The 60,948-nt window shown below is 39.0% G+C and overlaps 1 protein-coding gene across 1 annotated transcript; it reads right to left on the bottom strand.

Moving 5' to 3' along the window:
* Positions 1 to 718: 718 nt before the first annotated feature.
* Positions 719 to 41,475, bottom strand: ESRP2 (epithelial splicing regulatory protein 2). The gene is made up of 15 exons (XM_054269378.1): positions 41,341 to 41,475; positions 40,303 to 40,431; positions 22,610 to 22,723; positions 21,457 to 21,571; positions 20,618 to 20,716; positions 20,442 to 20,496; positions 19,535 to 19,645; positions 18,558 to 18,690; positions 18,320 to 18,362; positions 17,518 to 17,819; positions 15,344 to 15,565; positions 13,881 to 14,079; positions 12,446 to 12,641; positions 11,267 to 11,444; positions 719 to 1,058 (listed from the first exon to the last, which is right to left on the bottom strand). Exons 1-15 carry the CDS (start codon positions 41,473 to 41,475, stop codon positions 900 to 902), a joined length of 2,190 nt encoding a protein of 729 aa, XP_054125353.1. The 3' UTR covers positions 719 to 899.
* Between the last annotated feature and the right edge of the window lie 19,473 nt (positions 41,476 to 60,948).

The raw sequence follows: 60,948 nt of genomic DNA, 5'->3' as shown, positions 1-60,948 counted from the left end.
CTAGAGAATTCAGATTTCAACATATCTTGCTGTTTCATAATATACAAATAAAGTAGTTTAAAGATGTAAACAAATTGCATGCACATAAACTAGAGCAAAATCTTTAATACAGTATCTGAAAGCTATTATGCTTAAATAAAAAAATATAACTTATTAGTACTCAGGTTTATGTGCCATTTTTGGTCCTGTAGAGATTAAGAATATGGGGTTAGGGGCAGGATGGGAAGAGTGGATTCTTCTGGTTTTGCTGTTGGTTTTATTTTTTTGCTTTACACATTGCAGCAGTACACTGGTAAGGTCAAATATGGCTTTTGCAAAACGATGTCTAATGAAAACATGAAAAAGCACAATTGGTTCAGGATCCAGCATCCTGATATTTTCCAGGCAAGAACAAAACAAAACAAAAATCAATATGATCTACGCTTTGAACTGGGTAAGACATGCATTCCAAAAGACCTTTCTAAAGACATTTGAACTCTACAATAATGAGACACTTTGTCAAGTGTAAACTCTTAAAAACTAAACACAGAAGGATCTGAATGACTCAAGCATCGTTTTCCACTTCAAATGCTACTGAGTAAGTTTCGCCCCTGGCCCCGGTAGCTGAAGTGATACTGGACTGTCTTCAGAATTAACTGCATGCCAGGAGCAGCTTTGCTTCTTTTTACACAGGTACATTAGAAATTAAGTAAATTAACTGCACAATTTTTGGCTTCACTTTATCTTTGGCATGGGAGACGCCATTTTTCAAATTAAAAAGGAACATGCACCATGCTGCATTCCAACAGGTTATACTGAAAAGGCACATTTGTTGCTGCCTGGGTGGCAAGGGAAGACTTATTTTGCAGAGGGCAGGGTGTTGAGTGCATCATCCTCTCCTCATCCTCCAGAGTGTTCAGTTAGACCAGGTACAGTTGCACACAGCGGCTGCCCAGGAGCTGTCCATTTCTCTCAGCCACTGCTTGCTTAGCTAGATCCAGGCTTGGAAAAGTCACCAATGCCTCGCCACTGGGCTGCCCACTAAAGTTGTAAAGCATGAGGATGGAATCTGCTTGGAGCTGCAATGGTACAAGAAGAAAACATAAAAAAAACCTATTAAGACCAGCAACAACACCTGGAAATGTAGTTTTTAATGCTGGTGCATTTTTTAGTGCTTCTGGCTCACCCCACTCCTGTGTCCATGGTGAAAACATTCTGGAAGTTAAGAATGGGAAGGAGAAGGAATCAAAGATCAAAAGAAATTTTAGCTTGGCAAGCAGCAGCAGCTCTTACTCTGCATATAGTGATGTAGACATAATTCTGTGCAAAAATTTTTCTAGAGAAGCAATTAAAGAGATTAAAGGAGAGAGTTAGATGTTAATAGGAGGTAAATGGAGCAAGAAATCCAGGCACTAATAATTCTTGTACTATGGGGACTACTGGCCAAGTGACAAAGGCATGTCAATACTCACACACAAAGTTAAAAAACACAACACACATGCCAAAAATAAAAGAGCTGTATGAGTTCTGTGTTGGGAGAATGAGCTGAACTCAACACAGGTGTACAGCACAAGGAAGATTTTCCAGAACAATTAAGTAAAATTTGGCGCAAAACTGAATTAAATAAATATTTATGGTAATTTTAACAAGACTAAGGAAAAGCAGGTTAGCAGACAAGATTATTTAGTCATTGGACTTGATCTACTTTTGAGGGCATTTGCCCTCATAAAGTCTTAAAAGACAGTTCCAAATTGCTGAGTTCAAAGCAGACATTACAGTCAGTCCTATTGTACCCCATCCATTTTCCATAAGATGCAGGAAATTCTTCCAAGCTAAGTTTGAACTCCTGGTTGCTGGACAGAAATGAATCTCAGTGAAGTTTCACAATGAGAGACTGAAGGATCAAAAGCTCAGCATACAAAGTTAGTTTTTTTGGAAAACAGTGTCAGACAAAGCAATGCTGGAAAACCAACCAGTTTTATGAATATTAATTCAAGTTATATTCATGTGACATATGTTCTCTTGAGTTTATAAAAGATTAAAATATTTAAGTGTTTCATTTCTGTAGAACTTGTGTGTGTCTGGTATACTACAAGAGGCAGCAGGCTTCTCAGTTATTACCAGTAGCATTTCATTCACGTATCGTACCATATATCAGCTTTACATTCAAACATATGAAAATAAATCAAGTGCATGCTAGAGCTTCACTCACTCAAACACTGAGCAGGCAGTAAAAATATTCTTAAAATATAAGCAACAGCACACTTTAAAAACCAAAACCATGCATAAGGCAGTTAGTACAAACTTTCCATCATTTCTTCTCAGAAAACTAAAGTTAGTTAAGAAATAACATGCAAAAGAAATAAAAAAGACAGATAAAATACATAATCTCTAAAGCCCACTTCTAGTTTGGAATAAAACAATCTTGTTTTATTTCAGAGTAACCCTCTCTCAAAGAGAAAGCTGTACAGAACTTGGATTGAGCTAAAAATCTGACCTAAAAGATACTCTGCTCTAAACCAGCTCTTTGCTGTTAATCCATATGGGATCAACTCATTTACCATCAGTCCAGAACAGAATTTTAATATTTCAGCCCAGAGTCAGCTGAAAACCATATGGAGCACAGTTAGACATCTGAGCACAGAGGAGAGCTCTAAGAACATAGTTTAAATGGCAGTATTGGTGTAATACCAATGTAGGGATCTAGAAATTCATGTTATGAGAGTTGCACAAAAAGTTAGCAAAGAAGTCTACACATTCTGCAAGCAACATAATTAAAAGAACTAAATGAACCTCTTCAGTTTAATTTTAAGATATATTTGGTTTAAGTACTTATTATTATTATACAGATAATTCTAGAGAAATAAATTTTCTGTATGTACACATGTGTTTTAAAATTAGCTTCAGATTCATACAAATATTTTTCCTGGATTTTTTTTTTAAACTCTCTAACAGTGGTACCTATATAATATTACCTTGTACCACTTACAATTCAGACTGAGCTACTCCATGAATTGGCCAAAGACTGTTTCCATGTCATACTTAGTAGAAACCAGCTGCTGATCTGGTTTTCCAGTTAATCATCAGACCATGCAGTCCATCTGCTCCCTGCAGATCCAACACAAGGAAACAACTAATTTGAAAACAACTGAGTTGGTGGTTGTTAGTGAAAGTACATTTGTCTATGAAAGTAATTCTCTCAAGACACAGTATGTGACTGCCATTTTTAAACTGAGAGGTTGTTCTGGTTTTTTCTTAAGGAAAAAGAAAATGTACTAACTAATCAGTAGACTTTTGAAAGGAATACAGTAGTACTGTGGCATCGTGTAGTTCACATGGGCCATAATAAAATTTCTCTGAGAACTATGTGTAATGCCAAAAATGCAGGCAAATCTACTGTTAGCAAACCTAGAGAGTTGCATTAGAAAGTCAGTATACCTAAAAAGCCTCTTCTGGAAAAACTAATGCAATAGTTCATATTGCATTAGGGAGAACAAGAAGGAGATGTTAATCTCTAGCCAGTTATATGGTACAGAAATACACAGCCCAGAGGTCTGGGGGTTTTCACACATATTTCTGTGTTCTTCCTAGCAATATCAGGGAGAAAAAAAATAAACTTCTATGACTTTACTAAGAGAGAAATATTGGACTGAAAGGTTCACATGAGATATGAGATACAAGCATCAACAAACCCTTCTGGAAGCTGAACACACCATCTGAGCAGAACCAGGCAATCACTACCTCCACCACTGCTGCCCCAGCAGCCACAGATCACAGCCAGCCCATTTCCTTGGGTTAGTTGATTTTTGAAGCAGGAAGACTAAAACCAGGATCCCAATGCAAGCTTCTAAGGGGGAGAGCCACAAGCAAAGGCCTCTGTAGCACCAAGCCCTTCTTTCCCTTCCCAGTCACCTCTGGAGAGCCAGGCTCGGGCAGTCACAGCTTACCTTCTTCAGAAGTTACAAAGTTACAAACAGACCCACTCTTTCGGTGCTTGTAACACACTCCTGGCTTGATCGCTCAGCTGAATTAGGCCATTGTAGTCATCAGGTGCATACTACAGTACAAGTGTGACATGGGACAATCAGCAAGAGAAGGAACAGTCTGGCACAGCAAGCCACACAGACCATCATTTGCAACCACAATTAAGAGCATCAGCTATAACAACTGGCAGGAGACACTGAACTGGACAGAAACAACTTTTATGTAAGATAAAACATACATTAATTGCATTACTGGTTGTAGAAATAAAGTAAATGCTTGTGGGGAATGTTCTAAACTGTGTATTTGAACTGCTCCTCATCAATGAAGGGAAATAGGTCAGACCATGAAGTGCTCCTTTTTCCCTTCTACTCATGAGATGGCAGCACCAGGTAACCAAACTCTTACATTTTCATAAGCACAATCACAAACCCAGTGATGGCTCTCACTGGGACAGATGAGCATCTTCCATTCTGCACACTGAGGTGGGGGATCAGAATAATTGTATGGATCTCACTCAGATCTTTTATGCACTCATGGAAATGAAGTGCAGCTTCTCTAGGGAAGAGTGGAAAACACTTGAGTTGCAGATAATACCTGTACTCCATAGACTACACCAATGTAATGAAAGAAAATCAATGTCCCATCATGAATGCATTCACAAGGTAAAATAGCATTTATGCTAGTGTAGTGTATTTCTACATTAGAAAATGAAATAAACTGCACAGTGTAACTGCATCATGACAGATTTGTAGAAGTAATATATTAAAATAAAAATAATGACTGCACAGAAGAGTCACACTATCAAATTAGAACAAAACCCTCATATGTGAATCAGATCTAAGAATTCTTTGAGATGCTGAATATGAACAGTAATCACTCATACTACTGGTCTGGTACAAATATATATAGTGAGGAAATACATCAATATGAAATATTGTTCTTAGCACATAATCTTTCCAAATCACATATCCTGGGAAGGGACTGAGCACTCTTACACATGCTGCAGAGATTACTTGAGTGGTTCCTGTAATCCAGAAGACAATAGTGTTTAGCATAACCTGAGTTGTAGAATATCTTTTCAGTGGCAAGAAGAGTTTCCTGTCTCTCCCCAGACAGACTAATGCTTTAGATGATTGCCAAATGCACACAATATAGATGCACTTTGCTGCCTTTCCTTTAATATTTCTATCATGCAAAAAGTCTCCTGCCAGCTTAGGGAGAAAAGGAGTATATTTGGGCATACAGAACACATATTCATCCAAAGGGAAGTTGAAAAGAAAAACACCAACCATCTTGTACACACCTTTCACAGAAAACAATAACCAAGAGCCCAGAGAACACAAAAGAAAAGAACCCCCCAAAATTTTACTACTGAATTCTAGCCACATCTAAACCCATGCCATTAAGTAAAAGACAAATATAAGAAGTATTTTCTAGATAGTCTCTGCCAGGGCAACCAGACCGTGCAAATATTAGATTTATGATTCCCAGACCTGCCCTTGAAACAAATCTACAAAATGTAAGTTTACTCTTTGGAAGGAATGTCTCAAGATAGTACATACTTTAGATTATCAGTAGATGTACAGTAGGCAAAGTTCTACAGTTTTACTCTTGTAAGGGACAGTATTTCATAAGTTACACTTGAAATGGAATAAACAATGTAGAAAATATGAAAGTTGTAAAGATATCCTGTACAGAGTTGTCAGAACTTAGGCAAAAACCTAAAGAAAATGAGAATGAAAGAAGAAAAATAAATTCATCAAAAGACCTAGAAATAGAAGTAGCATCTAATCACAAGGATAGGTGAGAGACTGCAGTCAACTAAAACAGAAGCTGTAGAACAGTAAATTCTTCAAATAAAATGAAAACTACCCTAACTTGCCTAAGTAAGCACATGATTGAATATCTTTCTGATTCTGTCTGCATTTCAAAACCCATAAAAACAAAACAAGAACATCCAACCACACAGGACCAGACGAAGTGTAAACTGGTTAATAAAGATGCAATACACTAAATTTCCTCCTTGAATTTTCTTTTTCTTCAACCTATTTTATTTCTTTTTTCTTCTCTTGCTGAGAGAAATATGGGACTGTCTTCCCCTCACAGACTGTGCACAGATTTAACCAGGTCACTAACCAGTAAGTCATTGATTTCCATTTCATTTTTGCAGTTCCTACAGTGAATATTCAAACTCAGTCTAAAAACAGCGCATACAAAGCAATCTAGAGAAAATAACCCACTGCTAAAAAAAAAAAAAAAAAAAAAAAACACCAGAATTGAAACTGGAAAGTATATTTAGACACACTCCAACTGGGAAAAACAGGAGCAAATGATAGAAAAGGAAAACATCATAGACAGAATGGCCACCTCAGGAAGATAGCTGCAATTCTTGCCCAAACTGCCCATAAACTTTATCACAGAACAGTTCCCAAAGAGAACTCTCAGACTCTGGAAAAAAGCCTAGCTAGTCTCAGCCTGAAATACAGAATCAGGTTTGATGTTAGATAACTGCAACCTTGTGCACAAGAGTCAGGAGAAATACCCTACACTGGCTTTGCCCCTAGAAGCACATCAATCGTACCATAAGACTGCCAACACAAACATCCACAAATACCTGAACTCTGTGTGGGAGAGATACCACCTGAACCTTCTGTATATCAGAGACTGAAACAGGTAATGCCAGTTCCAAAAATACAGAGGGTGCCACTTCAGTCTCTTGCTTCAAGCGTGGGAGGCAACAGACAGAAACTGGTCCCAGTCTCACAATGCTTTCTCCACATTTCCAGGTGGGAGATAAATTTAGGAATAAAGCAAAACAAGCAGTGTGCTCCATTCTGTGAGTGTGGGGGTGAGCATGGAATAGTGTCTGTGTTGCCAGATGACTTCCAGCCTCAGTAAGTGGGAATTAATTCTTTCTCTACCACTTCCCCCTTCCCTTCCCTGGTCAGAGGGTGCCATGCCTAGGACTGGCACACAGATGATGGGGTATCCCCCTCTCAGACTGCAGAGAATCAGATTTCAAAAAGATCTTAAAGGAAATAGAGAATACTTTGTTTAAGCACACATTTCAGAGAAAGAAACTCCTAATCCCTTAAAAGTCAGCAACAATGAAGTCTGTTGTCCTGACAGAGCAGAGAAATGTCTTTAGTGCCCTTGGAATTTAGCCATCCATCCACTTCCCTTCACTTCCTTATTACTGTTTTAACCACAACTCATCCTCCTCCCCTCTACCAGCAAGCCTTAAATTCTGTGTCTCTGAAGCCTTGGAGGATTAATATACTGCAAAAGCTCTTTATAGCTGCAGACAAAAGACACTTAAGCCCAGTAGGGCCTTCAAGAACACTATTTATTTTACACTTTTCTTATGTAGAAACATGTACACAAAGAAGTCCTTACATTTCCAACCCAGCCTTTTTCAGCAAATTCAGGGGGCTTTTTAAAAGTTCAGATGGTAACCCTGGCCCCTAAATCTTAGTCATCTTCTAGTCTCTTTGTTGGGGTTTTTTTTAACAGCTATTCTTACACACAACTTACCTAAATAGCAAGTCTGCTTTCTAAGAACTAATCCACAGGGTCTTTTCCAGGCAGGCATGAGTTCACATTCATGCCAACCTCCAAGAAACTGGGCAAGTACTACCAGAAGGAGGCTGAATCCTGGCCAAGACAACAGCTGAGAACTGGTTTTTGGTCAGCTAAGACCACAGGCACAGTTAAACTGCCTCTGCTTTTACATTAACCTAACAGTTCTTGTTATGATACCAACCCTGCCACTATTTGCATTCTCAGAAAAAAATTACTGAGAAACTGCACACCAACAAAAACCCACACAAACACACGCAAACCTCAAATCAAACAAACAACAAAACCAAGCCAAACAACAACAAAAAAAAGAAAACTGAATGAGAACCCCTACCCCAAAGAGTCTCCAGTACTTGGAGACTAAAATATTTTGCATTGATTCCTTAGTGGCTAAATAGTAAAACCTATTAAGTATTTAGATACTAAATAAAGAAAAATAAAAATTCTTCAGCAAAAAATTTTGTCCTGCTATGTGTCAACTTCACGTATATTCATCACAATTACTACCCCTGTTCAATAATTATTTACTGGAATTCTCTCACTGCTTCTGCAGCTATACAGAGTGATGGCCTGAAGTAACACTGAGGAGTTTTGCTGTATGTTATTACTACATTTGCAGCACCTCTTCCACAGACTTCATGATATAAGAGTTACTTTTCTGAATTCCTGAAGAGTTTCCTCACAATCCCATCCATGGGTCACTCACTTCAACATAAAGCCCAGAGACCAGGATATGCTGAGCAGCTGGTGAATGGCATAGTGAGGGTTTTGTTGTTGTTTTGGTTATTTTGGGGTTTGTTGTTTTCTCAGTGTGGTTTTAGTTGGCTTGGATTATGTGGTTGCTTTTAGCTATCCTTTAGCTATGTATCCAGCACATAATTGGACTCAAATCAATGGCCCTATTGCTTTACACTACAACTAAAAACAATTTAATGTGAATTACTGAATCAGAGAGTACTAATATTAGCTCTTTTGAGGATTACAGTATACTACAATATTATACAGAAAGGTGATGGGGAAAATTGCCATCTCCCTAATTTACTATTAAAATTCTTCCCAAGTTTTTCAATTGCTTAATCCAAGTTACAAGAAATACATGCGAGCTGGAAGGAATTTTCACCAAAAAAAACCCCAAGAAAACAGAACTACAGGAAGAAATTGAGCTGCTGAAACACTAAATAAGAGGCTAATACTAATAAAATTAAAAGAAAATTAAAATGCTGATCTACAGACTTTAAATTATTTCTGTTTAGAAGCATGTACTGATGTTGAGACCAGCTTGTTGAAGCCCATGATATCTCTTAAGAGGCAGGTCTGGTATGAAAAGTGCCTTCACTTAAGTAGCAACATGTGCACACATGCAATATACAGAGCCCATGAAGCCTGAAGGAGAAATTCAGAGGAGAATAAAGCAAGAACTAAAACTTAAACCCTGTTCCTTCCAGACAAGGACACACAAAGACAAAAATCACCCTCCCATTTCAGCATCTCCGATCTGTTCCCAGAATACCAACAGAGAAGACCATTGAATACCAACATCAATTAGCTGTACACAGATTAAAACCATGCCCAAACCACTGATGATTATTAAGGGCTCACTTTATGAACGAGCAGAAGCATCGCGCAATAAATCCTTGGGCAGCAGCAGCAGAAAATGAGAAAACAATGTGAAGAAAGGGGAGGGAAAAAGAAAAAAAATTATTAGTTGTTGCTCCAGAGATGCAAGATTGTCCCATTACAGTAAGTCACCATCTCTTTTTGCCCTGAAGGAAGGAATTACTATAAAATTAGCATTACCACATTTGGGATTCCAAGAACAATTCAAAAGAATTCCTGGTTCCTTTATAAGATCTTGAGCCTGATCTCATTTGGACAACATCTTCTAAAGAAGTCAAAGAGGTGACCAATTTAATAACAGTAACTGATGATCACAGGAGGTTGCAGCAACAGAATATAGGTTTCACCTTGCGGCAAAATTTCTGTTCCTATAATCAATTAATTGTGCAATTCAAACACCAGGAATTGCTCTCCAAATGCAGAAATGAGGAGAAGGGCAAACTGAGCATGAGACACAAAGTCCAGGTTCACTAAACGGAAGATTTAACAAAAGGCAGAGGTGCTAGAGGTGGTTACTGACCTGTTCCATGCATGGACAGGTTCAGGCCACATTTTTCAAAGGTACTGTTACACTTCTAGATGAATTTCAATTTAGCAAATAAGTTTCCATACTTAAGGTTTTAATATATCCACCATCTATCCACCAAAACCCCCAGGCAGTAGAAAACAACTAAAAGGCAAAATATCGATGGCTAAACAATGGGATGAATGTTTATTACTTCTCTGGGTATCATGAAAGCCACAAATAACTGAACTCGGTTTGAACTCTGGAAATATCTGTGGAACACAAAGGCCTAAAATACAATATGCAGCTTCTTTTTACTGTTTGTCAAAATTCACCAGACTTTTTATGTGATAATCTTTTTCCACTGAAAAATCGAGTGTGCAGAACTGCTTTCAAAACAAAAATGTAATGTTCAAAGAGAAGATACAACAGGTAGAGCACTGCATCTTCCAAATACTCAAAACTTGGAACATACCATTTAAGCATCTGTTCTCAGTCTACAATTATTTGCACACCAGATATCTGGCTGAATAAATTAAAGCTCATTGTCTTCTAAGAATCTAAAGGTTAAAAAAAAAAGAAGAAAGAAAACATACCATGCCTGAATATTTCCTATTACCTCTTGCAATATCACTGTTATCCCAGAATGTTGAAGGACAAACATGCAAATATTATTGCCTTTTGACACAAATCACTTGTTCACTTGCAGTGGTTTGAGAGCCATACAGAGGATTTTAGGTCAGAGCTTCCAAGTAGTACCCAAAAGGGCAGAGTTGGAACTTTGAAAGTGCTGTTACCCACAGGGGTTAAATACTCACCAGAACATATTCAATTACCTTTCCTTTTAGCAAATATGATATGACAAACCATGGATATAGATACAGTATCCTCTGAGACAAAAGGCAGAAGACATCAAATAAGGGCTGCTGGAAAACAGTGTTTGTAGCTGGTGCCTTTTTTTTTAAGACTTATCAAGAAGATAAATTTCTGTTTGTTCACCTGAGAGCATTCCATCAGTCCATACAGACTGACATTACCTGTAGTATATTTGCTGTCAAAATGGACAGCATGGATAATACAGATTTTCTTTAGTTTGCAATGTAATATAGCTTTAATGAAAGATGCTCCTGCCTGTAACCAAAATTATTAGCAACTGAAACAATGTTCGACCAAGACATCTGTGTCTCCTTTTGCAAGTCACCACACCCAGCTCACAGCTCTCTGTATTAGAAATCAGCAAGCTTTCAGTGTTGGTGGTCAAACACTGACCCTACCAAAAGGCTCCCACCACCAAGTGGCCAGGGCTGAAAACTTTTATTAGCCCCCACTTTCCTGTGGCAGCCCCTTTGCAGCCCCACTCACACTGGAACTCTGAGGTCTTCAAACTCAAACCCCAAACCCAGACACCAAATCACTGCTTCCAGATCAGGATTTGTTTATTTAATGAGAAGGAAGGCAAATCGTGTGTTACTCTTCAGTCTGCCAGTTAAATATACAACAAGCATCTTGCAGTTTCCAAAAGTTCTGGCTTGGTCAGTTTGGCCTCCACTGATCGATACTCAGAGGTCCAAAGAGGTCTCAAGGAGAGGGCTGCATACTAACCTGGTACCCCTGGAAGAAACTGAGTATCTCCTTCATTCCTGTGTTATATGGCAAGCCCTGCATCCGGACCAAGGCTCCAGGCTGGGGCAGGATGGGAGTGTGGGTGGCAGTGGCAGCAGCTGCCACAGCTCCTGGGGGAGCTGCAATGTACCCCACCGTGGTAGGAGATACTGGAGGGCTGAAAGAGAGAGAGGGAGCAAAATTGTTACAAAAACCAGTCACTGGTTCTACTAAGAAACCAAAAACTTAGATTTGAAAAATAATCCAAATACTACAGAAAAACAGAGAGTCCCGATGTGGATTGTTTTGAGGACTTTCTTAATTTCTCTTCAGCGTCTCATGATCTATTTTTAGAGAAGGGAGGGAAGGGAAAATGGCTAACATTTGTAGTTAAAGACAAAAGGAGTGGCATTTGTTATTTCACAGGGGAGTAGGAAAAGTAGCTGCAGATGACTTGTTTTAAGATCGTTAATGAAAACACAAAGAAATAAAGGGGAGGGTGTGCCATAGTATGAACAGGAGGAAAACACCCTAATCTGGCATTTCTGAGCCACAAAATAGTGAGTAATTAGCATCTCCATCACTGGTCAGGGCTCATTAGGAAATTCCTAGATACTCAAGCTAGCAAGTGTCACACAAGCCTAGGAGCTATCAGTGAACAAGCTATTTCCCCACAAGCCCTGTGCCAGACTTTAGTGACTCATGCTCATACCATCTGTGGAAGGGAAAAGGTGGAGATTTGCTTTGCTTTCACATGTAAAAATGTTCTTTGGTCTCACTGATGTACAAAATCAAACCGAGTACACACCTATGAGGAGTCTTTCAGCATGAAAACAGTTTTGTAAGTAAAAGAACAAACTAAGAGGTGAGGGTAGAGGTGTGAATTGACACAGTTTCTCTTCTGGCCAAGAAATAGAACTGCCTTGATGACATTGCCTCAGTACCAAAAAAACCCTTTTTGGCCAACATTATCACGAGATTGAAGCAAAACCTACAGAGATGAATCCCCTTACAAGGTCACAGAGAAACAGTTAAAATAGTTTCTGCCTCTGTTGCTGAACATTAAGTTCCCAGGACTACACTAGAAGTGCAAATTTAAGAGCTGTTCACAGGTGACCACAGAGTCACCTACTGCACTGGGATGGAAGGTCAAGAGGAGCAGTGAAATCTCGGGGTTACCTGGGATAGTAAGCTGTGTAGTTCATGTAGAGCTGAGCAGCCTGCGCTGGGTAGTAGGTAACAGTTGGAGGAGCAGCTGCAGAGGCCTGGGGTGTCCTGGTGGATGGCAGGAGGGCTTGTGGCTGGTAAAGGGCTGCTGCCTCTGCTGGGATCACAGCTGCTGTTTGGAAAGCAGCATAAGCTGGTGGAGAAAGACCTAAAATCAAACCAGGACACAGCAACAAAAAAGCAATCAGAATGGAGAAGTCTTAGATGAGTAACTCCTCTCCTACAACAATGTGATTGAAACCATCTGGGCATGATTGATGAACCCTTGAGCAGAGACTGCTCTCTAGCCTCTCCCCTGGAGACTTTTGCTACATTGCCACGAAAAACAACTCGGGCATTGGGAATGAGTAATTCCTAAAAGTTCATAGCTCCTAGATCTAAGCAGCCTTGTCTATATGTAAATGGAAAGTAGGGAACTTCAGAGTTAATAAAAGAAAGCATAAAGCCATGTGCATAGAGAAAGCAGGCTTGCACACCAACACACCCTGGTGTTTTCTAACAGAAGTTGTACTCTGTGGGACAAAAGCACCATAATAGTGCTTGGGCATCCACATGGGTGCACACATGGGCATCCATAACTACTGACCATGAGACTTAATGTATAAGCTTCCTGAGACTTCAAAAAGTATTTTTAGGATACAGAAAATGGAAGGGAGAATACCCCACTAGATCACCAGTCTGATGGTTTTTGATGAATAAATACCTAATTTGTCCAGGAACAATAAGCTTGGCTTGGTGTGCAGTCAAATTGGTTTTATATACTACATTTGGCAGCTTTTTACTATTTTGCAAATACATCAGTATCTGCTTTGTGATTTGGTAGTGAGACTAATTAGAACAATACAGTAAAATTCCATGGTAGCTCCTCAGTAAGGTTCACTGTAATCTTAAAATAAAAAAATTAAAATCCATCCAACTTCACCACTCTATGGTCGGTTAGTATATCATCCCAGTGGGTGTTTTCCTTCAAAAATAAGCCCAAAGAGTACCTTCTGAATGCTCTGAGGCAAGATAGCAAGAGCACTCATTGGCAGCTGGAATACAGAACTTCTCCCCATTTTAAAAATCCCTCTCATTCCAAGTAGGTTTCACTACAGGCAAGTCTACTGCAGAGCTCAGAAGAACAGTACACCCATAAAAAGCAAAGTGTGCAACAATTTCACTGGCAAGGCCTTGCTGCCCTCTACTCACCACCGAAAATACAATAAAAATGCCTCTGATCAGTCCCATTATTGCCCAAAGGGAACAATTCCAATCTTAGCATGTACACAGATGGATGATTATTGATCATGGCAAAACCCGAGTCAAAAGGTGAAAGGCCACAAAGCTTCAGCACCTACCACATATCAGCCTTTAGCAGCAGAGAGCAGAAGAATTGGAGACTTACATGGTAACTTACATGGCGGTGGGGATAAGCCACTACGATTTAAAGTGCCACCCATTAAAACAAAGTTCATCTCCTCTCCAGAACACTGGAATACTTCCACATAACGGTCCTTCATCATTTTTTTGTGACATTTTTGAGCCACCATAAAGGCTTTGTCAGCAGATTTCATTTGGATAAAAGCATCACCTGATGGTCGTCCCTAGGGGAGGCGGGGAAGTAATTGTAGATCAATCTGTTATGAAATCACCCAGATCACAAGAAATGCAGAAAGGACTAAGATCAAACATCTCCTGAAAGCCTGTATCCTTATTCCTTTTCTGGCACAAATGACTCACAACTCCACAATTCTATTTAGGAGCAGAAAAATCAAGACTCATGCAACAAGTGCCCAGTTAACACAATGCCGCTTCAGTCCTCTGCAGAAAGAAACAGAATCACGTAGCACGGAAAAAAAATTGGAGGTCTCTCATCCAAAAGCTGTTCAAAGCAGGACTAACTTTCAATTTATGTCAGGCCACTCATGGCCTTCTCCACTTGAAATCTGAGCGTCTCCAGGGGTGAAGGTTCCATATCACCTCTGGGAATCTGTTCAGGTGCTTAGCTAATTTCTCATTGTGATTTTATTTTTTCCCTTTTCCATCAACTGGAATGGGGGGTTTTGGATGTAGTTTATTCACACTGTCTCTTATTCTTTTGCTGTGAAGCTCTAGGAAGAGCCTGGCTTTGCCTTCCCTACAACTGCTTTCAAGGTAATAATACAACAGCATAAAGTTCCAGATCCTTTAGTAAAGTCCATAGCTGCATTGGAAGTTGATTTCCAGACCTGATTTTCTGCAATCTGACAGATATACCTGTCTGTATAAAATACAAAAAACTTTCTTAACCAAAAAAATACACACATACAAAAAACCCCCCTAAACAAATATGGTAGATTTGTTTTCTTTAATACCTCAGTATTTCTGTCATTAAGAACTTATTTTTAACACAAGACAACAGGGAAAATATATCTCTATGATCACATCTTTAAAATACACCCAAACCACAATTTTTAATTATCAACTCTCTTTAAAGCCTGAGCAACTGCTCATCAAGTTAGAAAAACCTCATTTTGACACAAAGAGCACTCAACACAACAGGAACCCTGAAGTTGACAGGGCAGCTATGCCATCTAAAGGAGAGATTTCTGTAATGTATCTCCAGCCTCTGGCTGAAAACAGCCTCCAGGATAAGGTTATAATTCAAAGAACAAGCTTCATCTTTCCCAGGCTGATGCATATATACATACAGAGAGAGAAAAGCAAGGGTGTATGTAAAGGGGGAAGAGAAATGAGGCAAAGACAGATGAAGAGAACATTACATTTTCCCAAGGCTGGAGAAGACTAAAGCCAAGATCAGGTAAGCTGCCCTGACTCCTAACCTGTTCAGTCAATGCAAAGTTACTCCTCCCATGCAAAATGCCTTACCTGCTGATTAAGGACCATGTGAACTCCATGGGGCTTGATATCCCCCGTGGCATCTCCCATAAATTCCAAGATGTCATCAATTCCAGCAGTGTAGGGAAGGCCCCTGAGCCGCACACAGTCGCGGACGCTGCCCGTGGCAATGGTGTATGGAGGGGGGATGACCGGGATGATGGGAGTTGGAAGGGTTGGAATAAGAGGTGTTGACATGTATCTATTGAGTACCTGTTGGCAGAAAACCCACAGCAATGCAGATTTACAATCACCTGTCTGAGCACAGGGCAGTTCTCACAATACTATTTCCAACAAACCCTTCTTATACTAAGTCACTGCAGTTACTTTTCTGTTGGGCATTTGAAAGTTTTCAACTCCGAAAAGGAGAGAGGAAGGCTAACAAATTCAATTTGCCAGACCCCAATAACAGACTTTTCTCATGTCAATATAAAAAAGTTAGAAGTCTATTACTGTTTATGGTACCTCAAAAAGGAACATCTGAAATCATATCTGTGCTAATAAACCAGTATTGCCACATACAGTTCTTAGTTAAATCAGGGTAAATTAAAACCAATCATTTTAAAAGGACTGAGACCTGAAATAATCAGTAAGTGAAAGCACTAATTCTAATTTATTTTAAAAACTGATTGGTTAAGTGAGAGTGCTTATTTGTTTAACCCCAGTGCTCATCTCCAAGTACAGATTTTCTGAGGAAAAAATAAAAGATAAAGATAAGAATATAGGAGGCTTTGATCTCAACATTTTATCTTGACTCATTTCCAAATGACAAAGGGAACATATGACACATGTAGGGGCTTACTGCTGAAAATCATTTTTACTGATGATTATCACAAATAAACACATTCTGCCAAAAGACCAGGCCACAAAGCTTTAGTTTTGTTAAAAGTGATTCGCCTTAGGGAACTTGTTTTAAGAATGTCCTTGTAATGCATTTTAGGACAGAAATCTCTCTCAGTTGTGTGGAGAATATTGCAGTTACTTTGTACTAACACTAAATAGATGAGAGTGGGCTTTACTTCTTGTAATTACTCAAACAAGTAGTCTGTAATTTCCTAAGAAATAATCTCTTGCCCAGGCAGCAAAATAGTTTGGGTGTCAGCCTAGACAGCTGTCATAGAGGAAGAAGCAGTGAATATACGCTATATCCAGGTCTCCCAAAAAAAAGTGGAAGCAGAGGCTTGGTTGCTGTGACAGAGTGATTTTGTTCCTTAGAGGATTTTGCTTCCTTCTCTCTCAGGAGGGAAGTTATGGGGGACAGGGAAATGCCACTTCCCAATCCTCACAGCACACAGATTCTTGGCTGTTGTAATATCCATATCACTGTAGTGGCAGTGATCTACAAGTGTGGATATCCTTTCCCTTGCCCCATCCCTTCTACAGAAAGATTTCACCTGTCACATAAATTGCACAGTAACTGCATTACACTTTTATAGCCAGTGGTTATGCAAACACCAGACCAAATCTAATACTGTTTCCCTCTGGAGCCACCAGTCTAGAAGTATTCTGTGTCAGGAAGAAAAATACTATATGTGATATTTATTAGGGACAAGCTGCTGGTGACAAAATAAAATGGTTTTACCAGTTTAAGAAGGTAATGATAGGAACTGGTGAAGGACAGGGGGAAAAGGAAATATATCACCTCAGGGAAAAAAAATCACTTCCTTTCACCAAAAAAACCAGATATATCCTCTTAATTCTTAGTTTCCAAGAAAGCAGTTGCTCATTTCATGCATCCAGATTTGGATTTAATATTAGAAATTCTGCACATGGAAACTAGCATTTAAAGACCATATTGCAGTTTTTCAAGAAGTAATACTACAACACTATCAATCTACTATATTTTTAGAATTACTTTTGTGATTTCAGTCAGCCTTTAAGGAGAAGAAAAACATGATTTTCACTTTATAGACTGAAGGAAGGTAAAAACAAAACCACCCAAGCAGTGGCAGCTTAAAAAAAACCCCAAAACAAACAGCCCCTCCCTGATCAAAGCAAAACCAATGCTGCACAATTTTCCATACCCATCAGGAAATATGTATTGACCTTTCTTGATATTTTTCATATAATAAATGTTCATGATTCTCTACAACATATTTGTGTGTAAGCATAAGAAGAAATATTTTAACTGTTCTGTTTAGAGTCTCACAACCAATAGTTACAACCTGTTGGACCTCTGCCGCTGTGCTCCTGAAGAGTTCAATGTAACGTTTTCCAAGTATTTCTTTGTGCTTTTTAAGTGCATTCTGTGCATATTCTTCACAGGAAAACAACACAAATGCATCTCCTGTGGGCCTGCCATCTGGGTACTTGACAAAGAGAAGTCCCTCTTTCCCTCCTGTGACTGGGCACTCCGGCCCCAGGAAGCCCAAGACATCTTCCTGGGTAGCAGTGAATGGAAGGCCTCTCATCCTGATGATAACTTGATTCTCCTTGGATAAGAACTGGGCCACTTCATTGGAGGTGCCTGGCAGAGAGATAACAGCACGTGGTCAGCTAAGAACCTGTGGTCAGGGCTGGGCACCCAGTTCAGGGGATGCAGCAGCAGCAGGGAAGCACTAAGGAAGAATGCAGTAGGTAAGCAGCCAGCAACAAACCCAGACAAGACCCAAAACACTACTAACTCTCAGCAATCCGTTTTGAGGGGAAAACCTCTTCATCTGCAAGTGCTTAATATTTTAATAAAATTGGAGCAAAGACGAGATTAGTGTGAATTAATACAAGATACACGGATGCTTCCACTGCAAAGGCTGGTCTTCCTCCCAAGAAGGAGGGAAGTCTGTGAACATCACAGCTCAAATGCTCACAGCTCAGTTTCAACAACTTGACAGGGTCAAACATTCTTGAAAGACAAAACAGGAAAAGCTACTTCACTATCCGTTTGCATTCTCAGTCAAAGAAGAAAGCAGAACTTGAACAACATTCCTATGAACTGAAGTAATCACACTGAACTCCAGCATCACTTACCTCCTGCAATTTTTAAGAATTCTTCTCCAGTTGCTTTGTAAACCTTGAAAGAAAGAACAAAAAAAAAAAAACCACATGAAAATCACAATGTTCAGTTTTAAACGACACATATACTTTCAAGAGAATTGTGTTTTGGTACTTTGAGCAAAACAGAAGTGCAGTTTGGTTTTAAATGAGAACATAGCTTAAAATATTCAGGTTTCTCTCCAAAGATTTGTTTCAAGTCACAACTTTTTACCTCAATATATCTGCTACCCATGTGATGCTTGTGCCTTTCCAGGGCAAGGTCTCTCTGCTCAGAATTGACAAACCGAACCAAAGCCTCCCCATTTCTTCTTCCTTGGGAATTCAGGCAAAGAGCCACACCACCTCTGGAAGGTAAAGCCAACAAATATAAGTTTAGTCTGAATCTTTAATACATTTAATAAATAACTGTGTAAGAATAGTAAAGGAATCAGACTTAAACATGAAGATTACAGATTGTAAAAAGAAATTGCTACTATCCAAAATTTAATTTTTGTTGTAACAGAATTATACTTTAAAATCTGTTTAATTGAGCTCGTGGATCTCATGTTGTTCATCACTTTCTCAACTCCCATAAAGTTGCAAATTTGCAAATTTGTCCCTCCTATTATCTCAGATGTACATTTGAAATTCCTCATCACTCTAAATTAAAAAAATATATTTTTTTCAGTGTTGGAGATCTGGAATATATATTAAGTGACAGGTATGATAAATAACCTCACTCTCTTCATATATATGTATACAAATAAATCTATACATCGGTATAGACATGAATCATATGAAAATTTATTCCAAACAGTACTTAGAAGTTTCTGAATGTGGCCTGTTTAGGAGGTATAGAAGAATAATAAGTTGGCACAAAATTAAAGCTTTTTTCATGTCTTGGTCTCTCCTTTGATTAATGCAGTAGGAGTTTCTCCCTTTTGATACTAGCAATAAATGAATGTATATTATTTTCAATTGATAAGACTCTTTTCTTCTTCACACATTTCTAAACTTTCTCTTGCACCCCTAAGGCTGATAAACCTGTTCAGCTGACAAGGCCACAGCGTGGGAAGGGGTCAAGTGGGGAAAGACTGAAGGACTCCAGTGGGGAGAGTGGGGGATGTATGTAAAACAAATATTAAAGGGACTTGCTATTAAAGGCAAAGTGATAAAGTGATAAAGCAAGGTAAATTTTCCTTATCTTACTTGGCAATGTTGAGTCCTTTGAAAAATCGAGCGATGTCCTGGTCTGAAGACTGCCATGGCAAACCTCTGGCACGTATTACTGTCTCACTGTCCACAGTTTCAGATTTACTGCTGCACAGAAAGAAAAAAGAAGACAAAGTAAGCTTTCATCCAGGTTTTCCAATATTTTACCAAACTTCAGATTGCAACTAATTGAATTGTAAATTGGGAGCATGTTTTCTGTTGAGACTCTCCTATCTCCATTATTTCTTTCAATAAAGAAATGGAAGAAAACTTGGATAATTCCTTTATATCTACAACACTGTAGATGCACAATGTTGTCACCACATTGCAGTTCCTTAAACAAAATAATAGGACAACTGCCTCAATGTAAAGTAATGAGGAACTGAATTAATTTTATTTGAAAGATCTAGCAATCCAAGCAACACAAATTACTTATGCCTAAAATATTTCAGTCTGGTCACTGAAATACATTTGTAAAGAATGAGCCATCCTGTCCCTTCATCCCTGAACCCAGCACCCAGTTCAGCATGGGTGAAAAACCACTTTGGGAAGCACCACACAGCTCAGCTCATGCAGGGTGCACTGGCCATCAGCTCTGTTGACTTAGGGAAAGTTCACAAATATTTCTTCACCCTGGGTAAGATAAAACAGCCTCGCTGCCATGCAAAACAGAGGCAAGAGAACAAAGAGCATTTAACTTGCAGTGACTTTAAAGAGGTGGACTAAAGTGCAGCATTCATCATGCCAGCCACAGTCTGGCTGCACTGCAGTGACTGCTGAGTGCACTGGGCTGTTCTCAGGAGCCAGCCTGCTTTCACATGACCATGGGGAACTATTCACAAGCTTTCCTTGCTGTACACAAGACTCATCTTTGTTTGTAAACAACCATGACAAGGGCACTTACCAAGGACCTGTTTCATACTTGTGTTTCACAGTTTCAGGCTCAGTAAATATGTGATCTGTGACAAAACAAGAAGTTTAAATATAACCAGAGTCAGAGATTACTTAAGAATGACAGCATCACTGCCAATTCTTTCAGAAAAGAAGGATTTCAGCATTCAGTATAAATAGTTAACTTACTACAACCTTCTGAAAGCATGCTGAAAATGATAGCCACCATGGTCTTCACTTGCCACACGCCAAAGTCCTCCTCTGCTTCATCTATCCCTAAGCCTAGATCTAACAGGTGATTATAGAAAATAACAGACCTGCACAATCCTTTGTAAACAAGTCATAATGCTTTCCTGAAATTAGCACAGAACTAATAATCAAATGTACTGGTCTTAGCAGGGACATGTGGCTATTAGACATGTTACTCTGCTCATAAACTGGTTTATATTCACTGCAACAGACAACAGTTTGAAAACTATTGAGAGCTTACATAATCTCAGTGTTAATAGTCCAAAAAAGGAAAAGCTGACTAAGTTCCTATCACTTTAAACATAACTGAACTTCAATCCCATTCAGATGGGCCCCAACAATCTCTCTAATTTGAACTGAGATATAGAGTATTGTTTGGGTCTTGTTTTTGCTTTATTTTAAACTCATTTTAGTCAGGATCATACAAGATAACTATTATTTGCAAACAGTGGAAACCTGCAGGCCAGCAGGTGCTGAAAAAGCCCACTGACAGCTCAGCTTTTCCTTTAAGATCAAGCACCAACGCAAGTGATGCTTTTCTTTGGCAGATTTACTAAATATGGTTTAGAAATCAATTAGATTCAATTTGGGGGGGGGGGGGGGGGGATGCAAGCAGAGCCACTCCCCTGACACACACTTAAGTAGACACTCCTTTCACTTTCCCTGTGAGTTTATAAAACCCACATTTAGTTTTATTCTTCTAAACTTTCTAATAATCACAGAGATAAAACTCAAGGAACTGAACTGATTGTGGGGTATAAGCTGCAGCAAAAGGATACATTCTGCCATGGTCTTGATAGTCTGGTCTTTCACGGCGGCTGAACTTGGGTAGCAAGTATGGAATTCTTTGCGCAGATCATAAAAGGAATAGAAGCAGTCTGACAACAAGAAGTTCTACAAGGAAGGCAAAAATATTTGGTTTATACATGCTAATCCTTTAAATTTCAAGTAATACTTTTGAACAGAATGAGGCACTCTCAGAAATTACGTAGTTCCACATCACCAGCTTGTAGGTGATGGAGCAGTTTGGTTCCTTTGTAACACAGTTCAAATTCCATAACTCTACAGAACTGGATGTCTACATGAACAAAGTCAAATAGCCTCTGGGAGTCAGACCCATGCAAAACAGCTGGAAAGGATGGCTGGGAAAAAATATTTTAATATGTCTATGTTTTACTGCTATTTCCTATTTTTGACACTATTTTATCTTTTGCGGCTACACTGAAAAGCAGATTTGTACCAAACCACAACGACAAATTTTAAATAAATATTGTCACGGAATGCAAAATCTCTTTCAGCAACTTTCAGAAAAAGACCAAATAACTGGCCAGCTCCTTCTATGTCAGCAGCTCTCACTCTTGTGGGGCTCCTGCAGGCCCTGCTAAGCCAGTAAACTCAAGAGTCACCACCTTGCACAAAGGCAAGGTTCTCCTGCCTGTGCATGACAGGGTGCTCTAAACCCTCCAGGAACTTGGAGCAGAAACTGCTGCTTCATGTGGGAGTAGCAAACAAGATGCAGCTCTGCTTCCCACTGAATAAATGCAGATGGGGAACCACTGCCAGGCCACACCACCACCTGTGTGCTTACCCTCCACAGGACATTGGTTTAATACAAGCCTAAGCAAAGCAATAGTCCTCCATCACTTCTGCTGAGGTTCGAGTTGTACCTCTGTTTCTACTCCACACACAGAATTCAAAGTACTTGTATTGCCTCTGTCTCTATCCTGTTTTTCCTAATTTTCCTTTTCCTTATGCTCATCCGGGAGTCCAAGCAGTGTGGCTGACTTTCAAGACCAAGTGCCTAAAATAACTACTCATGGCTCAGGCAGGGAGGGGATAATTTTCAATAGTCTTGGGACACTCCAGCTCCCAGGTGGAACTGTATCACTCCCCTTCGAGTGCTGCCTCTCTGCGCCAGTTCTGATCTTGTACCTTCTTGGATGTTTCTGGATGGAGAACTTGTCGGATGAGTAACTGGCCATCACTGCAGAGTGTGTAAGAGCTCCTTCCAAGTACTTTCAAATCACTGGATACCAGCTGACTAAACTGGAAAATGAAGAGAAATTTTTATTGTACTGGCTGATAATTTCATGCACCTGCCATTACTTCAGCACTTTTAAAAAGGAGATAAAGTAATTCAACATTTTGTAAAAGTTTTTGAAAAAACATGATGGAGAACAGATATGGGCTCCTGATTAAAGAAGGCAAATAAACTGCATGCATTTGTGGAATAGCAAACAAGAACACCCAGAAAATAGTAAAAAAAAAAAAGAAAAAAAAAGACTAATTAGGAAGATACAGCAGAATTATGAGTTCATATGAATAGTGATCATACTATACTGGTAATGTACAGAATCTGGACTAACTATAATTTAAGTTATTAATTATTTGAAAGAACTTTGAAGATAAATCACAATATTGATTTTGCAATACCCTTTTTTCACCTATTAGCATCTCTGATTATATCCTTAATAATTTTTTTTTTAGTTCAAAAACAAAAAACCTACTCATCAGGATTTAATTATGTTTCAAAAGTCATATATTAAGAAAAGCCAAACAAATAGTGATCTAATACCTTCAAAAATAAAATGATAATCAAGTCACATCCAAGCTAAAAAAGTTATTGGTACAGATAAAGTGTTATGAATACTAGATTTAAAAAAAATTATTCCCAGCTCTAGGATGGCTAACCCCCAGCAGATTAATGCTCAAGAGGAAAGGGCTCCAGCTGTCTTATTCTACATTATTTTCCTTCCTTAGACAACAGTTTCCAGCCTTTTATTACTGTATACCAGTGTTAAATTCCTAGCTCCTAATAAGTCAGCTAGCATATTTTAGTACCTACATGTATCAGTAAGGAGTAGTTTGTTAACTAATTTTCAAGGGGACAAATGTAATTATTCTAAGCTTCCCTCTTGATGCTACTCCCTCCCAGGAAAGCATCACCTCACAAACAAGCAATAATTACAATCACAGTGCAATAGCCACCCACTGCTCTCAGCAGCAGACTATAACTTCAAAACAACCACCCCCAAAAGCAAATTAAAAGTTGACTTGAGACTTAGACAATATCTTTGTGCTGTCTTTTAACCTGTGTATGGGGAGAAAAGAGAGTTGGTTTGTTTTATCACCACACATGTGACACCACATCATTTCAGTCTCTGCTCAGGAAAGGTGATGCCCTAATGACCTGATCCCACAGCTACACAGAACCCACAGTGTGAACAAGAGTTACAGCAACTGCAGCCCAAAGGCAAGGCTCCACAAGGCAAAGCACGTGTATTGAACATGATTTAGAAGGAGCAGAGACATGATCATCCAAGCTTTATTTCAAAATAACTGCTCAAACCAATCCAGGGGCTTGGGCAGCTGACCAGAGTTCCACTACCATTCTGAGTTCAGAGTTCTGTAGTAGTGGGTATTACACATCAAAACAGGGAACTGAGGGGCAGAGCTGGGTAAGGAGGGGCATCCAACTCACCACCTTGTGTTAAGTGGCTTCATTTGCAGATATATTTACAGATATAGATATGTTCATATAAAGTGAAGTTACTTAATAGCAGAGAACATATTTGAAACTATAAGAAGGGTGAATATCCCCACAAAACATAAACTTTTATAATGCAATTGTCTGCACACTACCAAAAGACACAAAAAGAACAAATACACCACAAACAGATGGTGTATAACTAACTAAAACAACTAACTAAAAATCAACCATCCCAAACTTGCAGATTCCCAAAGCCTGTTTCCTCCCAATTGCTAGTACAGGTTGTGGTCCTACCACAAGCTGAAGTCTTGAAGAACCTGAGGCTTTAAAGCCAGTTATTGTTCAAAGATGATTTAAAGTCAGAAAATTGAGATCTGAGAGTGCTCAAAATACCTCAGATGATGTGTAAACATCAGAAAAAGAAGAAAATTCCAGTGGACTCCAGAGGAACCACTTCAGAAAAGTAGTTCTGTGGACGGCCACAGTCACAGACCAACAACAAATATTCTCACCACAATAACACACATGAGAATTACTTTCTTACTAAATGCAGCAACTTATTAGGTTTTTTTTTGTTTAACTAATGCACACAGTAAAGAGCAAATATTTGTAAAAAGGGGTTGGAAATGATGATAGGAATCAGCCTCCAGAGGGGGTGCACAGGGATTCTTGCTGAAAGGAAGCAGAGTCTTACTGATGAACAGCAATAAAACACTCCCCAAACCTTCAACTTTGTACCCTGTGTTACTGGAGATGCTCAAGAGCCAATACAGGCAGTGCAGTTAGGGAGCTATTTTGATCAGGTACAAGAAGAAATCTAACCCACACTATCTGGAGAAAGCAACAAATGTAAGCAGCCTCCCGCTGTACACATAAAATGTAAGAACTGTAGATCAAAAAGACATCAAGTCAGAAAACAAAAGGAGAAAAATGTTTGCACAAGGGAGGAAATGCTCAGGTCAAATGTTGTAAGTCAAGTTAGTAAAAATCAAGAATGTTGCACTGAAATATTCATTTTTTCTAGGTGGTATTTCCCACACAACCTACAGCTGAAAAGAAAACACAGATATTTTCAGAAGCCTGTACTGAGAAGATGCCAGAGTAGTAAAATATTGCATAAGGACACTGATAAGCCCAGAATTCCAACTGCACTAAGGTTTAAAGAACTCCCAAGGATCAGGATTTGTTTTTATTTGTACCAAGCGTTAGTGTTTGCACTGCATATTTATTAAATATGAGTGATAACATTCAACATTGCAAACTCCTTTCCAGTGGAACAATCAACATGTCAAAACAATACTCTACTTTTCTTACCAAATGCCTGCAGCTTAAAGTGCCTTAGATAAACTGCGACAAGGTTGGCAGGACTTGCTGGGAGCTTATTTAGAAACTCCTATTTTTAAAACCAGCCTGTTCCAAACTTTGGGGTGTACTGCTCTGGAAGAGGGCAAGAAAGACTGTGGGAAGAGTAGTCAGGAGATATAGGCAACCTTTGTTATCCAAACCAGCTCAGCCATGGCATGGGTTAACTGAGGAGAGGAGGGGGTAGCAGAGTGAATGGGAAGATTCACTCAGGATCAGAGCATGGGGAAAAATAGCCCCAGAGGAATGACAGATATTTGAGATTAGCCTGAAGTAGCTTCTTTCACCCACAGGAGATGTCTCCTAATTCTGCAGAGGTTGAGTATGAGAGGCATAGCTGTGGACCAGCTCTTGCTGCTATAGATGACACTGGACCCTCAAGTCTTTCAGGCAATAGACCCACGTAACACATGTGTCAAACTTGTTAAAGCAGCTAGGGCAGATGTGTTTGTAAAGCCACATTGCTCAGCACAACAAGCCACACCCGTTAAGCAATTCAGCACTGCCCAGGAAAAGCCATCTTCAGCCTCCTTTCTTGCACCACAGATTTCAGGCAGCATTTCAAAAGCCAGCCTTGAACCAGCATCCACCCAAATGGAGCAAGCACAGGACAAGTTAAGACCAGCACCAGACTTACATTACGTTTTTCTGTCTCACATGTTGAACAACCTGTCCACAACTCTGTCATTTCATGAATTCCATCCCCATCTCCTTCACTCCACTAATAAAATCCATCTCAGCTATTTACCTGCTGTCATTCACCTTCATGCTGCCATCCAAGCACGCCCCCACTGCAGCAGGCAAAGCTGCCCCACCTCAGCACTGCCCCCACCAAGCTCACACACCCTGTCTGCCCTGCTCCTCTGCTCCTTCCACAGCACTCACACACTGCTAATTACCTGTTTGCATCTTGCAACCAGCCCTCATTCTGACTGCAAGAACCAGTCTATTAGCATCATCCTCCACCTCTCTTGCTTATTCCACCAGATCAGTCTCTCCGGCAAAGCTCTGATGAGTCATTCTTTATTTAAAGGAATTTGTTCAGTAATTTCACACCAAGATTAAAAACTGAACAGAGGGAAGAGGAAGAATCAAACAAGCTGCTCTGTATACTTGCCTCCTCGAAACCTAAAACAGTTCTTAGAGAAAAGGTGGTGAGAGGGAAGGACAGACTTTGAACAGCAGTTTGAAAAACTGGCTAAACAGGATTTTGGTCATGTAGCTGAGAGTACAAAGAGATTGAAGAGACATGTTTTGCCAGCAGCAAAGCTGGATGAAAGCCAGCACAAGCTGCTGTGTTTTTTACTGATGAATCCCAAGGGACTAAAATAACAGCCCACTTCGTGTTGCCTTAAATATAGCTGAGCTAAGATGTAGATCTTAGAGAAACAAGAAGATTCTTCATTAAGCTTTTTCTACAGTTATGATGCACAAAAAACTAAAATAAACATCTGTCTATTTGGATAGTCTCATTTTCCTTACTAAAAATAGCTGTCATCCTTGAGAAAGGCCACTGCATCTGTGCTGTATCTGTGCCTGGCCTGGTAATTAAACACTGAGATAATTCAGGCACAGAATGCATCCATGCTGTCAAATAGAACCATTTCTAAAACACCATGGTACTCTGGGGGATTCTTTCTTCAAATCACCTCTGAGAAGTAACAGAAAATTCAGCTGCCCCTTATGCATCAGATTTCTAGCAGCTCCTAGTGAGTCTTTAAAGCAGCATCCTTTCCTTTAGTCATGCACAGAATTTCTCTGTTTTGCTTCTTTTGGCCCTACTGACCCATCACAGCTAAGACAAAATCATCCACAAAGCTTCAGAATTAAAGGCATCCTTGCAGTTTAAGCAGGTCTGGAATTCCATGCAAGTATAACATAAAAATCAAAAAAACATCTTAGATTGTAGTTCACACGGAAGCTAGACTTGAATCTATTTTCAAGTAGAAAGATGAGTTATATTTATCAACCTTCTTTGCACAAAGAGTGGTCCTCACAGTGTAGGGATCTGGTTTCAAATCAGTAGTATCAACAGGATGTTACTAAACTGCCCAGAGTTTACAATTTGGTGATTGCAGATGAATACATGGTCTATTTTCTGCCAGATCAGCATATCAAAAAGTGCTCATTTTTTCATCCATGCCATCTTTAAACCTGGGAGGGTGAACAGATCATATCTGGTCCAGTCAAAATTTGAGACATGAGGCAGAGAGATGATAATTGATTTGGCTTAAAGCCTGTAGAAAGACTTTGAACAGGTTTAGCAGTCTAGATTAGTGCTTTACAAAAAAATCCTAAGCAAACAAAACAAAAACCACCAAAACAAACAAAAACCCTGACAATAAAACCTTTTCAGGAATGACAGTTTTTTGTCATTATTAAGAAGAAAACTTTCAGGAATAACTTAGAAGAAAAATTATTTTGGTTAACTTAGGATTTACATTCTGATATATTCCCTTGAGCTTAAAAATCCCTCATATTACTAAAATGAAACTGTTCTAGAGAAAGTGAAAATAAGATTTCACAGATCTGTAAAGTACTCTGAGAAGAAAGAAGTTTTATCTGAGGCACATAAATGTGCACTGCTTACACCTTCTTTGTGCAAACCTATGACTAAGGCCATACTGCTTATAACCATGGATGCTTTCCAGTCTAACTTGTATTTTAAAAAAAAATCATCATCACTTACTAGACATTACTGCAATTCACAGCATTAGAGCTTTAGACTCTCTTTCAGGCTTTTGGTGTGAGTCATTCTTTGCTTGTAGCATTGAGCATATAACAATGATCAGTCTTCTTTCAGCTAATAGCAGCATGGAAAACAAAGGATAATCTTCAAAAAGGTTTCACTGAAGATTTTCTATTCTCAGTTCTGTTTCAACAGGCAAAAGGTACTGCAGTTATTGCCTCAAAGCCTGATTTTATGCTAAGTCCTCTACAATTTATTCCAAAGAACACCCAAATCCAATTATACATTTGCAGGTGTGGTTCCTGAAAGAAGATCTCCAGCAGATGAACAATGAAAGAGGCTGCTGAGAGAAGTTGCAGATTCTTCATCATTGAAGATACTAAAGATCCAAGAGGTCATTGTCTTTGGCAGCCTGCTCATGTGTCCCTGCTTTCAGTGCTTGGGCTGGACAACATCTACAGGTGCCTTCCAGGCTCAGCTGTTGTGTGACTCCCTCCACTCTGGACTCTCTTTGCCCACTCTGCAGCTCCACCAAAGATCAGGGCACCAATGGCACCACAGTGTGTACCTGAGGGGCTGGGGGTTTTTGGGAAGGGACATGTTTTCCAGGATGGGGGGAAGTGAAGGAGATCAAGAGTTGAGATGCAGCCAAATCTCATTAACAGAACCTGCCTGCCACTAAAACATAAGCAAGATTGGAGCACCACTGAATTCTGAAGTTTGTCCAAAGACTTAAAGGGTCTAATACAGCATGAGTAAAGTCAGGAGTAACAAGCCATGGCTTTGTTATACAAGGCTTGCATATACACAACACACCACGACATGACAGCCTAGGGAAATATTTTCACTTGGTCTTTGTGCCTCAGGTCCTACAGCCATGAGGGTTTCACATTTATTTACAATACTCTCCATGAGCAGTCTTCTGCTCCTTCACTCTTCCACTCCTGGTGATAATGCCAGCCTTATCCATGCAATGGAGGAATTTAAAGCATGTCAATACTACTGGGAGGTGCACAGACTGCATTTCAGCACTATTTACAAGTATGATAACCCTTTATTGTGCTGGGTAACTTTTTAAACAGAGAATCCTATAGTAAGCCCTTGCCTTTGTTCATCTGCTAACTGATATTCCACATGGCTGATAATGGATACATGGTGACCTTGTACTGAAATTGCTGTATGGAAAGAAAAGAAAAAAGCATAACCCCCAGTGTAGCCAAAAGCTACAAATCACTTCTTTTCCCCTTCTAGCTAAATAGGGGTAAAAATACAATATTTAGATACCATTCAGACATAAACATGAAAAAGAAATTGCCCCTTAGTTTGAATTCATTGCTGGGCAAACATGCAGGAGATGACAGAGGCAGCCCAGGTTCATTCACTAGAAATGTTCAAAAATAATATTGCCAGTTGATTTCTCCTGTTAGGAGGAAGGCAATTATTTGCTCTACTGAACACTAATGCCTGAGATTATTTAGTGACTGCAGACTAGCTTGGACAAAAGCATGGGGCTCATTTCCAGCTTGCCAGAGAATCTAATTTTGCCCAGTATGACCAGTCAAGTTACACATCACCTTATACCTCTGGATGGCCTAGAAACTACATTAAATAACAGAAGGATCAATCAGTCACAAAGGCCACAATAAATGCACTCAAGAGAGACATTACATATCCAAAACCAGTTAGAGTACAGATCCATCTTGGAATTTGCAAGTGTAAGAGCAAATTTACCCTACTAAGTCTCAAGGAGAGGCAGGATGTGGCACTGAGATTCAAGCACTGGAGACTGCCTTCTCCTCAGGTACATTTGGCTGCTTCTTACACCTGATAATCTGCTGTCACTTTGTCTTCTTTCCTGAACAGAGGTCCAGACCAGGTGCTGCACACCCTGCTGCTTCTCTAGCTGTTCCAAAGCAGTTTCCTCCACAGCAGATGCTTATTTAGACAAACTCCTGTTGTTGCCTCTCACAGAAAGAAATTAATTATTTTCCACTCATGCTGTGAGCAAAAGGTGACAAGAGGGTCTCAGCTATCCTAGGCTTGGGGCTCTGCCATGAAATTCCAATCACAAATCTTCAAAAGAAGCAGTAGTTGAAAAAAAAAGAATTATGCTTTTAAGTGTATTTATGATAGTCACTTTTATTTTTTACTTTGTCGGGAAGCTGAAGTTACAGGAAATAATACCACCTTGTCCTCCTTGTTGTCACCTCACAGGTCTCTCAAGAAAAAAAGGTCTACAGACACCTCTTATAATTACTGCAAGACTTCAAGGGGGAAAATGGAAAGTATTCTTCAAATTTATTGCATCCTTTCACTCCATAAACAGAGAAAATTCCTTTAAAATTCATTATACTCCTTCAGAATTAATAGAGGGACTGGCAACTTTAAACTTAGCTGCTGAGAGTAGCCTACAGCGAATTTCCTGCATAAAAATAAGTTTGTTCAGCGTTGTTCAGCAACAGGTGGAACATGAAATACAGAAACAGAGCAACAATTGTCATGGTTTGTCTGTCCAGTGATACTCTGTGGAGCATAGAAAACAGACCATCGTTGCTCAGGGCTGTGGTAAACTGTTTTAAAGGTGAAACTTCCACACTATTTCTTTCTGTGGTTCATTTTAATTGGACCTGGGTCTTTGTGCAGCAAAGTAAACAACAGCTAACGAAATGCTTTAATTCTTCCTAGGAAAGAATGCAAACATCTAACCTTCTGCCATGACAAAGATCTGTCCAAACCATGCCACTTGAGCACTTTATGACCATTTTTGATTAATTATTTCTTAGATGGAAGTTTGAAACACCAGACTATTTGCATGCTTTCCAGCTATGGTATCTACAGCATCTAATTCGGGTAGTGCATTAAGCATAAAAGGCAAGACCATGGCTCAGGCCATCTGAATGTCACAGCAATCAGGTCACAGGCTTTTATCTTCAAAAGCACAACCTGTTTTAATAAGAGAGTGTTGAAATATGCAGAGTACTCCACAAATAAGCTACTTGAAGTTAGCCTTGTGTAAGATAAAGCACCCCAGTCCAGCAACATAAGAATTTCAGAGTTTGTGGACTTACTTTACTACTACATTATGTGTCAGGAAACTGCTAAATAAAGAAACACTTACTGAGATAAACTGTTTTCACTTCAAATTAATCTGTGTGAAAGAGGCCACAGCTATCAAAACCAACAGAATAACACAACAATATAAATATCTTGCAAAATATTAATAATCTATGCTAACAAATGATTACCTAAGTCTGATTTTAAGCAAAAAGAAAATTTTGAATACTACTTATACAAAAAAAATCCCTACTCTGTCAACCTTTTACCTACATTTCAAGCAGGTTTACAATGGTGCCTCACAGTCCTCACAGGCTGCTTGCTATCAGCTCAACTCACAGAGCAAGTCATTACAGCCTGAAAGACAAGGTTGAACATACTTTCCAAATTCTAGGTTTTAATTAATGCCATGACTGCAACATTTCCCAAAGTCTTGATATAAGCACAAGCTCTCTCTCAGTGTTCTATACCTCCCCCACTCCCACTCACCTCTGTTTCAAGGACAAACTTTCATTAGCAATGTGATCTTTAGCACTGGCTCTATTGACTGTAATGCTTGGTACTGCTCTATTTACTCAACACTACCTCATTGTTTGTAGTGCAAGCTTAACCAGTTGTAGGAGAATAGCCAATGCCTGCAAAATTAAAACTTTTTTTTCTAGTAGGTTGTTTCTCAAGTTGGTTTTTTTTTTGTAGTAGTAGTAGTAGTACTCAGGGAAAGTAAAAAGATGAGCCAACACCAAAAGAATGAAGAGACACTTATCATCCACAACCCAGTTTCCTGCATGATTTTCTCATACTCCTGCCTCTTCATTAAACTTGTACTGTAAGACATGGACTTTCCTGAATAACAGCCTTGAAATCTATGAAGTATCTTTGCTTACGTAAGAATCCAAGTGATTCTTGATCAAACCCTTACAAATAGCAGCAAAAGAAAGTCAAACTTTCTTGAATTGACTCTGCTTTGCTTTGTAAATGGGGGAGTGTTCCCTTTCTTGTACAAACATGCTTTCACAAATACATAAAAGACTAGTGGAATTAGATCCCTAAATCAGTTTGCCTTCAATTTCTCAAACTTTCAAATCACAGATTAGAGCAAGCATCAAAAATTGGTAATGACTCATAAGGAAAAATGAGAGTGAGAAACTATTAGATATGATTTTAGCAGTTCACAACTGAGTAATATCAAAATTTACACTTGGTGTTCCAAGGGATTCAGACCTGGCCAACACAGAAGGACATTAATGGTTATATTACTTGGATGTTGCTTCCTCTTACAGAACTACATCCTCTCTTTCAGGTAACTTTCTGCTTCCAAAGCAAGTTCCTTATGACTGGAAAGGCTTGACATGAGTTTGTCTGGATGTCAAGCAAGTCACAACTTCTTGTGATCAAACCTTAGCATCTGAGACTTATAGAGAAAGGGCGTTGATTTCTATTTTCTTTTGTTTCTTTAGGCATAACCACTAGAACAGCAGTTTTCTTCTGCACTTCATATTTACAAGGTGCTATCTCCCATGCTTTACAATAATCTGAAGTCCTGTATAACTTGAATTCTGTTGTAAAAAATAACACTGAGACACTCAGGTTACCAATCAAACAAACTGCAAAACTCTGTCACAGTCATATTCTTGTGACAATTATGTATTGCCAACTCTGTATCTCTCATGATCTCACTCCCATCCAATGGTATTTGATAAGAGGATTGGTGTGTTGTACCATGTTAATAAAATATCCATTTCTCAATCTTTTTTTGCCACACTCTGCCCACTGCAGCTCTACAAAGAAAGGCAGCAAGAGGAAAGAGAAACCAAAATATTTTGAAATAGAAGTTTGGGGGAAGTGAGAGAGTTGGTTTTAATTGTTTTGTTTCATCTCTCATCAAAAGGGGTGATCATTTGAATTTCAATTCCCAATACCTTTTGCTTAATATTTATTCCATAACTCACATCTATCTTCACAGCATGTGGATTTAATGAATGGGGGACAAATAAGCAAAGCAGCTGTTTGTGAACAAAGCAAGAACAGAGGCTTTTATATAGAAGTACACTGGAGCAAGTTGTGAACAGTTCAAAGAACATCACCACAGATTATCACTGAAACATGGTTTGTAGAACAAACATGACTTCTGACTCAAGACATTCCTAGAACACATGTCAAGGTGTCTTTCAGAGCATCAGCATTTCCTCCTTTTTATTGGAATAAGGTTGTAGCTAACAGAAAACAGCATGAGATCTCTACAGGAAAGAAAAGACACTTTTCCAGAGCAGAGGAGATGGCAAAGACATGAACATGAGGGAGAATCACTGGTTTTGTTTCTAATTAAGAGATATAAAATTTCCTCTCTAAATGACAGAAATTATCAAATGAGAGAGGGTTGACATTATGTTGCTAAAAATTAATCTTCAATGAGCATTTTTAGTTCTGGCCACAGCACTGCTTTGCTAGCAGTATCAATTCCAGTAACTGTGCATCAATCTGAAACCCAACTGCTCTGCAAAGAAGTGCTGCAAGAGATTGACAGAGACATTGCCCTCATTTGGCAGCACTCAGCTACCCAAGAACTTCATATATAACTGAAGAGTGTTGGTTTATTAAAAGAGGGGGAAAAATCAAGTAACCAACATACAGATTGCAGAAGTGCGCAACCTTTTCCAAAAACTACCAGAGGAGGAGAGAAAGAGCACAGACTTGCAGACAAATCCACACAGTTTTCTAAGCTGCTTCCATGTTAACAACAAGAACAGATAGAAGCACTGCACACATAATTACTGCCAAAATAACAGAATGCAAATCATAGAATCATTTAGGTTGGACAAGATCTTCAAGATCATTGAGCCCTACCATTAACCTGACAGCACCAAGTTGACCACTAAACCATGTCACTAAATGCCCCATCTACATGTTAAAATCCTTTATGCTTCATTTATTCCTCAGCCACTTTTGAAACCCCTGACAATAATTCATTAACACATTTCCAGTGACTTTTTCAGTAGCTATTTAGAGCAAGTTAGAGGAAAGAAGTTCAAAGTCCTTGAGGACCATGCAATCCAGCAATCTTTGTATTAAAATGGTTCTACCCTCTATTTTGCTGTCTTTCAATGATGTAAAAAAATAATCCCATAAGAACAATTTCAAGAGAAATTCAAGTGTTCAGGCATATTATAGGTGTGGAAACATCCAAATGTATTAGTAACACAGTTTACAAACATGGCACAACATCACTCCCTGTGAAGACAGGCACCTCAAGCTGTTCTGCAAGCTCATAGTAAAGTTTATTTGTCCATAAATGCTTATCCCAGACTTGGTAATTAATTGTTACTGTTCCACTTCATCAGAAAATGTAGCAACATCTGCTATCACAAAAAAGTCTACTCATATCTTCAAATCACTTGGCCAAATTATTCACTTCTCATGAATATTGTCACTTCTAGTTTTAAGAGAAGATAGCCCAGCTTGCCAAGGCTCCCACACTTTTATGCCTATAAAGAAAAGAATTTGCAGCTTTAGACAAATTCTTTTACTAATTCTTTGCTCATTCAGAAGTGAAACACCTAAATACAGGAACAAAGCAAGGGAACCTTCCTATTTCCTACAGGAAATACTTGAGGGATTCAGATAAAAGTATTGCAGCATTTGGAGAAGCTAATGTCACTGATTTTCCACACAACAGAACATAAGTGCTACCAATAACAAATGGATTCCCATGATCTACATATGCATATTTCTGTATACACATATATATATTTAATATACAAAACAGAAGAACTGTTTATGCTATCAAGTATTTTCTGAGCTTTTTGAGGGAACAGATTTCAGTGTTTCAATAATAATGTAATGGGTTACAGAGCTGGGTAGTGCTGAGAATTTATAAAGAGAAAAACAGTTTATCTAGGCCATCAACAACAGAATTGCAACTAAGGTTCTGAAAAAAGGGTTAACCATAGCTAAAAAAAACAATAAAAATTCACACTGCAACATCCTACAGCTACAGGAAGCATTAGCACATCCTTAATTCCCTGCAGGAAATACTGATGATATTCCAATAAGAAGTATGCAACATAATTTAACCAATCCTCATCTACATTAATCAATGAAAATAGGGAGCTATTGGATGTTAATAAATGTGAAAACTCTACATAAGGCTACCTGCACGCAGGACACTCAGCCCTCCTGTAAGAGCAGGAATCTATCGCTTACCTATCCTGAGAACCTGAAGGCCCTTGTGTCTGTCTGTCAGGAAATCCTCATCATTCACTGTTGATGCCAAACCAAGGCCACAGTTTCACATTAATTGCTCAGTGCCCTACCTGTATTAAAATGTTACCCTCCTTTCACCCACACTTTAGTGCTATGGCTGCCCTTGGGAAAACTTCCTAATCTGCCACATGAGCATCAGACAGAACCACTCCAAACCAGAGCTGCCTTCAGCTCAGAACAGCGCCCTGCTCCAGCTCCATCTGCAGCCCCAAAGGCTTTTGCACAGGCAGAATGCAGGAGGGAGGGCCGTGTAGCAGCACCTGCCTAAGTGAAAGGTGCCACTGAAGGGCTCAGGAGCAGAAACAGCTTAAGCTGGTATCGCCATCAAACGTGTTGGATCATGAAAGCACAACCAAAGGGTGTAGTTTCACAGGATGTGAGCTTGGACAGCAAAGCAGTTTTAAGTTCCCACCCCATCTGCTCATTTCAGTGATCCTGTTTACAGCACAGCTTCACAAAGGGTTTTACTGACACAACAAAAAGATGGCAAAGTCTGGTGCAGGGCCAGGGGAGAAGCTGGCTTCACTGCTGAAGCCAAATCTTGTGAAACAGCACCCTAAGTGTTTGTTGTGGAAAGAACAGCCTGTCTGGTAACACTTGCCAAGGATTCACCAAACACCTGCTCCAAACCATCAGAACTCAGACCCAGCAAATACTCCAAACTCCGCTAGAAGTTTTATTGAGGTGATGCAGTCAACAAATAATCTTGGAAAATCAACTGTAAGACTCAAAAGAAAAAAAAAAGTCACCCTGCATTTTCAGATTTTTCTGCAGTTTGAAGACTGAAAGGTGTATTAAAAATAAATTTTAAAAATTATTTAACCAAAATGAAGATGTGACAGCTGGCAAGGGAGCCAAGAAAACTTTCTGCTAGCACTTTGTGAAGAAGAAGCTGCAGAACAAGTTTCTCTTAAAAAAAGGGTTGTAACCGGTTTATCAGGTTAGAGGAATTCATGAGTTCTTCCACCTCTCCCCCCATCCCATTTGTTTCCAAAAGCTCATTTAACCAGCTTGTTTCTTGCTGAATTTGCTGAAAATAAATTGCACCTGCAGCTCAGCTGGGCGATCAATAGGCATCCAAACATGCTTGAGGGAACTGGCAATTTGCTATCACCTGATAAAGTGGCAACCACTCACTATTTTCAATTTGAGCATCATTTAGGGGAGTAGTGGGGGGCAAAGGCCCAGCTTTGTCTCTCTCTATATAAGAATATGAATCAAAATATTCACTGGTGTATTTGATTCAGTATATTCAATCAGCAAGACAAGGAGAGTCTTTTAAACAAATTTTTAATATTTTAATGTCAATCCACAGATTAAAATTGAATGGTTTTAGTAGGTCCAAAAGCAAAGCCAGGTCTCACATGAGAATGTCTCCCTTTTTATGTATATTGTTCAAAGAAAGATGGTAATTACAGCTAAATACTGCAGACAGTTCTCCAGCATTATTAGCTCTTCTTAGACATCCTTTTTCAGGAAGACATGCAAATATTGCCTTGCAAAAGGAAAGTAACATGTCTTAAGGCAAGTCATGCTGATTCAGCCAGGTTTTCTATATGGAAGGGATTAAGAAATCCACAATACTTTCAACTTCATATGGGATCTTTAACTTAGAGCCCCCGTGGCTACAATCAGAGAAGCACATGAGGATGGCAGCTTTTTGATGACAGAGTAAGGGGGCTGAGAGAAAGGCAAAGTTCATTTTGGTTTTGCTCTTTAAAAGCAAGGTTCCATTCCTACAAGGTTTCAGAGAGCAGCCTGAGAATAACCACTCTCCCTCAAAAGCTTGCAAAGTGGGGAACTATAAAGCTACAGCAATTAACTAGAAAAATATAAATAACATGCTAAATAAGCCAGTCCTGTGATCTGGGGATCTGAACAGTGAAACTGGCAAGAATGTCCCAGTCATGCAGGAAGAGAACTATTCCCTTTGCTAAGTAGTGTAGTTGATACATGTTTAGAGGCTTAGATCACAGGCTCAAGAGATTTCCAAATACACATTTGAACAAGAGATCTCCCACTTTGTTAAATAAAAATCCTCAGTTTTCTACTCAGTAGCATTTTACAACATCTCAGCAGATGTGAGTTCACCATTACTTGTCTCACATCAGAGATAAGTTATTAATGCCATTTTGAACTAAATACATCAAGCAAGGGACTCCCAAAGGGCAAACATTTTATAATTTCAGGTAACTATTTCCCTGACATTTGTACATACTCCATCCCCACAAAGGAAAGCTATGACAACCCTGCACATCACCTATGAGAAAATACAGATGGATCCCATAAATTCAGTAGCACCTCTGGAATCAAATGCTTGTTACCCTGGACAAGTACAGTATTAAAAACCTTGCAACAAAACATACAGAGCATATGCTGCAGCAAGCAGCTTGGTTATTTGGGGGCAGTGTGCTTCAGGACTTTACCTTGTACAATTGCAACAGCCAAAATTTATTGAGAAGGAACCTTATTTCAGAAAATTTCAAGACAAATTCAAGTAGTAAGTGTGCAAAAATATGAAGTAAAATTAAAAAGATGCATTATTTGATGATGTGCCTGGCTAAAAGCAAGGCTTGACCACAGATTACAGGCCTTTGGTAGACTCCATCATTGCTGGAAAGTGAAGTATACAGCAATAGAAGGAGACTTTCTGTGGTCAAGGGAATAAGTCCAGACTCACAGAAGCTGATCTGCTGTTTGCCAGCTACAAATCACTGATTCAGAACCACAGAATGTTTGAAGTTGAAAGAGGCCTCTGAAGCATGGATAAAAGTTACAATGGATTTGTGCTCAGTGGTTCTCACTTCCCTCTACGTGTGGAGATTGGGAAACCAAGGCAAAAAAAAACCAGAAGCAGACACAAAACTTTCATTTACATGATTGAGATATGTGCTAAGGTGAGCAATTTTCAGCTGCATCATCAATTTTCTACCACAGTCCAGGCAGGGTGTGGAAAGCTAATTTCACGTACTCTATAACATTATCTCAAATCAAGGTACAAGTCTACTTCCTTTTCCTCCTCCATTTCAAATAACCACTTCAACTACCTGTTGCTTTTGCTAATCAAAATGCTTAACTAAGAAAAAAAATGTGTTGTCACCTGATTCATCCTCAAAATACATGATGCAATTAAAATATCCCGTGGACTTGTCTTCAAAAATGCAGAAAAGGATTTACTAATAAAGAATATGGGGTTTTGCTTTTTGCCACCACTGTAAGTGGGAAGTTGAATTAATTCTCTCCTAATTCTCACAGGAGTCAGGACACAGAGGGGAAGGGAGAAGAGTTTAGGTAAGGTGTGTTCCAGAAGACTTATGATGGAACTGGCCACATCACAACTGGCATCCAACAATTAACAGCAAAATCATTATTTAGTTGCATAGATATGCAAACAAAAAGGAAAAAAATTGTTGTTTTTCAAGAGTCTCTACCCACCTACACACAAAGGTAGTATTTCCTTTTATTTGCTAAAGCAGACCCACCTACAGTGCAATTTACAGCAATAAGATACAATCTCTCATAAAGTATTGGGTATAATTAAAGTGTGTCTGTTATAAAGGTAAACAGAGTGTACTAGGCTAAGCTGTTCCAGATGTCTTTAGTGCAAGATCTGGGACAAGATCAAACCTGCAGCTGCACATTTTCTCAGGGGTTATTATGGAGCTTTAAAAAAAAACCCAACCAAAAAAAAAAAAAAAAAAAAAGAAAGAAAACCACCTCTTGGTCCTGGACTCTAACAAAGCAAATGCAAACAGAACAAATGCCAGTGCAGCCAATGCTGACAGAAGTTAAGCCACATAGAAGTTACGTGTTCAGAGACACTCCAGAGTATAGTGTTAACCATGCAGTATCAAAGAGGGTTAGGACCAAGTCTGCCAAGTTATCTGTGTCACCAGAAATTACAGCAACATGAACCTGTTCTACTGCCTAAGCAAGTTTCTGCTGAAACACACCTACGAATGATTCAGACAAGGTGTGGAAAGGCAGGTTTATATGTTACACAAAAATGCACTATTGTATTTTTCCATTCAAGCACATTTCATGCATAGAAAAGACAGTCAAAGTAAGCAAACTTTTGGGAACTGCATTATGTGTACACTATTTGCACTAAATTTTTTCAAGTAGCTTAAGTCCTCTTGAGCTGTAAATATCATACAAATTTTAGATGTACTGCCTCAATGTGAAATTAAATGAGACAAAGAGCAAAACTACAGACATCAGAAAATAATCAAACCAAATCACTTTATAATCCACTCATTAATCTCATCTGGAAAAGAATGATACACAACAAGCATATCTGATGTTACATGAAAGATTTTGAAGATTTCAGCTGATTTTAAGAATAACAAATGAGAAAAAGGTTTCCAATACACATTAGAGCAGTGAACCTTTAGATTAGAATGTACCATGTGAAGTTTGAAAGTTTGATTAGCACTGCTCTATTAAGCAGTACTCTTACTGGCCTACTCTTTCAAAGCTTAAAAGAAACTTGGAATAAAAGTAGACCCATCAAAAAAAACCAGAAGTCAGATCTTCCAAGGACTCACAGCATCAACTCAAATACCCTCGTATCATACACAACTGTTTCAGAAATATGGAGTACCCATTTCAAATGGTTTCTTTTGGGTTAGCTTAAAAACAAGTATGAAAACTTGCTAGTGATTTCAAAGTGAAAGACAAAACTAAAATCCGTTTCCTTTTTCAAATCCATTAAATCTCATTCACAGGCTTCAATCTGAAGAGTCCCTGCTCCCAAAAGCAGCAGCTCACCTGCTGAAGAACCCGGTCCAGTGGTTCAGCTTTGCCCAGTCCCTCTGGTGTTAAGCCGCTGACTTCGCGACACTGGTCACTTAAGTCCAAGTTGTCTGCTTTCACCAGGGATTTGTGTAGTGTCCCTACCTAAAAACATTCAAGAAATTATGGACAAAAGTGAGGAATAATCGAAATAGTTCTTTCTAGCATTGTGTTGAGACTGCAGAAAAATCAGAAAGGTGCAGTATCACCTCCCGATAAACGCCAGGAGAAAACGCATTTGTCTATTTCACAAATCGAAACCTTTGGCCGCGGTTTCTCTCCCTCCCACCCCGGAGAGCCACGCTCTCTGCTTCGCAGTATCCAAGCCCATTTCATGGGAGGCCTTTTGCAGTTAGCACCGACTTTTGTGGGAGTTGTTAAATACAAAGGGAAGATCACTTAATGTTAAGGCAGTTCCGTGAATCCACTAATGAAAATCATAGTGCTGTTTGTTTTATCAAAGCCCTTCATCTCTAGGGGGTTATTTATGATAGGGCTTTTGGGGAGAAAAAAAATACTAGAGATGACTTTTAGGTTGGCCTAAGAATTAAAAGAAGTCAATATTCTCTTAAAGGTTATCCAAACATTGGTTAAACAAACAAAAAGCAGGCCCAAAGGGTCCAACGGTGACCGTGAGCCGGCTCCCAGGGAAGCGAGCACGCTCGGAGCCACCCGGGGGAACTTTTTGTTTTAAAGCTTCAAAAGTCCGTAGACATCCTCGAAGCTGCACATGATTTAAGGCGGACGGGGCAGTGGGGTGTGGAAGAGGCCAAACTTTTTGAAAAGTTACTCCTTCCCTGAAGACGGAACAAAAAGGAGCTTCCCGAGCGAGCGGCCCGGGCAGGGAATGAGCCCCGGGCAGGGAATGAGCCCCGGGCTCGGGCCCCGCGCCCTCCCCTCCCCTCGGTGCATTTGTGAAATGAACAAACGGCTCCGGGCAGGCGGCGATGCCCGGCACAGCCTGCTCGCCCCGCGCCGGGGAACGCGCCCTCGCCCCGGATATCGAAGCCATACCTTCTTGTTCTGTAGATCCACAACTTGCCACACCAAGAGAATTAGTTCCCTCTCATCCGAACCCAGTTTAGCCCCATATGCACCAGCTGTTGCCCCAAACAACACCACCAAAGAGTCACTGTGCGAAGCCGTCATGACCACAGGGGGAAACAACTACAATCAAAAGCAGAGGTCAAAAAAAAAAAAAAAAAGAGAGAGGAAAAAAAAGGCAAAAGAAAGACACACTAACAAACAAGGAAAAAAAAAATTAAACCAAAAATTTCCCACAAGGCTCACCCCCTACCTCCAAGTAATCAAAGGGAAAAGGAGCGAACGAGAAGTCGCGATATAAAGAGGAGAGAAAGAGCTATTTAGGATGTTGGGTGTTTGAGGGAAAAAAAAAAACATGGAGAAAGAAAGCTCTCATCTCTACCTGTTCCCGGTGATCTCCTTCCCGGGGCCGATTGGGAGATGAAATTAGCAAGCTGTGGGTTTCTCTACCTCTGACATCATGGCAGCTCAGTCTGGGCTTGGGCTTTTTTTCTCTCTCTCTCTCTCTCTCTTTTTTTTTTTCCTTCCCTCTTCCCCTTCCCCTCTCCTGAGTTACCTGCCCTTGGTGCAGCTCATGTGACTCTAGTCAATCTCCCAAAGGGACAAGGCCATTGGGCCTCTGGAAAAGGTGTAGGAGGGACGGAGGGAGAATCAACGCCTGGCTGATCCGGCCTGATTGGTTTTTGAAGGAGATCAGAGGCAAACTCCCTTTCTCTGTTGAATTCTGCCTGCAGGAAGTGCCTCTACCTGCTTTCAGTGCGGCGGGTGCCGCCCGGCGCCGGGTGCGGGCTGTGCGCGCCGGGCGTGCGGGGCACTCGGGGCACTCGGGGCTCGGTGCGCGCCGACCCGCGCCCGACTCGGGCCAAATCTGAACAATTTACGTGACTAAAACACAATTATGACTTAGCACTGAATTCCACGAAAGAAAAGTCTTTACCTGCTTCTAAGTAATTGCCCTTTGTGCACGTTGCTGTGTGTGTATCCAGCTACCGACACCAACGCTAATGTGTAATGAAAGTGTAACATTCCACAGGGATTTTTAAGGGATATTCCAGGCAGAGAGTACTTTGCAATTTGGGCCCTGTCTTTAATATAATTTGTGAAGATGGGTCTCAATAGAACAATTCTTCTTGTTTTGAGAAAGGATGTGTCTAGGAAGTTTTGCAAAAACGCAGTGTAAAACCTGCATTTTCTCCCCTACAAGTGCTGGATAAGGAGCTGTCTCCCGGGCATTAACTGCAGTCCAAGGTGGGCAGCTTTTCTCCACTCGTCTCTCCTCTCTCACTGGTGAGACTACAACGGGATACACCACCAAGTTTAGCTGCTATGAAAACACTCCTGCTCAACAGCAGCGGCAATATTTTTAACACTGGGGACTGAGAAAAATTTCAGGGATATTTTCAATTTGAAATTTTTAAGCAGAAAAAAAAAGATCAAAAGGCTTCTAAACTCTTTTGAAAGTTATTTTTTTCTACTGCCACCATTGATGAGTTACTAATGATTTTTAAAGGCCAAATGCTGCAAGTTAGACTAGTCATAATTTTTCTTTTGTTTAATTAAATCTTCAGTTTATACTTCAATATTAGCATTGTGTTGAAACAGAGTTTTTACTGAATGAAAATGGGTGCTGCTATTTAGCTACTGATGTCTATCATGGGAAAATGAAGATCTGGGCATTTATCTGTGAATACCTGATGGCTTAAAATATTAAATCACATTTTCTCATCTTCTTTCAACATTCCAATTTTATAATTGATTAATTACAGCAGTTATTATGGACCTCCTTCTAGCAAGCACTGATTCCTCATGCTAACACCACCAGCAAGACTAATTCCATTTATTTTAATGAAAACAAATTACAGTTCGATGATGCTGTTCAATGTGAGGTACCTTAGAATTCATGTTTTACAAGTATTTACCTGACAGAGGCCATGCAGGAAACCTTGCACAGGTGCATCTCACTGAATATCACAAGACAGTTAAACACCTCTCAGCGGTTGTCTCTGCAGCTGACACAGCTGCCTGAGAAGCAATCCTGGAAATACTTTGTTACAGAAAGGGCAAATTCTTGAACAAAGTTGAAAACTTTAAGCTGTAACATGTATATATTTATATATTCAAGATATTTTCAGCATTGTATTTTCTAGCATTGCTGAATTCATGCCACAGCTATATTTTCCTCTGTCAATGCATTTCCAGAAGTACTTGGTAGAATAAAACCCCATTCATTTTCCTTCTGTTATATCCTTTGGATACAGTGGTAATGAAACAGTGTAACAGACTGTTATTGAGTGTGGGATGATTCTTGTCCCTGAAGTCTGTAATAAGGACCATAAAAATGACTGCAAGTGTGAGACCTGTTCCTCTTTTCCCAACCTGTTCCCTGCCTCCCAAACTCACACATATATATGGAGGTGTTTGGAGAGAGGCAGTGTTTGTACAAATAAGTGCATATACAGATTAAGTGTAAATACAGATTTTAACTGTAGCTATGTTCACAGAAAAAAAAAAAAATCCAGGCTGTGGCAATTTAGCTGTCTTCATGAGGATGTCATTTTGTAGCCCTAATATGTGAGTACTTCATACATAATGGGATTTTAATTAGCAGATTTCTATAGAAGATCATACACATGATAAACTCTTGGCCAGGTTGACACATATGCTCACAGGCTCCAGTGAACTGGCTCAGAGAATGTCAACACATATGTAGTTGTCTTTAGGATCTAATGTGAAAGAAAAATGGTGGTAACTCACTCAGAGCAACAGCTCAGATTAAAGACATCCTCCTCAAATCAATGCCAAACACCCTTGAAAATTGATTTGAAATCTACACATGGTATTGAAGGCTGGTGAGCCCAAAAGCTTCCATGCTTTTTACAATTATATTAGCTCATCTCATAAAATGTAGCCTCTCTTCATAGAAAGCCCATCTGGTTTCTACTTTTAGACTGTCTTGACTCATATAATTCTACTGTTACTAATTTATCTGAACTATTCTAGCTAAATGAACTTAAAACATATTCTAAAGTGTTTAAAAACAACCCTTAAATAAATGCTGGCCTTCCTGCAATATCACACATTTCAAAGTATCAGATTATGCAATCAGCTTTTCATTCACCATCTATCCACAATCCTCCCGTTCTCTGCTCTGAACTACACTAGCAATTTATTGAGCTAAATAATGTAAAGGAATGACATCGTATGTCTCAACAGAACAGCAACAGGATCCAGTTCCTGAAAAACATATGGGACAAGCCCTTGTACACTGAGCATAGAAAAGTTAATTTGTAACCAAGATCTTGCTGAAATAAAGAGTTATTGCTCACCTTTAGCTTTAATCCTGGCAGGCATATTTAGAGAGGTCCAGACAAGGATTATGTCTCATAACTGAAACTAGGTGGAGAAGAAAAGTTTTAAAGATGGACACTCATTGTTATGCAAGCTCAGTACTGTGATTATTTTCTTATTAATCAAGCAATTAAAACTGTAAAATAGATCAGTTTTACAGTTAGATCACATGAGAGCATTGAAGAGACTCATTAAAAGCATTGTGCTTGAATGGATAAATTTGTAGTGGCATTTTCATTCAGGGAAGGGAAGGGAAGGGAAGGGAAGGGAAGGGAAGGGAAGGGAAGGGAAGGGAAGGGAAGGGAAGGGATCTCTTTTACTACATTATTAAAAATTCCTGTGAACTGAATGTCCTGATGACTGAAGTCCTTTTGTTAAAGCCTAATAAAAGGAATATGAAATTTTGAGACATGAGATCTGGAGTAGTATCCTGGCTGCATTTAGATCTACAGAAATACCTCAATAACCTTTCAGGGAATATGGAAGTTGATAATTTGCTCCAAACTATATGATCGTGAGAAGTTATTTGTCCTCGTGAATATTTTACTCATCAGTTAGAGGAGGAAAATAATGATGATATTTATCCCTGTAAAATAGTTTGAAATACCCTGAAAAAAGTGAATTAACTTTGAAGTTGGGTCTAATTTCAAAATTGGCTATGGTGGCAGGGCAAGGATGTGCACCAAAAGATGTCCAGAGGTCTCTTCTAGCTAATTTTTTTCCTATGATTTTGAGAAACAGAGATATTAAATTGAATAAGTATGGAGCCATAGGGATAGTAGTAAATTCTCTGCATGCCTCAGCTTCTCCAAACTGAACTGGCACTGGAAGTAAAAGATCTGTAAGTGATATGTAAGCAAACATGAGAAGACATTTAAAATTCATACCCATTCAGTCCTTAACTCCTGGATTGGATTGTAATATACTGCAGCAATATTTGCTGAAGGAGGAGCTTACAGTAACTCCTGAAACATAAACCCATAGGTAAAGAATTTTCTGGTGTCCTTTCTTTAACAGAAAATGAGTGGGAAAAGGCATGGGAACAAGTGCTTAGTAGTGTTCTTTGATTGCTGCCCAGATGTTTGGAGAGATCTGATCTTTCGGTCTGCCAGGTTGCTGTGCCATGATTACAATGCACTGTAGAAGCCTTGAAATAATTTCCATTGAGATAGCCACAAATGCTCAGCAATGTGCAGAAGAGCTTCAGAACTGTGTTTCTGATGGATTGTTACCCTGCAGATACCAGCACCACCAAGCCACACTGGAAGCATTCACTTAGAATCCTGTGTCAGTTGGAATTTATTTCTATTGACTTAAAGGTAAGTTAAAACATAAAATTGGTGACTAGACAAAATAAATAAAAATGAAATTACTTCCCCTATTATTTTACATGGCTTCTCTTCTTCATGGGATGACAATCAATGCAGTGGTTTAATCCTACAAAGATTTTATATGTGCTCAGTTCCCATTGGAGTATGGTGTGAGTTGTTTAGCCAAGTTTCTCCAAATTACACTTACCAGGCTTTTGAAAATCTAAGCATTTACTTTTCCACCAAACTTGTGCACAGATCAAACATGCTTGCATAGTAGTGTCCTCCATAAGTATTATCATAGATTTACATTAAAGTTAACAGTTTATAACAAATAAACTGAATTTCCTTTCTTTTTAAATTTGGAAATAATGCCGTCTGTCAAATAATTTACTGAACAACTTTCTGGATTTAGAATCACTGAAATGATTGCTGACCCTCTGCAAGCCCCCTTGTCCAACACTGGCACACTGCCAGCACTGCCAGCACATTGAACCAGCCAGAATTTTGTCCAGCTGTGACTTGGAAACCTCCAGGGATAACCCATTCTAGTGCATTGCTGCACTGCTTTGCTGATGAGAAACTTTCTCCTGGTTGCCAATCTGATCTCATTGCTAAGTTTTTAAATAACTCACTGCAGCTAGTTGAGACAGGATCTTTAAGCTATGGTAAATTCTACAAGCCATGTGCTACAATTCCGGTTACCCAATGAGATGAATATGCAAGTACTTCCTGACCCTCTCAATCGGCCTTACCTGGGATTCAAAATTGACTTTGTGTGAAGCTTTATTGCCTTTACAACCTGCCTAAATAGATTTCATTGCAATTACTTCTTTTTTTTCTAGTCTCAGGTATAGTATAATATGAGAAAGAAAATTCAAAGGAAAATATCCTTTTTGTGGCAGGTTTTTAAGCAAGACTGACATTCAGTCTTAGATCAGAACACTTCTATATACTAACCTATTCTCTCTTTGCCCCCTGAAAGGATATAGCATTTTACAAGTCTATCAGTGTAAATATCCAACAGTAAAGAATTTCCTTTTTTAATGATGAAGTTAATCTAGTGAGGTATTTGTTACATAAGCTATAAAGGAAAGAAATTCCATTACCAACATTCTTGCTACCATCACTATTGCCCTAGTGAAAGGAGTTAAACATAAATTGATAACACTATCCACTGCAATAGCTAAAAGCCAAAATGCTCTCTGTTGTTCCCTAGTATTTACATGCAATAAAACAGAATAATCTTCTGAATTTATAAATAATAAAATTTAAAATTACACACTTATGGTTCAACAGGATAGAGTTATACCCTCTTGGGAAAAGATCAAGAGTTTAACTCCTCATAATAGTAAATGAGAATGACCTAATACCTACATAAAGCATTTAATTTGGGCCATTTTGTACTTTATATTTTAACAGACCAACTCAGAGACTTCCAGTCACAGGAGTAGCAAGACAGAAAATTCAGTAGTGCTTTACCCTTATAGAAGCCTTCTGCAACACTCCTTCCATGAATCAATGATATTCAGCTTGTCATATTCCCACACAGTGTACATTCACACAGTACTGCCAGAAAGTTCTCAGAAGTTCACTGAACCACAAAATCACTGATGTTTCAGGGTGAGAAGTGGCCACAGGCATCTGGAACATTGGATTCCAGTCACCCATTTCCAGTCACCTCTGCATGTAAACACAAAAACCAAATAGAAAACATAAGATCTGTAAAGGTTGTTATCTACATCCAAAGATCTGCATGCTCCACACTGCTCTCACTTACTGGGAACTGATAATCAGGGCTGCAATGCTGCAGTGGTGAAAGAACTGATCATCAAATACAAAGGACTGTGCGCTGCAACTCCAAGCCATTCAATGAAAAACAACTGTAAGGATTACATGATTAATGATGAATTGATGCAGGTTACATCTCCTCAAACTTTACTGAAAACTGGCTGATACTGGTTTCTCTCATGAGATTATCTTGGCAGAAATTACTAATCTCTGTTCATTCAGATTGTACCACAAGCTCTCAGCTGACATAAAAACCTTGATAAAAAAGGAAGGTGTGTTCCAATAATATTTAACTGCTCTGATATTTAACCTGTTTCTTCATTAGAATTTAATTAAACTCATTCCACATACAGATATGCTAATACACTTCTTTTTCTCACCACAGTATAAACAGAAGTAAAATATAAATGCAAAACATAAGCAAAACATAACCACCTGTTGAAGTACTTGGGCTTTGAGAATACTTCATTGAAGCATTTTGTAAAATAAATTGATGAATGCAATTATGTGCAACCAAAATAGACATGATAGGACCTATCATTCAAAGATTTCCTGATCTTTCACCTTGATTATGTTTATTTTGCTTCACTTCACTTCTACCAGCAATTGTTACATACCTAAGATCTGACAAGGGGATTTCAAACACACCCTGTGTCCTATCCAATCCAAGGGTGGCATAATTTCCCCAAACAAGCAAACCTCTTGATATTTTTTTTTTCGTACTTCTGTTTTCATCACCCTGTCTTGAAAGTACAAGGTCCTTAAAAAGTCTTGTCTGACTCATGACTACCAGCCTCTAGCAGAACTAATGCCAATTTCTAGGAAGATTAGATGAGTTTATTTTCTACTCTACCATTTGCAGCTTGATAAGACAACTACAGCTTTTGCAAAATAATCTGATTTTTTTCTATAGCACCTCTAAATGCATGGAAGACTCTGCTTCTCATTGAACTGTATTATATAGTTACAGTCATATCAGTAGAGTCATCAGATCCTCACTCAAATAAATTTCCTTGTTCTATTCAACAAATGCTCTTTCACTTTAACCTCTGAGCATGATTAAACAAGTACCTCTTGCTTTGGCTTGATGCTGGATCCTACACACTGTGGAAGGGAGACAGAAGTAATGTCCTCACAGATACATCTGGCTGATGCAGAAGAGTGATATGGTTTCCTGAGAGGAAATATTCTCAGAGAAACATATTGCACAGTCAGTAAATGTACTCAGACAGAGAGAAAACAGGTATACCTAGATTATTCCTTTTGGCACACTGTAGAAATTTTAAATTGAAGACGCCATATGATGCAATTCAGTGCATTTTATCACTTAACAGCTATAGAATTGCTTTATAAGCACAGATAATAACTAAGCACATGCAAGCAGGTGCAATTCCCTTCCCAGCAAGTTGGAGTTGTGATAATATACCCTGACAGAGCTGTTTCATAAGTGCCAGTACTACCTCACCTCCTTTTCACAACCCTCTGCTAACGTGGCACACCCTTGTTTGACAGGAAATGTCACCTTGTGTTCAGTCATTCCTTGTTTTCCTCAAACAATTATTTCAGCCATGGTGTCACACGGTTAACATACATTAAGATTTTGCCTTTTCTACACTGAAATTCCTGGTGATGAGGAAAAAGAGAGCCCTGGGGCACAGGAGAGGAGGTTACCTGGCACATTCTGGGAGTGGCTCTGCACTGACTTGGGTGAATGCAGCCATGATAAGGATGATAACGCTCTGGCTCTGGGTGAGGTAGATGTCTAGGACATAACTAACTTTTAACTACTCTTTTCCAGACTCAAGTGCTCTGCTTTGTGTGAGGAGGGAGTTTGAGGAGTCCATCCTCTATTCTCTAAAGTGGAGTCATTCCCTCATTCAGTTCAGTTATCCTGGAAAAAACAGGACTGGTGGGAATGGGCACCCGAGGGGGCACTTCTGCCTGCTGGGTCATGAATCCATGGCTTTAGGGCACAAATCCATGGCTTTAGGGCACATCCAGCTTTCCTCGGGCCAGGTACCGCTGAACACCTGCAGCCTCACTGAGGACAGTCAGGCCAGCTGTCACTGTCACACTGAGTCACCATGGGCAGCATTTCACACCTACTTTATATAGACATAAGATGTAAGATTGTGAAATCAGGTCTTCCTGTTTCTTCAAAACTCTGGATTACATTTTATCTATGCAGGAATCTGTATAGGAGGATGTATAAAACATCAAATTTTTGATAAATTAATGTGTAAAATTCTCCTTTTCTCACAACACATCTAGCAAAACTGACTTTAAAACACATTTTATATTTTTCACATTTATCAAAAGCCCAGCATCTATCTATCCAAACCTTGTGAATCTGTTTGGTTTAGGGGAACGAGGTGGAGCCCACCACGTTCAATCAAGGATTGGCTGCTTTAATCAAAGAGATGTGAATAGCTTGCATTCTCAACTTTTGATTTCCACAAAGCCTGTTTGTTTTACTTAAGGCTAGCAGTCTCTGTTGCCAAGGAATTGCTAGGGAGCTAAGCCACACCTTTATGAATATACTTAGCACTTCCTGCTCTGTGCAGCCTTAAAAGCAGTCTCCTCTACTCCACAGAGATAATTGGAGGTTAAAAAAACATAAATATCTACATCTTAAGATCTTGCCTGGCTGGCAAAGCCACCTGTCTTTGTGCTCTTTTTAAATAGTTCACACAAGGTCTTGGGGAAGTGTTTACTATAAGTTGTATTTTTCAGAAGAATTCCATGTTTGGGATGGTGATAATACGTTTCTTACCCTTTCATCTGTTTGAATCCAAAGCTTCCGTTGGTGGCTGCTTTGTGACAGAAGGAAATGAATTGATGTGTTCCTCTGAAATCCCTCTGGGCTGGTGCAGATGCTGTAGGCTGACTGGTAGCTCCAGCACTCAGGGTAAGGGTTCATTATTTGCAATACATGTAAACAACCCTCTCAGTGCTCTGAGGCAGCTCCATGGTGTAATTGCTAGATCACTTGTATCCTCCTTTTTCTGCTTCATCTGTAATTTAAATTATTATATAGAAGGATTTGTCAGTCCTGTTGATGCTCAGTAATTACATCAATCTCAGGAAGCTGTTTGCTGTTTGTTTGGGGTTTTTAACATAGTTTACTTAAAGAAACAACTTTTAAACATGCATATATTTAGTGCTATAAAACAAATCTAAGCATGGAGTTCATTGCTGAAACTTATGCTATCTAAAAATGCCTAAAGCAGGTAGAACATTCATATCAGGAACATTCTTACTGAAGAATCGGTCCCACAGTTTCATAGATTTCTCTCTTTATCCTTTGCTCTGATACAAAGTATAAAACTATCTTTTGTTTTATTGTCACTGCTTACTGCAAATGGCAACTGTGGGAGCCTTCAGGCTCCCACTAAAGATTTCTTACAGTTTTCATGACAGGTTATAAATGATAGCAGCTTCTAAGGCTTGGGTGGGTAGTAGGGATGATTAATAAGATATGGTTACTGGCACAGCAGTGAGGTGGAGTAGGTGTGAGTAATTGTATTCTGTGGGAACTTAATCAGAATCCTCTGGTTCATGTGCATGAAAGCATTTTGTATTCCCAGCATTTCTAAGAAAGGACAGAAAACCAACAGCACCTTAGTGGAAGTTTCCTTAGGATTTCTATACAGAGGAAGATACAGGCAACAATAGAAAACAAACAAACAAAAAATGGAATCAGTTACTTTATTGCTACTATTTTTTTAGAATGAAATCTGGAGTGCACATTAGAATGATGTAGACTCAAAAGCAGTGGGAAAGGATTCTCACTTGAGGACCTAGAACTTGTTGTATAGGCCTAAAAGCACTACAGGGAACAGACAATGCATTTGAGGATGGAGCTTCATTGCTTCAGAGGAATAGCAGTCTCCACAATAGTCCCAACACATTGTTGGGGGGCAGAGAAGGAGGTTGTGTGCATACACATAATGAAACTAAACTAGTGGGTGTAAAGTAACAGCCAGTTCCATTTATTTGCACAGTTTATCTATAGTAGCAACCCAAGCCCCACTAGGCAAACAGCCTGGACAGCTGCTGTGGAAGAATGGATTCCACAGCTCTGCAAGGATTTCATGTGAAGCAACACCCTCTTACTGGGATTAGCTGCCTTACTCAAGGCCAGCCTCAAAGGGATTTACAAATGCACTATATACCCTTATTCAGAGTCATAGTAATGTCTTCATTTTTTGTGGACAATATGCTGCATCAGAGACATTTGTTTTTTTCTTCTAATGTAGAAGAGAAAACATCCCTTCCTTAGAAAAATCATAAGGGATTGGTAATTTGGGGATTAAGCAGTCAGGATTATACAGTCTCAACTGAAAAAAATAGTGTATGACAACTGTTAAATAGTGTATAAAAACGGTTGAATGCCTTTCAGGAAAAGGGATTATTAAGCCAAAAATTCTGCAATTTAGGCCCACAGTTCCTGGCTCTTGGGCAACAAGTATTCATTATCAAATGCTGCTATTTAATATAAAATGTGCTCTCTTCAGTCTTCATGTGCCTTTCCACAACACAATCAAGGCCAGAGGACAAAAACACATTTGTCACATTTAAACAGGGAACTTGGTTTGGCATTGGGCATGATGGGTTGTACAGTGGGTTAGGAATACTGAGGGAAAGGATGGGCACTGCAATGCTCTTAAATTCATAAAACCACAGTTCCTACCTTTATTTTTAATATGAAACAAGCAAATGTATACATCAAGGTGTTGTAATGTATAAAGAAAAATTAGTATGGGCGCGAAACACTGAGGAGTTTATTTGATCTACTCTCCTTGACTGAGACAAAAGACAGTAATTTCAAGGGCATTGTTTATACATGAAGGAAAATCAGAGTTCAGGGATCTATTTGTTTCTTTAGCCCTTTAGAAAATAAAGATATAGACTGCTTGAACTGCTTCAATATCAAATTTCAAAGATCAAAATATTAAAGTTCAGTTTCCTAATCTATTTCCTGAATTAAAATACATCTTTCAAACAAGGCAACATTAACATTTGGATAGCAAACTCCTCAAAACACATGATCCCACATTACAGACAGATATATATCTATATGCACATATACATAGCTCCTTTGTTACATATTCATTTTCATTCCTCACCTTTCTGTTCCCTCAGAATTCTCAAGTTTGGGCCAAAGGCATATACTTGATCTGTTCTCATTTAGCATTTCTGACTTCTTTAATCTTCTTTTAATTCATATTTTTCTATCCTTTCTCTCAAGTATCTGAAAATACAGAACATTAGATGAGTACATACCAATGCAGAATAATCAAATGTCTGTAGAGATCACAGCTTTCCCACAACAGCATTACAAGTATAAATTGAATACATATTTCACACATCATTCACAAATTGCTGCCTCCCCCTGCTCCCCAGTGAAAGGAAGCAACACTTCAAAGAAAAACTGCCTCAGTAGTGTGACATTTACATCTGCTATAAGGCCATTTATGCTTAATTTCACATTTGATTTTGAGTGTGACTATCATTTTCCTACCAGCAGTAGATATGACCTTTTCAAGGAATGACTGCATAGGAAAAACATGCTCCTTTCACATAAGTGATTCTTTATGATACTTTTCCTCCACCCCTCCCAGCAGTGCCTTCATGTTTAAGCAGCTTCACCCTGAAGTTACTATAGCTATGCAACTCTTGCTCATTGTAGCCCTTAATAATTGCTTTCAATCTGGATAATGCTGTTGCCATATACTCTGTGTAAGGCTACACCTTAAACAGCTAATAAAATGAAGTTCATGTCAGAACAGCAAGGATTACTTCTGAACTGCTTGACTCAACACAATTTTTTCATGGGTGGTTATGAATAACAAGTGTTCACAGGAGGGTGGTAGAAGCTCTTCTCTTTTTCTCCTCATTACTCTTCCTCTGTGTAACACACACCAACACATGGCCACAGCTGCAGTCCATGTGCCTCACTGTTATTCTTGAGATAACAAAAGGCATGACTGGCAGAAGACTCTCTGAGGTTTCAGGACTCAGGATATCTGCTCCCACTTGACAATAGCATGAAATTATATTTTAGCCATAATTCTGAAGACATCCTCTCAGCAAGGCTTTTGGAAAGGGATGAGGATATACTCCCATTGATAAAGAACACACAAACCAATTCTGGGTACATCAAACCAACTCCAGCATCAGGCTTTAGTCCAAAGTTGCATCATGACTGAATTTTTGCAAAAAATCCAAACATGATGTAAACTGCATTTCTGCAAAAGATTTGGTATTTCTTAGCATTTGCACAGTTTCTCAAGAAGTTTCACTGGGACATGACAGGTATCAGCAGGGAAGGCAGAATTCAGCACAGAGCTAACTTTTTGCATTCAAGTTCATCAATGCTTCCTGTTAACCAGAGTCAATGGAAATCAGCAAATAAAAGACTCCCCTGGGTCTTGTAAAAAATTCATGTACTAGTCATGAGTAGATCATGGGTGAATTCCTGTTGAAAGTTAAAGCAAAATCTTTATTGTAATTACTTTTTATATAAATTAGCCATATTATACTTCCTGGACTCTGGATCCATTCTGAATAAAGAATGCATTGCTAGTGTCATGTTCAATGTAACCTATTCCTTTGCAACATTTAGATGTATTTTATTTCACCACAAAAAGCTATGCAGTGATTGCAGGTTTTAAGGACATCTGTTATATTTGTCTTCATTTTCATTTTGAACTTTCCAAAACTGTGTCCTTTGCCCACTGCTAAAGGGTGGAATTATATTAATGGAACATGACTGTCATCTAGTCTCTGCAAGGCCACACGCTACTTAGGTATGCAGTAAAATATGCTCTAGAGAGCTGCATTTCTGTTGAGCTGTGTAACTATGAACCTCTTCCATGAGATGCTCTAGGAGAGGGGAGTGAGACAGCCCCTGAGCAGTGCTCTGCAGTTACTGCCTTACCTTCAAATCTAATGGTGTTAGCAACTGAATCAACATCTCATACTGAATTTTCTCCTCTGTACTCATTCAAAAAATAATCCTAATTTGTATGTTGTTCAAGAAATAGTAGAAGTAGCATTAAGCTGTACCTGGACTACTTTGATGATTGGACCACTGAGCTGATCTAACATTATTCAGACTTGCAAATCTTATATGATGAATTTTGTGTGAAGAGATTCTAGCTTTTGTTTGCTTTATAAAGTATTATAAAAGAAATCTCTGCTCAGAGTTGTGCAACATCTGCCTCCTCTTTCTATTTGCTTCCCTCAACTTAATTCTCATAATTCTGCTTAATGTCCTGGGAAGACTTGACAGTCAAATTTTACCCAATGATTGGACTTTTCCCTTTCCCTCCAGATTTGTGTGTTCTCTGGTCCAATTTGAATTTTTTACCCTGGAGAGGAATATCAAAACAAGTAGATGTATCTGAAACTCACAGTAGGCATGTTCAAACAGTAATAAGTCTCACACTTTTGCACTACAAAGAAAACCACAGGATAATAAACTCATCCAATTTTAAGTATAAAATATGTATGTTTATATACATATAGTAATGACGTGGGAATCTGATACAAGACTTTCATAATATAGAGGTGATAGACAAAAGCCTCAAAGAGCCCTTGGATATTCTTCCCCTTTCCCTTTCCCTTTTTAAATGGGCATTTTTCTTTATAGCCCACCCAGAACTAGGTCACCTTTGAAAATGTTCCTGGGCAATGACTGCACAATAAACCCAAGGCAAGAAGACAAACATACTCCTGCACCACTGTACAGTTTGTCTCAGTGAGGCAGGTGGAACAAAAGAATATTTTGATTTGCTAGAAAAGAAAAAAAATCTGAGTATTTTACAGGAACACTACCGCTCAAAAAAACAAAAATAGAGGAAGATTTACAGTCCATAAGAACATTCAGCAGTAGCAGTATCTACGTCCTGTATGTTGAATGGTAAATGTCCATTTATTTGTTCAGTGTAGCTTACATCTTTACTTTTAACCCTCAAAGCTGAGTAGTAGAGCATCCTCTGTTGAAGATGAACATTAGAGCTTGAACATTTTCTATTATGCAGATCATGTAGTCAAGCTATGATCCAGAAGGAAAACACAATTCAGCTCTCATGTGGCCTAAAGCTAACAATTTTTCATATTTTGTGTCACGTGTAGCTTGCTAACACAGAATCATGTTTGAATAGCTGGCCTGGCAAAGACCTATTCAGCCTCAGAGTACGGTGAACGTTTCCAGACTGGTGTAGAACAAGAGCCATGTGTGACAACAGCCATGTGTGACAACAGCCATGTGTGACAGTATTCAATACTGTCACATTGCTGAGAGAATGCTGGACTAGCGCTTATGAAACTGCTAAATTCATGGTGGACTGATGCACTGCTCTATCACTTTTCCTCTTAGTGGGCAGGGTTACTGCAAAACTGGTTGAGGGTGTTTAAGTCTCTTTGTGTTTTGTTTCATTGCATCATAGAACCAAAGGAAAATTTCTAAAACTTTCATATTGAGATAATACCTAAGTCTAAAACTTTATTGGTTTGAATAGTTAACAGACAACAGGCTCACATGACCACCTGCAAATTTGAGTTGAATTCTGAACTTAAACTCTGTTCAGAAAAATCTGAAATTTGACACATGTCTTTTCAAGTAAAGCTCCTGAACACAACTTCTGAAGTTAAATACTGCAGCTAAGCTGGTTTAACAGCTTGGCATTGCCAGAAGTGGGAAGCCCTTGTTGTTTCCCCACACTTCTTTTTCCCAGCCTCATGTATCCCATCTCTTTGTACCTGCTGTAGTTGTGGTCAGACTCTGGCTGAGCCAAAACCACTTGTTAATTCACCAGTAAAACCCCTTTTGATCACCAACCAGACTGACTGAGTTCTGCTACCGCCAGAGCACACGTAAACAGAGGGGCCACAGTCAGGAGGCAGAAAAAAGAGTCTCCTTTTAGCAAACCATAAGACTGGCCAAAGCCTCCCCTTCATTACTAACACAATGTAAAAAGCTGATTTTGTGTTTTTAACCAGGGGTTTAGGACTTGTTTTGGCAAGTAAATTTTTGGGGGAATTTTTAGAAGCCTTGACTCTCTAACTATTCTTTAGCTGAACTAAATCGCAGTTTCACAACTTTTTTTCTTTTTGACAGTTGGCTGGGGCCAAAAATGCCATTTTAACTCTAAGCTGCTTTCACAAGTACTGCTGTGAAGAGGAATCACCAGGATATCATGCCCTTACAGGGCCCTTCAAACAAATACTTTAGTGTGACAATAATGTTATCACAGACTTCCTTAAGGAAATTCCTTGGCTGAAGTGCTGTGGCATTCAGTTTAGTACAGACCATATTGATCTAAAGACAAAAAAATAATGTACTTCAGATGTAGGTACAGAAGGAGACAAAGCAATAAAGTGACAGTAAGCACCAAATTCTTCATCAGTTAATGGGTCATAGTTGCTCATAGCTACTTAGCATATTTTGAAATACAGCAACTACTTCAGCCTCTGGGTCTTTGGAATTTTACATTTTCAAATACTTTGAGAGTGATAGCTAGAGCACAGAAGAAGGAAAATGCTGAGGAAAAAAACCTGTACAACACTGTACTTAAACTTTTTATACTATCAGTGCCTGAGACAGAAATTGATCTTGAATAAAAATGTCAGTGTTTGTTTCCCAGAATATCACAAAAACCTGATGGTATGAAGGGCAGACCTTTTCAATGTATTAGCTGCACAACCGTATGGATTTTGGGTATTCCTTTCAGATAGTTCTGCACATGCATCTACAGCAGTATGCACTCTTTAAACAGTTCCTTTTAAAAGTACAACTTTAGTCAGCTACGAAGTGGTTCAGGTTTTCAAGAAAAGACTCCAACCTGATGGCTGGAATAGTAATTTTATAAACACCCTGTCCCCATTTGTTAACCAGCTTTGCTCAAGAATAAATACCATGCTGCATTTTTCCTCCCCATCCCCACCTTTTAAGAACAAAAGCAGCCTCAGGCCATCGACTCTTCCCCATCACCCTTTTAATCTCTGAGAAACAGCTTCTTTCTCAATTGTTCTTGCTTAACGAATGCAACATTTAACACCCCAGATGAATCAGCACTGAGCTACAAGTAACCTTCTGACTACTGATCCTTCAGCTCCACAGCACTAAATTTACTGATGAGAGCGCCTGGACTGTGAGCTCCATTTTGGGAAGTCATTTTAGAGCCCACATTTGCCTGTGATACTTTCTCACCTCTTGTTCTTTTGAATCTGCCTCTAGAATTCCAGTACATGCGATTCATTTCTGTGATGTGGTGATTTCTGATTGTCAGAACTCATGTCATCTGTGTAGTATTTGTTCTTATCTGGGCAGATCGTAGATGATGTTTGAAGTTTAGGGGTTCAGGGTTTAATACAATACTTCCAGAAATTCCCTGCATGACCTCACCAAAGATCACAAGGAAGCATTTGAAAAGCTATTGAAAAGACAGCAGCTCCAGTCAGCAGAAAGCTTCTTGTTCTCATAGGAACTAAACAAGAAACTCAAACAGATGATGGAAACAAGAGGACAGGTTTGTTACAAAATCTTTCCTCAACAACATGAATATGTATTGGACATACATACATGTTTAAAATGCAAATTATGGAAATGTATACACACACACACACACCTTTTTTCCCTAGCAATTATTCCTTAGAGTGGACAAGGATGAAATCCTTTCATATTTTTGCTGGAGTTCTAACTTGTTCCTGTGTGCAAATTTTCTTTTTTTCCACTCCTAAGTTTCATCAAACAGAATGGTCTCTGTGTAATAGAAATAGCGTCTGTCAGCAAGATTGCGTCTTCAAGCACTAACAATTTCAACCAGCAAATAAAATGACCCAGAAATCAGAAAAAGAAAAAAATATATATTTTTTAATTTCTATTCTTGTGTCTCCCCACTATCTCATCCAGGAAGAACATGCTGTCTTTAGGTAAGTGCTCTGTGAATGTTTTCCTTCAGTCGAACACATGATCCCATCCACCCTCAAGAGGCGAAGGTGGGGCTGTGTTTGTTGTTTATTGAGCAGCCTCTAGTGGTTCCCCAAGGAGCCACCCAAGGCTGGAACTGCGGCAGAGGCAGCAGGTACCTGCTCACACCTTGCACTCAGAGAAATGCTCTGAAATTGTCATCCGGTTAGAACACTGAGAAAACTGTTGGGCCTTTCTTTAGCCACCTCCATTTAACAGAGAAATTCTCCTAGCAATGAAAAATCTTTATTAGGCACCAATAATTTGAATAAAACTTCCTATTACTGAGACATTCCTGCTTAGGCTGATAAAATCTTCATTCCTAAAACAGGCGGTCCTTGGGCAGCAGCAGTATGAGCCGTTAATATAATAAAAAATATCCAGCATATGAAAGACTGAATATATCTTAATAATGAAAAAAATAATTATAAAATTAATTATAAAGGATTTTAAAATGTTTCCATTGTTTATAAAATTAATTGTCCATTAATCATAAAATTACTTATAATGGCTTTCTAACTGTTGCCGCTGTTTATGTTTAAACACATTCTCTTGGTGCTCTAATATTCTATTACCTTGAAAATGTAAAGAATTTCAAGCTTAGAAATTTTGGGCTCAGAAATTTACAAACCTATATCTAACTATTTTGTGATGATAGATTGATATTAATAAATTTTTTTCAACTTTTAGTACCAGATCTTTTCCACTTAATATCAAGAAGGTTCAGCAGCATATGTGTTAGTTCACGTGTAAAAACTAGTGATCATCACAGCAAAGAACAAAAGCTATATTTGAACTATCTACTAAATAATTCCTCTGAGTACCTAAAACTAAACTCCAAAGTGCTCCAACCATTTTTTTCAGCCTGGTTAGGATTCTGAGAAAAGATTTTTCAGCTGATTCTCTACATTTGCATCCTAAAACTACTGTTGAAGCTCTTCCCACCAGTAATTAATTACTCAGTGCACCAGGCATGTTTTCAGTACAGCCGAGATCCACCAGCCCTGCCCCGAGGGGAGCACAGCTGCCCCACCTGTCAGCATGCAAATATGTTTGGTATGCCCAGTCACATTCACAGCGAAGCCTGCAGCCCACTAACAGAAAGATTAAGGTTTCCTATTACTGTGAGGCACGTTCCCAGCAGATCAAAACAATGGACTAAACGGATGCTCTGCAACTAGGAAGCCAAATTTGCAAGATTTTGCACTTCTACTAAAGATACTTTGAAACTCTAAAAGAAAAAAATCTTTTTTTTTTTGAGTTTCTGAAACCCAGTACAGCCTGGGGTTTGATTTTTTTTTTCTTTTTTATTTTAAATTTTTTTCCCCAAAATGCCTTTCCAATTGCTTTTAGGTGAAAAAAGCTTCAAGATTTTAGATCATTGAATAATGTTCTGAAATAATATCTCATAAATCCAGGACCATGAAATAATTTCAGAAATCTTATTTGTACTAAGTTAAAGAATATTTCTGTAGTCATTGCTTTGTACTTCTTTGTATCCCAGGCTGGTAGTCCAGGATAGCCTCACATGGTGGGAAGTGCTAGGACAGTTTGTCATCAAAGTTTCTCTGAGATCTGAGAAACAAAATGATTAAATATCTGGACTCTCATCTTTCATTTTTGCCCCCATGTCATCCTTACATTTACAGGCCTCAATGAGGTTGGTCCTCCACAGTCATTTTCACCTGTTATCCAATACTCCCAGCTAGATGCCAGTTTTTGGTGCCTGTTTATTTATGCCCAAACCTGTCTTTCACACTATCCCTTAAATCTAGAAAACCCTGCTCAAATTAATTAGTATTCAACTTACCAACCTCAAGACATGTTTATACTCTGTTTACAGTAAACTGCCAGTTGCAGTGGAGAGAAAGGTTGTATGCAGGGAATTTTGATACCATAAACACTGATACTTCCAGCTTCAGGAAGTCTACTAAGTATGCAAATAACTGGACTAATTTTGCTTTATTGTTTATTATTTCTTCCACTAAATTAGCTGCTGCAGCTATTGCAATATGGCTGAAATAAATCTCAATGCATTGTTTGAAGATAATGGGACAGAAAGCTGACTATTGCTGTGTCTCTTCTGTTTGATACTGTACTTGTATTAAGTAATTTCCATGTGCCAGGAGCAACACTGCCTAATCAACATTT

This window comes from Melozone crissalis, unplaced genomic scaffold, assembly GCF_028551555.1.
Source record: "Melozone crissalis strain CALT ecotype California unplaced genomic scaffold, PUWL_Pcris_2 ptg000007l_1, whole genome shotgun sequence".
Taxonomy (NCBI): Eukaryota; Metazoa; Chordata; class Aves; order Passeriformes; family Passerellidae; genus Melozone; species Melozone crissalis.
The sequence above is the reverse complement of the archived record's forward strand: the minus strand, read 5'-3'. Positions and strand labels throughout refer to the sequence as shown.

Bases quoted from the DNA above. Each gene is read 5' to 3' on its own strand.
- ESRP2 (XM_054269378.1), bottom strand. From the start codon at position 41,475: ATGACGGCTTCGCACAGTGACTCTTTGGTGGTGTTGTTTGGGGCAACA. The intron at 20,497-20,617 runs GTAAGTTAACTA...GTTTTGTCACAG, and splicing joins CATGCTTTCAGAAGGTTGTA to ATCACATATTTACTGAGCCT. The intron at 12,642-13,880 runs GTAAGTCTCCAA...GTTTGATTTTAG, and splicing joins ACCGCCATGTAAGTTACCAT to GTCTTTCTCCACCAGCTTAT.